General features: G+C 50.1%; 2 protein-coding genes and 1 pseudogene across 2 annotated transcripts in view; all 3 read left to right on the plus strand.

Annotated features, from left to right (window-relative positions):
• Positions 1 to 933: 933 nt before the first annotated feature.
• On the plus strand, positions 934 to 6,922 carry LOC119976171 (annotated as a pseudogene).
• Positions 6,923 to 9,943: 3,021 nt separating this feature from the next.
• On the plus strand, positions 9,944 to 28,666 carry LOC119976801 (zinc-binding protein A33-like). Its single transcript, XM_038817594.1, has 6 exons — positions 9,944 to 10,410; positions 16,961 to 17,056; positions 18,285 to 18,518; positions 23,737 to 23,759; positions 23,852 to 23,967; positions 27,909 to 28,666. The coding sequence occupies exons 1-6, from the start codon at positions 10,036 to 10,038 to the stop codon at positions 28,487 to 28,489; spliced, it is 1,425 nt and encodes a 474-aa protein (XP_038673522.1). The 5' UTR covers positions 9,944 to 10,035; the 3' UTR covers positions 28,490 to 28,666.
• A 26,958-nt stretch (positions 28,667 to 55,624) lies between these two features.
• Positions 55,625 to 71,573, plus strand: part of LOC119975833 (zinc-binding protein A33-like) — an 87,545-nt gene continuing 71,596 nt past the window's right edge. The window contains exons 1-5 of the mRNA XM_038815712.1: positions 55,625 to 56,351; positions 56,442 to 56,537; positions 56,631 to 56,864; positions 59,797 to 59,819; positions 59,917 to 60,032. Coding sequence (XP_038671640.1) covers positions 55,941 to 56,351; positions 56,442 to 56,537; positions 56,631 to 56,864; positions 59,797 to 59,819; positions 59,917 to 60,032 — 880 coding nt within the window. The 5' untranslated portion in view covers positions 55,625 to 55,940. The remainder of the gene's footprint in view (positions 56,352 to 56,441; positions 56,538 to 56,630; positions 56,865 to 59,796; positions 59,820 to 59,916; positions 60,033 to 71,573) is intronic.

Consider the following 71,573-nt stretch of genomic DNA (forward strand, 5'->3'; position numbering starts at 1 on the left):
TATTCAGTGCTGAGATTTTTAATCAGTGAAGGAATCGAGGGGGGGGGGGGATAAGTGGAGTTGAGGAATATCATTTCAGAGCAGTCATGGCCACATTGAGCAGCGGAGCAGACTTGATGGCGACTCCTGCTCCGATGTTTTGTCGTTTAAGCTGTGCTTCCTTCCCCAGAGAAGGCTGAAGGACACTCGCCAGAGTTACTTGTGACAGTCTAGGGGCGGGATTCTTCGACCCCACCCGCCGGGCTGGAGAATGGCCGGTCCCGCGTAAATCACACAAGGTCCTTACCAGTGTGGCCTGGCTCAGCGGGCGGCCAGCGGAGCCCTCGGGGGGGGGGGGGGAGGCGCATTGGGCTGGGATCACGCCAGCACACGCTGGCGCTCCTGCTCCAACTCGCGATCTGGCCGGCGGAGGCCCTTCGGCGCCGGCCGGCGCGGTGCTAACCCCGTCGCCGCCGGTCGAGCCCCTGAAGGTGCGGAGGATTCCGCCCGGCCCGACGCCGGAGTGGTTCACGCCATTCCTCGCCGCCAGTACGGACCGCCCGCCGGGTAGGAGAGAATCCGGGACTAGATGTAGAGAAGGTGTTTCTAATTTGAGATGGAATTCAAAACTTGGGTTAAGTAGACGATAATCATCAATACCTCCAATGGGAACTTCAGCAATTCGATCCCCAGTTAGAGCTTCCCCTTCTGAATAAATGATCACGTGGGAATCTATTACCTCTAATCTAATAACGAGAACAAACGGCGTTAGATAATTATTTTCTTTGTATAAAATAAGTTTTATGTTTAACTCATTTGTTCTGGATTAGGAACTAACCGGATTGGGAATGTTTTTTTCCGGAATATTCCGATCTGAACAGAACTGTTCAGGCTCAACAGCCTTTTACAAATCCTCATTTAATTTTCAATCTCACTGATATTCCCCAAAGGACCAAAGTGTAAAGACAGAGAAACAGATTAAAGCCCAATTTGAAAAACTTCCACCAGTTTCTCCGTCAGGAAGGGAGGATTGAGTTGGAAGATCTGAAACTGGAGAAAGAGAAAAAGAGTCAGGAGATGAAGGAGAGGATTGAGAAGATAACGGAGGAAATCTCATCGCTTTCAGTCACTGTTCAGGATATTGAACAAGAGCTGAGGGAACAGGATAACATCAAGTTTTTAATGGTGTGGTGATCTACCACTGTATATATATGTGTGTGCTTGCATTAGGGGATGTAAGACAGTACCTGTATTACAGGTTTTCCGGTAAGCCCCTGCCGGCTAGCTCCGCCCACAGGGAGCAGTATAAATATTCATAAGTTTCCCTGAGATGCCATTCTACAGCTGCAGCTGAAGGAATAGCATCTCACTGTAATAAAGCCTCTCTTGTACCGATTTGAGTCTTTGTGTGCAATTGTTAGAGCCACAATTTATTACAGTGAGATTTTCCAACACCATGGACATCAGAATTAAGCCCGATCGCCTGCAGCTGGATCCGCAGTCGCCGCTCGCCAGGAAAGACTTTAACCACTGGCTGGCTGTTTTTGAGGCCTACATCACCTCAGCGGACCCTACACCATTGGAGGCTCAGAAGGTACAACTCCTATACTCAAGGTTGAGCTCCAGCGTGTTCCCACTGATTCAGGATGTGCCTAACTACGCCCGGGACATGGAACTTCTCAAAGAGAATTACGCTCAGTCGACGAACACTCTGTTTGCGAGACATGTACTCGCCACTCGCGTTCAGCAACCGAGTGAGTCGATTGAGGACTTCTGGCGGGCCCTTATCCTTCTCGTACGGGACTGCGACTGCCAGGCCGTCTCGGCCACGGAACATTTGAATCTCCTTACGCGGGAAGCCTTTGTGACGGGTATTGCAACGGGCCCCATCCGGCAACGACTGCTGGAAAAGGCTGCTCTCGACATTGCGGCAACAAAGATTTAGCGCTCTCAATGACGGCCGCTTCCCGTAATGTGCAATCCTACCCCGCCCGCCGTGCGGCCCATCCATCCTACCCTCGTGGACCCCGCAACCGACCCCCCCGACTGGGGCCGCTCCCACGCAGTACGCCTGCGCTACTCTCTGCACCACCCACCCTGGGGGTCCCCGCTGCTACTTCTGCAGTCAGCAGAAGCACCCCCGCCAGCGCTGCCCGGCCCGCACCGCGACCTGCAAATCCTGTGGCAAGAAAGGCCACTTTGCAGCGGTGCCTCAGTCCCGCGCAGTTGCCGCTATCACGCCCCAACTCTCCCCCTCGCCTCAGCCGATCGCGCAATGGGCCCTGCCATCCGCTGCCCCCGAGGCCAAACTCACCGTACAGGGTGTTGCATTCAACCGTTTCCGCCTGTACGTTCTCCCCAACCTCTGTGCGACACCTTTACTGGGCCTGGACTTCCAATGTAACCTCCAGAGCCTCAACCTCAAATTCGGCGGACCCCTACCTCCCTCACTGTTTTGTGGCCTCACAACCCTCAAGTTTGACCCTCCCTCCCTCTTTGCCAATCTGGCTGCAGATTTCACCAGGAGCAGACGGTACAGCACCCAGGACGGGACCTTCATCAGGTCCGAAGTCCAGCGGCTGCTTCGGGAGGGTATTATCGAGGCCAGCAACAGTCCCTGGGGAGCCCAAGTGGTGGTGGTTTAAACTGGCGAGAAACACAGGATGGTCATGGACTACAGCCAGACCATCAACCGGTACACGCAGCTCGACGCGTACCCCTCCCCCGCATTTCTGATATGGTCAATCAGATTGCACAGTACCGGGTCTTCTCTACAATTGACCTGAAATCCGCCTACCACCAGCTCCCCATCCGCAAATCGGACCGTCCCTACACTGCCTTCGAGGCGGACGGTCGACTGTATCAATTTCTTAGGATTTCCTTCGGCGTCACTAACGGGGTCTCAGTATTTCAGCGAGTAATGGACCGAATGGTTGACTGGTGCGGACTGCGGGCCACGTTTCCGTACTTAGACAATGTCACCATCTGCGGCCACGACCAGCAGGACCATGACGCCAACCTTGCTAAATTTCTCCACACCGCATCTCTCCTCAACCTCACTTATAACAAGTAGAAGTGCGCGTTCAGCACAGACCGCTTAGCCATCCTCGGCTACGTAGTCCAAAACGGACTATTGGGGCCCGATCCCGACCCCATGCGCCCCCTCATGGAGCTCCCAATTCCCCACTGCCCCAAGGCCCTCAAACGCTGCCTGGGGTTCTTTTCTTACTACGCCCAGTAGGTCCCACAATACGCGGACAAGGCCCGCCCACTGATCCAGTCCACACAATTTCCCCTCACGGCCGAGGCACAACAGGCCTTCGCTCGTATTCGCTCAGACATAGCCAAGGCCGGGATGCACGCAGTGGACGAGACACTGCCCTTCCAAGTAAAGAGCGACGCTTCAGATGTCGCAGCAGGCCAAGGACAAGTGTGTGGGCAGAGGAGCAAGATGGTGGGTTGAAAATGCAACGCAACAGGATGGGGGCTATCTGTACCGACTCAACAAAGGAAGCAGTGATTATAGTCGATCAAATTGAAGGAGGTGCAAGTGAAATTGTGCTGGAGCTGGTGGAAAATAGTGGAGCTTGATCCTGTGAATGTAGAGGCTGATGTGGTGTAAGGGGAGGATAAAGACGGACCCTATCATGGTTCTGGGAGGTAGGGGAAGGGGCGAGGACATCGTTGTGGGAGATGAGTCGGACACGGTTAAATGCCCTGTCAACCACTGTGTGTGTGTGTGAGACGGGGCAAGATAAGGAAAAAGGTGGACAAATCAGAAGTGATTTGCGAAGGTGGGATTATCAGAACAAATGCGATTTGGCGGAGTAACCGGGAGAATGGGATGGCCTCCTTCCAGGAAATGGGGTGTGAGACGTTGTAGTCGAGGTAGCTTTGGGAGTCGGGGGGCTTGTAATGAATATTGTTGATCAGTCTAGCATCGGACATGGAGACGGAGAGGTCAAGGAAAGAAAGGGAAGTGTTGGAGATGGGCCAGGTCAATGTGAGAGCGGGGTCTCTGAATAAAATCAAGAGTTTATAAAAGTGTTACAGATGCAGCATTACCCAATGCAAGTTTAAACCTCCTGGATAATTGCTGCACAATCAGTAGGTGGGGAAATCCAAGGGGTCTCCCAGTATATATTCCAGGGTACCTCTGGGCTATGACTGTCCAGAGAATGAAGATCTGAGCCAATTAATTAATCCTTGTTGAAAAGGGAGACACGTCACTGAATCTTTACGAATTGTACATCGGTAACATAGCTCTCGTTACAATATTCATATTCTATTCCGCTAAGCGACTAGTTTCTCTGTGAGTTGTGTTGTGCAGTAAGATCGAGTCATTGGTAATATTGTGGAGTAACTCACAGTCCAGTGAGGACAGCAAGAAGCAGTCCAATAACTTTCTATATTTAAAATGTACTTTTCTGTGGAATCCAGTCTGTTACTTTACTTTTTGTGATCAAATGTTCTCCAAACACAAACAGTAATAATTGTTCTTGTTCCACAGAAATTTCCGGATTTACAGAAAAGGTCAAATTGACCCCCCCCCCTTGATTTGATTTTAATTTCTAACATATATCTCGGCCAGCCTGGAATGATCCAACACTGACCTTTACCTCCTGTTTCAGACTGAAGCGAACTCTCCCAGAGCCACAGAAGGTTTACCCTTTAATAAATGTGGGGAAGTACATTGGCTCACTGCAGTACAGAGTGTGGAAAAAGATGCTGACGGTGATTAATACAGGTGGGTGTGAGCTAAAATACAGAATTGTCAGATCAGACAGTGACCAGCTCCACCTGCTGGACACACATAGTATTGTGGATCATTCATCCAGAATCTCCTTTTCCACAATATTAGAGCCGTCAACATGAATATCTCACCCCTCAGGGTGGATTCGTGCCCTGAATCCTCCCCCAGTTTGCCAAACACCCTGTACGGTACAAGTATGGGGATTCTCCCGGGTAGTTGAGATGAGCTGTGAGTTTAGGGTCATCCATTCTGTTTAACTTTCTTACACTGGGCGATAAAGTCAATCTGGCTATTCTGGCACTAGATCCTGTTCCTTCTTGCACTCCCAGGCATGGGGAGGGATTTTTCACTGTAGAATGTGGGCTGAAAGTGGGAATCCCCCCGTGTTACAGAACTGTCAGCTCAGGGCGTAATGGTCCAATTGACTGCCATAATACAATGGGAGCACTCGATGTCTTTACAGTCAGATTCGCGCCATGTGTGTTTTTGCTTTTTAACAGGGTGGTTGTTAGGGTGGGTTTAAAAGCTACAGCTGAGTATCAGCACAGCCAGCCTGGACGCTGTGCTCATCCGCCATGTGCTGATCCTGATGATCAGCCACACTACATCTGGGCCAAAGCTCCGACATTGTCAGGTACGCTGTGTCCTTGCTGAATCATGCTGCCTTCGAGAATCAGCAAAGCTCACTTCCCTTCCGTATTTGTGAGTGGGCACAGCATTGTACACAGAGACCCTGCTCACTCTGGCCACACCATCACTGGGCCTATCCTGGTATTGGGGACTACTTCTTTCTGACTAGCCCGAGACTCCTCAGCCTCCTCCCGCCAGCCTCGGATTCCTCCGCTTACCAGGGGTAAGCATCGGTTGATCGGAGACCACATGTAGGAGGCCTCTGAGGGAACCCTTCTTGAATCCAGAGCCCTTCTGCCCCACCTATCCCCTAACTCTGGAGACAGCTCTGGGGGGGGGGACATTTAATAACCAGACAGCCCCTCCGTGCAAGTGGTTAACTTGTTCAGTTGAAAATAACGTCACCTCTGATCACGGCCAAGGTTTGGAGACAGCAGAATTCAAAACAAACTGCATTCACCTCAGAAGCCGGCAAACTGCTTGTGGTGAATGAGATTCACACGTTATTACACACATCACTCTGTTCCCATTGTATATACGTACCGATATTATAAGGGCAGTTGCACTACCTGACCACCAGGGAGAGTAGCTCTGGGAGTACTCGAGAGTTTGTACTGGGCTCCCCCCTTGGCTCCGCCCAGAACTCCTCCCCCTGGAGCTGCTGTATAAAGATCCGTGCCACAGAGCCAACCGACCAGTTCATCGAAAGTTCAACGGCGAACAGGCTGGCTCTGTTGTGAGTATATTAAAACCGCTATTCTAATCCTACAAGCACGTGCCCGTAGAATTGATGGTTAAACAACCGAAGACGATGAATGCCGCGAGGGGATCGACTGAACTACCCTGCAACATACAACACGTATGACTAACATTTTATCTGTGTCCGTCTGTTCACAGCTCCAGTGACCTTCGACCCTAATACAGCCCATCCTGAGCTTCTCCTGTCTGAGGAACTGAGCACTGTGCGACACACCAGGAAACGGGAGCCACTTCCCAACAATCCGGAGATATTTTATTCCTGTGTCAATGTCCTGGGATCAGAGGGATTCACATCAGGGAAACATTCCTGGGAGGTGGAGGTGGGAAACCAGACTGACTGGGATGTGGGCGTGGCCAAGGAGTCCGTCAACAGGAAAGGTGACATTGTCCTGATTCCCGCTGACGGACATTGGGCAGTGACACTGAAAGAGGGGAATGAATACTCGGCTGGTGAGAAACCAGCAAAACGCTTAAAACTGAGTGTGGAGCCGAGAAAGATTCGAGTCTGGATTATGAGGGAGGGATGGTTTCCTTTTATAACTCAGATAACAAGTCCCATATCTACACTTTCACTGGGACATTCACTGAGAAACTCTATCCTTATTTCTGTCCAGGTATCACTGATGGGGGTAAAAACCCAGAACCCCTGAAAATCTGTCCCCAGGACAGTAACAATCCAGGAGGATGAGGGTTTTATCCCTTCATCCCAATAAAGACTGTTTCTTAGAGGTGAGGGCAGGGGAGGGGTTGGGTTGCTGTCCTCCGCAGATCCTGCCCCCTCCCATTATCACGCACTGTCAGCGGTGGGTTGTCCATTCCTCGGGAGGTTGAGACGGATCTGTCTGGCCCGCCTGCACCTCCCAGGGATGTGTGAGGACCCCCTGCCCGAGGGTGATCAAGAGCCTCCACTCAGTATAATCCAGTCACTCGTCGCCAACTCGGACGCACTGGAGGCTGGGCCGCCTGGGTTCGGGCTGATCCCCCCTCCCCCCCCCCCCCCCCCCCCCTCCCTCCGCGGCCCTGCTCGAGGGTTCCATTAAAAAGACCCCACAAGGTTTCGGTCTTGGCCTCAGGGGTACTGGTACTGGGGAAGGAGATATTCCCCGCGTCGCCGTGTGACCCAGTTCCCAAAGCGGACCTATTGTCACCCTCTGATCCGGAATCGCCAAAGCAGCACAGAGCCATCGATCCTGGGGCTAGGACTGGCTGGTCCGGCTGGGTTGCCCGCTGCCCTCTGTGGGGTGAGGGGATGGACAGGATGGCGCTCAGCGCAGTGCCCCGGGGATGATTTCGAGGCCAGTGACGTGCTGGACGTCCCCGTGCGTCCCATCCAGTTTCCCCCTCAGCCCCCTTCGGGGGAGCCCAGGAATTCCTAGCCACAGGCTTGGCTCATTGTGCATCACCCACCCCGGGAAAGTCATTTTAATTTCACATCACTTTCCAGTAGAATTTTGGCTTGTTGTTGTTACAGTGGGTTAGTCCTGCCACTTTCAAATGACGCACTTCATTGTTTTCCGCTTCTTCAAATGAGATACAAAGAGGCACCAACAGGAACTGTGGTTTTGGGGTTTGGCATGTGTAATTCTGGGAATAAATTCCGACAAAAGTCTGTAAATATCGGCTCCAGTTATATCCTTTGCCAACTAGCTCACTGGAATATCAGACTTCGGAGGAGAGCTACAAAGAACAAAGCACAGGAACAGGCCCTTCAGCCCTCAAAGCCAGTGCTGACCAGGATGCCTGTCGAACCGAAAACCTTCCACACTTCCGGGGTCCGTATCCCTCTATTCCCATCCTATTCATGTATTTGTCAAGATGCCCCTTAAACGTCACTATCGTCCCTGCTTCCACCACCTCCTCCGGCAGCGAGTTCCAGGCACCCACTATATCCTCTGTGTAAAAAACCTCCCTCGCACATCTCCTCTAAACCTTGCCCCTCGCACCTTAAACCTATGGCCCCCCAGTAATCTCCGGTCCGTGGAGAATCGTGGGACGGTGTCGGACCTGATCGTGGGGCTGACGACCCATCCTCCGCCCCCGCATCGTGCACGATTTCGGCGCGGAGAATCCCGCCCCTCATCTGTAGCCAATGAGGATACAAAGATTTCGGTCTTGGCCCCAGCAATTTCCATGCTCAGTATTCTGGGGTAGACCCCATCAGGCCCTGGGGACTTATGTACCTCAATGTTTTTCAAGGCGCCCAACACCTCGTCTTTTTGGATCTCAATGTGACCCAGGCTATCTACACACCCTTCCCCAGACTCACCATCCACCAATTCCTTCTCCTTGGTGAATACTGATGCAAAGTACACATTTAGTACTTCGCCCATTTCCTCTGGCTCCACACATAGATTCCCTCCCTTGTCTACCACAGTGGATCCTCCCTCAGGAAACCTCGGTTTGTGTACTTCCCAGGGTGGAGACAGTCATTGTGTGATCACGGCGCCCTGTCATGGCAGGAATGTTGAGAATTTCCTTGCACTGCTGGGACTTGCTGCTGCTCTGTTGATATTCACACATAAAATTTCAGTTGATTTTCATCAAAATATGTGTCGTTGCGTCTGCTTCAAGGGGTCAAAACCAGAAGATTCCAGAAGGCCACAGGCAAACCTGGGTTTCCTGGGCGGCCTCCTCAAATGCCGAGTCCGTCGGCCCCGCCTGCCACTGCGTGAATACTGCCGGAGGTGGGATCAGGCCTTCAGGTAGCCAGGTAAGGGCTTCAATTGGCCTCCGAGTGGAAAGGTGGCCCCCCACCCCCAGATTTAAACAAAGAGGGGCTACCTTTGGGCCTGCTGAGATTGTTCAGAATTTTCCGTTCCTGTTCTGGAAGATGAGGCGTGGTTTCCTGTCGGCCTCCACAGCGCAAAGCACTTCCCGCCCCCGCCCCGCCACTTCGTGGCAGGTGGGACAATTCGGCCTCACGATTCAGGCCTGGGAGAAAAGAAGGGCCAGGTCGAGCTGGTGTAAAGGGGGTGATGGTACAGAATATTGCAACTTTGGTCAAGTATAAGAAACCCCCCCAAAAAATCGACACCGTGACACCAGCAGCCAGGAGAAATAATCCAGCAGCCAAACCTGTAAATGAGTTTCCTTGAAATGGAGCTGGTTAGAGGGGGATCTGGGGAGATCCTTCACTCCATTTAACACCGTGTTGAGCTGAGAGAGGTTCCGAAAGTGGCAGCAGTTGTTTCAGATCAGCGTCACACATCCTGTCACCATCTCACTGCTCCACACACTGCCAGAGATCGTTAGCCCTGTGGGTGTCACCGTAGAAACTGCGCACTCACATCTCAGGCCCCCGGGTTAGAGGTCAATGTGGCCTCAATGCTCCCCTGAGTGACCTCGGCCCAACTCAGCAGCCACTGCGCTGGATTCTCCCAAAATGGGACTATGTTCCCCACGCCAGCGTAAAACCGCTGAAGATTCCTAGGAAAAAGTGGAGCTAATTCACAGCCCTGCAAGGGGGGGGGGGGGGGGGGCTCCAGTGGCCGCGCCGAGTGCCGTGGTGGACTGCGATGAATCCTTTGTCTTTGTTCTGCATGTTTTTGCTCTATCTATAGTAAAAGGAATCTATTGTCTTATGGACACTGCGACAATTTACACTCACTCCTGCTATGATCAATACCCCGTGCCAACAGCGTGAATGAATTCTGTCCAGATTCGCTGTTCTGTTTTTGTTCTCTGTTGGAGACAGAGTCTGCACTGTCAGGATGGTAAATTCCCTGCACAGATTGAATGAAGAGATCTTTGTTTATTAACAATCTATTTGTATTACTCATTTGCCCTGCCCCTTAATGTCCTGAGCTGTGGTTATAATGTTGCTGCTGGAATCAGGAACAGATTCTGAAATTATTTCAATTTATACTCATCACCAATTTACCTGGCGCACACTATCAGGTGACCAGCCCTTCGAGATGGAAGGTGATCTTTCCTGTGCTATTTGCCATGACCTGTACGAAGATCCTACCTCAATCGAATGTGATCACAGCTTCTGTCGATCCTGTACAACCCAGTACTGGGAGAAAGCTGACACCACCTCCTGCCCTGTCTGCAGCCAGGAGCCCTCCTCCGGGGACCTGAGACCGATCCGCATTCTCTCCACCAACATGGCGACATTTGCAAAACGCGATAAAGGTGATACAATTCGGCAGGATTGCAGCCGTCACAAGGAGAAGCTGAAATTATTTTGCAAAACTGACAATCGGCCCGTTTGTGCCCTTTGTCAGACTTCAAGCAATCATCTGAACCACAAGGTGGTGCCACTTGAAGAAGCTGCTAAAGAATGTAAGGTGAGCCGATGCAGGTGTAAAGTGAAATACAGAAACAGGTAATGGAATACCGAACAGGCAACATTGATATACATGGATTGAGCACCTTCCAAATACTTGTAATTACTCAGGGCTGCATTCTATGTTGCCCAGCCGCGTGTTTGTAGGCCATTGGCAGGAATCTATCTTCCTGCCTCTTGTCAATGTGCTTTCCCTTTGTGTCCGGCCAAGGGAACCTGTGGGCGGGGGTACACTGCTGGCAGGGGTACACTGCTGGTGGGTGAATCCAAGAGCAGCGACCGGAAAATTCAAGCTTCATGGGTTGATTGTCTGTTTTACAAAAGGGCAGCACGGTCGCACTGTCATTAGCACTGTTGCTTCACAGCTCCGTGGTCCCAGGTTCGATTCGCGGCTTGGGTCACTGTCTGTGCGGAGTCTGCACATCCTCCCCGTGTCTGCGTGGGTTTCCTCCGGGTGCTCCGGTTTCCTCCCACAGTCCAAAGGTGTGCAGGTTAGGTGGATTGGCCATGATAAATTGCCCTTAGTGTCCAAAAAGGTTCGGTGGGGTTACTGGGTTGCGGGGAAGTGTGGGCTTAAATGGGGTGCTCTTTCCAAGGGCCGGTGCAGACTCGATGGGCCGAATGACCTCCTTCTATACTGTCAATACTATGATTCTTTAGATGAACTGCCATTTGTCTTGTGCTTAAGAAGCCAAGGACAGAAAGTGAACTTGGATTTTACAGAAGGCATTTGATAAGGTCCCACATCACAGGTATTGTGAAAATCAAAGCTTACGGCCAAGGGGGGAAGCTATTGGCATGGATGGAAGAGCGGCAACAGAAAGCTGCCATTAATGGGTCTGTGATTTGGACGAAAGTATCGAAGGTGTGGGTGTTGATTTTGCTGGTGGCACAGAGGTAGGAAAAGATGTGATAAAGTTTCAGTGAGTAGGCAATGGATCAATGTAGGAAATTGTGAAATTATCCTAGCAGGCAGAATAAAAAGAGAAGCCCATATTCTAAACGGGGAGAACAAAGTAATTGGCAAAACTAATAGAATGTTATTATTTTTAGTGAGGGGAATGGATTACAAAAGGCTATCTTTCAATGATACAGGGCATTGGTTGGAGTGGGCATTTCGTACAGTATTGGTTTCCTTATTTAAGGAAAGATGGAAATGAGTTAGAAGCAGAGAGAAGCTTTGTTAGACTCATTCCAGGAATTGGGGGGGTTGTCTTTTGAGGAAAGGGTTGGAGAGGTCAGGGGTGGGATTCTCCGACCCGCCGTGCCGAAATTGTGTTCGGCGCGTGGGAGGAGAATTACCCAAAATAGGTTCCCACGCCGGCACGCGATTCTCCGGCGACTGGCGCGAAGACGGAAGCCCACCCATGCGCGGGCGACCGCCGTGCCCATGCACGGACGACCGTCGTGTGCATGTGCGGCCACGCGGCCTGGCTAGCAGGGCCCCTCCGGCAGCCGGAGCTGCGGGTCGCATGCCGGGGCCCTGCTAGCCCCCTTGAAGACGGAGAATTCTAGGGAAAAGTCCGGAGTGATTCCCGCCCGTTTTGCGGCAGGCGTGGGGACTTAGTCCCCAGAAGGGAGAACCCCGCCCTAGCTTTGTATCTGCTGCAGTTCAGAAGAGTGAGAGGCAACTTGATTGAAGCCTTTAAGATCCTAATGGGTCCTCTTGTGGGAGAATCTAGAACAAGGAGCCATTGTTTAAAAATTAGGGGTCCGCCTAGTTAAGACAGAGATGAGGAAATGTATTTTCTCTCACAGTGTTGTGAGTCATTGGAATTCTTATCCACAAAAGACGGTGGAGGCAGAGTCTTTGAATATTTGGAAAGCAAGCAGAGAGTAGACAGATGATTGATAATCATGGGGTTGGGAAACGTATCGTGGGTAGACAGGAATGTGGAGCGGAGGTTAAGCTACGATCAGCCATGATCCTGTTGGATGGCAGAGCAGGCTCGAAGGGCCGAATGGCCTCTTTCTGCTCCTAATTCGTATGTTCATATCGAGGAGTTTCACTTTAGTCCAAATGGCATTTTATTAGACATTCATCAACAACTGATATTTATCCTCCCTCCTCTTGTCAATGGGATTTACCACTGTACCTGCCCCACGCTGGTGGGAACCACACGAGGGGGGGGGGAGGGGTGCGCTGTCAGCGGGAAAAGTGAATCGCAATTACCAGAGAATTCCAGTCACCAAATCAGGGCAGGAGATGTTAGGACAGCTGGCCGAAAGCTTGGTGAAAGAGGTATGTTTTAAGGAGTGACGCTTAAAGAGAAAGGCAGAGAGGATTTAGGGGCAAATTCTGGAGGTTGGGGGCCTGGACAACGAAAGGCGTGATTGCCAATATTAGAGTTATTAGATTCAGAGATACTCAAAAAGGCCAGAATTAAATTAAATCTCGGGAGGGGGGGGTGAAGAGGATTTAAGAGAGGGGAGAGGCTGTTGCAATCCGAGCTGATGTTACTTTTGGACAAGTCGGATCCCAGGATGGAACGTGGCTTGATGTCTCATTCCCTCCATGACCAGAGCAATGGCAGCTGCGTGTACCACCAACAAGATGCACCGCAGCAACTCATTCCTTCCAAACCTGTGCCATCTGCCATCTCGACAGAGAAGGGCGGAAGACTGTGGGAATACAACCACCTGGGTGTTACCCTCCAAGCCACACACCCTCCTGACTTGGAAATAGAGCGCTGAACCTTCACTTCACTGTCACTGGGTCAAATTCCTGGAACTCCCTCCCTAACAGCACAGGAGGTGTCCCTACACCACAGGACTGCTCAAGAAGGCAGCTCACGCCACCACATTCTCAAGGGCAATTAAAGATGTCTGGTTCCGTCCTGTAATTACAGCTGGAAGTCTCCAGAACTGCTGCCAACGTGGAAATCATGTGACCTGTAGCAGCCACGGTAAAGAGAGAGTGAGGTTTAATTTAAAGTTTATAATGCTTTTCATCTCTTATGGACACAACGCCAGTAACAGAGATGAAGGGTGATAGTTAGAGAACAGTTTGCAATTGGGACCGAAGACAGTGGGTGTCACCTTCCCAAAAGGGAACAAAGTCCCCGAGCGAGCGCATTTCGCCGCGTTTTTCCAGGCACTCGCAGTGCTGAGAACCCATGGCTATTCAACACGACTCGCTCGGGATAAGGGGCCCCGAGAGGGGAACGGGTGGCTGAGGCCACATGTGGCCCCGTTTTTCAGCAAGAGATCAAAGGCGACCCAATCTCCGAGACCCCCAAAAGAATCACTGACCCCCCCCCCCAGCCCCCACACAATATGGGAATGTCCTCAGGACCCCCAACCCCCGCACAGGGCGACCCATGTGCACACAAAAAATGGCAGCTTGGCACTGACAATCTGGCACCTTGGCAGTGCCACCTGGGAACCTTGGCTATGCAATGGCACCCACCCTGCCCAAAGGACGTGCAGCTGGGGCCTCCGATCCCCTTTTACACCCCCAGTGGTGCCATTCTGTCCAGTCCCTGTTTATGGGGACCAGTACCAAACGGCACTCGCCACAGGTCCCCAAGGCAAACGGATTGAATCCCAAAGCCTCAGGGAATCTACATATTAGGGTTAGGGTCAGCTGTCTCGCTCTAATATGCAGATGAGCCAAAAGCCGATCCCACCCATTGTGGGCGGAATTCACCATGCAACATCTCAAGAGATTGTGTTGAATCCCACGAGGCGTTCCGAGCGGGATAGATCCCGGGAACGGGGTCTCCTGGCTTGCAACGGCCATGATGCGCCACGAAAAAGGGGATGGTGCCTCGTGGCTTTATTCTTCCAAATATTTCTGCTCATCCAGTACTGGATATTGGATAATTTCGTAACAGCGGAAGAGTCACGATGGCGGGCGAGGTCACTTTGTTAAAACATTTGCTCAGCGAAGCAAATCCTCTTGTTATCGAATAATTAATTAATAATCAAGTTGGACAATGAATCCAAAAACATCAGAGAATTTGAGACAATCTTTAAATTTCTTTTTTAACCTCTTCTATGGTGGGGAATATGAGGAGATCATCCTCGGTGGGACGTGACGGTCTGCGAAATTTGTCCCCTATTTATGTTCCACAAGTGTTTAAGGCAGCCTGAGTTTTGTAACTTTCACCAAAGCCTCTTGAAAAGCACAAAGCAGTGTGGTGGTATGAATGGGAGCACTGCCATTGGTGCAGAGCATTGGTTTCCCATTGGGTCTGGCTGGTCATGTGCCTCTCGTCTGATTGGCTGGGATTAGTCATGTGACTGCTCGACCAATTGGTCGAGAGGCAAGTAGACCCCGCCTCCGAGGCGGGGTATAAGTACCCAGAGTTCCCGGTGGTCGGCCTTTCTCTGTAGTCGACCACCGGGCTACCAACTAGCTGATTAAAGCCACAGTTTGGATCTTCATCGTGCCTCGCGTCCAATTGATGGTACATCAAGCAGTCAGGTTAAATAACAAGGAGCAGGGAACTCCAGCAGACCAATTCCTCTGTGTAAAGACTGAGGCAAGCGACCATTCGGAAACGATGTCTGTCGCAGAATTTCGGTTTTATTCAGATTACTCCTCCTTTGTCCTGTTCGCTAAAGGCTGTTATCCAGCACCCTCCGCTCCGGACCTGGAGGGGTGTAACGGACCGGGAAGCGTCGCTTCCTGGTTGATTGGCAACTGTTCCGGAGGGAGAGACACCACCGGTCTTGGAATCCATGGTGGGCCCTCGGTTACCTGTTCCATCCGGCTTCGAAGACAGTTTACGTGCCGATTTGGGTCTTTCCCCTGCGTTTCACCGTACATGAGGCCGGCCCGGCGTGTTGCACGACTGTTCCCAGAATCCGTACACAATTCCCAGTCAGTAAAATTCCAGATGGAAACAGAGTCGGCAGCGGCGCATTCTCTCACACGCCCAGTTTGCGGCGCTGTGTTCCTGCTGGTCACGGACCTTACCTTATCCCCCCATCTCCGATGAAACGAGACTCAACCGCGTGTGCGTGCGATGGCCCATCATGAGCTCCGCTGGCATCACCCTGGTTAGTAGCATGCGGCGTGGTTCTATAGGGGAATAGAAAGCGGGCTCACCCACCTCACCCGCGTTCTGTTTCCTCATCTGAGTTTGAAAGTGCGGCACAGTCCGTCAACCCGTTCGAGGGCTGGTGATAGGGCGCGGTGCGAACATGTCGGTCTCCATTTTGCTTCATAAAATCCGCAAAGTCCAAACTACTAAACGAGGTGCCATTGTCCGACAGGCGGACTTCCGGGAGCCCGTCAACGCTACAGGTCTGGTGCTCCTGGCAACGGGTGCACTGTTTCGCCAAGTTCTCGATGCCGGGCAACCACACCCAGCTCCGGGCCAACACATTCATTTTGGAGTCACCTGGGAATCCACTATGAAGGTCCTGCAAAATGGGCCTCGTACAGTTTGATGTGGAGGACTGTCTGTGTGGAGTCTGCACATTCTCCCCGTATCTGCGTGGGTTTCCTCCGGGTGCTCCCGTTTCCACCCACAGTCCAACGATGTGCAGGTTAGGTGGATTGGCCATGCTAAATTGCCCTTGGTGTCCAAAGGGGTTGCTGGGCTACGGGTATCGGGGGGAGTTGTGGGCTTATGTGGGGTGCTCTTTCCAAGGGCTAGTGCAGGCTCGATGGGTCAAACGGCAGCCTGGTATATTCGTATGACCCACTTTGTGTGTTGATGGTGATGTACCTTCAGGAGGATGGATCCAAAGCTAACTGGGGTTAGGAACGGCTCATGTCGAGCTTGGTAAAAGTCTGGACGCCACTGAGTCTCGTTCTTCAGCACCAGGTATCGATCCAGTGGGATGCCCGGTTGATTGTCATTTTCTAATCCCCCCCAAGGCGGATGGACCCATGTGGGGCGGTCGTCGGTGTGACAGTGGTGGGTGGGTGAAGTTGGCGTCTGTCTCGCCGTCTCCCTCTGGCGCGACGCTCTCATTCTGCACATCAGGAAACGACGGTGTACATGGTGCACGGCGCCCATTGGCGGGATATGTGTGCCGTCGTTCCGGGTCTGTTTGTGTGCGCCCCAACCGTGGGAGTCTCAAATTGCCGCCCGGGGCGGGGGGGGGGGGCGGCACTCCACGCCTTTCGGGCATCTGAGGTTCAGAACGAGGTCCATCCCTCGGAGCTCCTGGAAAGCGGGATCTACGCCCTGCCGGGACAATGCAATCTCGGTTGCTTTTTCAGGTCCTTACTCAATCGACGTTCTTGGGTCGCCACCGTCTCTCGTTCCACAAACCAACCAGTCTTGCAGCGCCTCTGATAATGTCGGCTCGAACTCGCAAAACACTTGCCAGTTAGCGCAACCGGCCCAGAAATTCTGTTACAGGTTCACTCTGGCGTTGAGAAGCCGTGTGGAAATGAAAACCGAGAACGATAAGTGGTGGTTTTGGGTCGAAATGGTCGCCGACCAGCCTAACGGGCTCCACGAACTCGGCGGCTGTCAGGAAAGTTCAACTTTAGATAACGCTGCATGTCTCCACACTGCAAACCGCAACTCGAGTCACTGTCTGTTTACTCCTGAAAATTATATAAATTAATTGATGTTTTTGTTCAGGATGAACTGCGGACCTTCCTGAAACCAGTCCAGAAGGAGGAGGAGGAATGGAATGCGATGAAAAGTGATTATGAGAAAACATTAACCCACATTCAGGTACTCCTGGTGTTATTTTGTTCCTTATTCTGTGCACATTTGCAGAACTGTAGGTCTCTCTGATATCAATACAAAAAGGCAGTGGAGAAGGCGTCAAAGCGAATTACAAGGATAACACAGGCCTAAGAGCTTAAACCCATTTGGGAAGATTCAACAGGCTGTGGCTCTATCCCCTGGAAAACACAAAGCTGAAGGATGGCCGGGCACGGACCTTTAAAATTGAGGAAGAGCTTTAGGAAGGGTTTGGTTGCCTCGACATAGGGAAGATATTTCTGTTTGGCTTTAAATACGAGATAAAACAAATAGAGAAATCAGCTTCTTGGGCGGGATTCTCCGATCCTCCTCCGGGTCGGAGAATCCCCAGCGGGCGGCGCGAATCCCGACCCGCCGCTCCGACGCCGGCTGCCGTATTCTCCGGCGCCGGTTTTCGGACGGGGTTTACGCAGCGGCGGTCGGGGGCAGTTAGCAGTGGCACCCCCGGCAATTCTCCGGGCCCCGATGGGCCGAGCGGCCGTCGTTTCCTGGCCGGTCCCGCCAGCGTGAAATGGACATGGTCCATCATGGCGGGACCCGGCTTGTAGGCCGGCTAGGTGAATCCTCGGGGGGGGGGATCAGGATAGTGGCCTGGCCCGCGGTCGGGGCTGCGGGCGGGCCCATGCCGTGGGGGCACCCTTTCCTTCCGCGCCAGCCTCTGTAGGACACCACCATGGTCGGCACGGAGAAGAACCCCCCTGTGCATGCGCAGGAACACGCCGGCCGGTCTGCCGGTGGTTCTGCGCATGCGCCAACATGTGCCGGCCCTTCGGTGCCAGATGGACCGGCGCCAACCCCTCCACCGCCGGCCTAGCCCCCGGAAGTGCGGAGGATTCCGCACCTTCCAGTCGGCCCGATACCGGAGTGGTTCGCGTCGTTCTTGGCGTCGGCGTTGGGCCATCCAGCCAGTTGCGGGAAAATCCCGCCCTTTAATTCTCAGCGGGAGCTCTCTCTCCTGAATAAATTAACATATGGTAATCTATTATTCAATATATCAAATCTATTAACTCGATCTCACTTATGTGGATAACAACTTTCTCTGTATCAAATAAATCTTCTACACATCTCAAATTATCGGAATTGGGAACAAACTGGATTGGGAATGTTTTTCTCCGGAATATTCCGATCTGAACAGAACTGAACAACCTTTTAAAAATCCTCATTTAATTTTCAATCTCACTGATATTCCCCAAAGGACCAAAGTGTGAAGACAGAGAAACAGATTAAAGCCCAATTTGAAAAACTTCACCAGTTTCTCCGTGAGGAAGAGAGGATTGAGTTGGAAGATCTGAAACTGGAGAAAGAGAAAAAGAGTCGGGAGATGAAGGAGAGGATTGAGAAGATAACGGAGGAAATCTCATCGCTTTCAGTCACTGTTCAGGATATTGAACAAGAGCTGAGGGAACAGGACAACATCAAGTTTTTAACGGTAACTGTTTATTTATTTTTCTCTCCTTCACCGTCTTGAAGAATGAGCAGGTTGTGTCATCAAAATCTAGAATATAAAACTCACCGACCAAAACAACCCCAATTACCTGAGACATTTGGGTTTCCCTGTGTCACACCCAAGATCACTAACGGCTCTTTAACACGGAAATGACTAAATCTGGAGCTTGTTTACTGTAATATTCTAGAGGGATAGTTTCATCAAATTAGACCATGAAGAAAATCAGCTTCATTCAGAGTGAGGAACCCTCCGAATGGTCAGACCATTCTCCCCTGAGTGGACATTTCCAGGCGAGCTGTTGGTCTGAGACTGGGAACTACAGCCCAGGATCCAGCCAGGCAGGACCATGTTTCCAATGCTTGGCTGCTCCCCGGCTAAATTCTGAATCCAATAAAGGAGGACTAAAAAACTAACAGAGAGAAAATAAACCACGAGGGAAAACTAGCTAGGGATATAATATATGACAAGAGTTTCTTTAAATATATAAAAAGGAAGTGGGAAGTAAAAGTAATTATTTGTTCATGGGATGTCGGCGTCTCTGGCTGGGCCAGCATTTATTGCCCATCCCTGAAGGCATGTTGGAGTCAACCACATTGCTGTGGGTCTGGAGTCACGTGTAGGCCAGACCGGGTAAGGACGGCAGATTTCCTTCCCTGAAGGACATTAGTGAACCAGATAGTTTATTTTTTCTTCTTTTATATATAAATTTAGATAATCTTTTTCAATTAAGGGGAAGTTTAGCATGGCCAACCACCTAACCGTGGCGAGAATGTGCAAACTGCACACAGACAGTGACACGGGGTTGGGAATCCGGGTCCTCAGCGCCGTAGGCAGCAGTGCTAACCACTGCTCCACCATGCTGCCTTGAACCAGGTAGGTTTTTACGATAATCAACAATGGTTTCATAGTCATCATTAGACTTTTAATTCCAAATTCTTATTGAATTCAAATTTCACCATCCACCACGGTGGGATTCGAACCCAGGTTCCCAGAGCATGACTCTGGCTCTCTGGATTACTAGTCCAGCGGCGATGCCACAATACCACCGCCTCCCCTGCTGCATGTCGTATCTCTGTTTGTGCTGTAAATAAATAGTTGCGGTGTTTCACTTACAAATCTGGGGCGGGGTTCTCTGACTCCCCGCCGGGTCGGAGAATCGCCGGGGGGCGGCGTGAATCCCACCGGAGAATTCGGCAGCCGGCGGGAATCACGCCGTGCCGCTTGGCAGCCGCTGGCAGCGGCTCCCACCGGCCCGCGATGGGCCGAAGTCCCGCCCGTTCCATGCAGGTCCCTCCGGCGTAAATTGGAGTAAGTCCCTTACCGTTGGGACCTGGCGGCGCGGGCGGGCTCTGGGGTCCTCGGGGGGGGGGGCCGCGGGGCGATCTGGCCCAGGGGGGTGCCCCCACGGTGGCCTGGCCCGCGATCGGGGCCCACCGATCCGCGGGCGGGCCTGTGCCGTGGGGGCACTCTCCCTCCGCGCCGGCTGTGTCAGCCTCTGCGATGGCTGGCGCGAAGGTGAACCCCCCCATGCGCGGGGATGACGCCAGCAGCTACTGATGCTCCCGCGCATGAGCGGACCTGCGCCCGCTGGTGGAGTCCCTTCGGCCCTGGCTGGCATGGCCTTCCACGCCGCCCGACGTGGCGCAAACCACTCCGGCGCTGGCCTAGCCCCTGAATGTGCGGAGGATTTCGCACCTTTGGGGCGGCCCGACGCCGGAGTGGTCCACGCCACTCCGTCCCGCCGGGACTCCCTGCCCCGCCGGGTACGGAAGAATCCCGCCCCAGGTGTCTATAAGTCATTGGAGCAATCAAGTGTCAAAGATCTCAGAAACGTTGTACAAATTATTGGTTAATTCACTTGTGTTGGGACCCTGGGCCTGTGGTCGAGAATTGACCGAGCATTCGTCCAGGGTGTCGGAACACAAGGTACCTCACAAAAGGTTAAGTCATAAGTTAAGAGCACCTGGTGCTGGAGGGTAGATATTGGCATGGATCGAGAATTGGCTGGTGGGCAGGAAACAGCGAATGGGGATAAGGGGTTCTTTAGCAGGTTGTAACCAGTGGGTTTCCACAAGGATCAGTGCTGGCACCGCAACTGTTTACAAAATATATTAATGACACAGAGGAGGGACGTGAATGTACTGTAGCCAAATTTCAGACCAAACAAAAATAGGTGAAAAGGCAAGTGGTGAGAGGGACACAAACAGTTTGCAAAAAGGTGTCGATAGGTATGTGGGAAAATAGTTGGCACATGAAGTATAATGTGGGAAAATGTGAAGTGTTCATGTTGGAACAGGGTATTATTTAAATGGAGAAAAACTGCAGGAAACTGAAACACAGAGGGAATTGTGGGGACTTGTGCAGGAAACACAGGAAGCTAGCGCACAAGATGGAGCAGGGAATCAGGAAGGCTATTGGATAGTTGGCCATTATTTCAGGGGGGTTGGAGTATAAGAGTTGGGAAGTCTTGGTGCAACTGTATAAGGTACCGGTGAGACCTGGGGCGGGATTCTCCGACCCCCTGCCGGGTTGGAGAATCGCCAGGGGGGCGGCGTGAATCCCGCCCTCGCCAGCTGCCAAATTCTCCAGCGCTGGGAATTTGGCGGGGGCGGGAATCACGCCTCGCTGGTCGGGGGCCGTTGGTAGCGGCCCCCCCGGCGATTCTCCGGCCAGTGATGGGCCGAGTGGCCACCCGTTTACGGCCAGTCCCGCCGGCGTATGTTACACCAGGTATTTGCCAGCGGGTCCTGGTGCACGGGCAACCACTGGGGTCCTCGGGGGGGGGGGCGCGGGAGGAATCTGGCCCCGGCAGGTGCCCCCACGGTGGCCTGGCCCGCGATCGGGGCCCACCGATCCGCGGGAGGGCCTGTGCCAGGGGGGCGCTCTATTGTTCCGCTTTGGCCGCTGTGGACCTCCGAGATGGCCGATGCATAGATGATCCCCCCTCCCGCGCATGCACTGGGATGATGCCAGCACATGCTGGCGCTCCCGTGCATGCACCAACTCGCGCCGGCCGGCGGAGGTCCTTCGCCGCTGGTTGGATTCGGCGCCGGGGGATTCCGCACCTTGGGTACTTGACATGCATGCAAGCGTGAAGGGAAATTAAAATTAATAATCCTGACAGTCAGATTTTACAGGTGTCCAAGGCTTCATTGAAATCCAAACCAGGACAAAAGGCTTTAAACCCCCTCAGATAATTTGATTTGCAAGGTTTCTATTCAAAGAGAAATAGCTTTTAGTACCTTGTGATTGACAGGACAATTACTTCCAGACACCTGACTGTCAGGATTGTTCATTTTAATTTCCCTTCATGCTTGAATGCATCCGAAGTTCCCAGCTTTGAGGTTAACCTCAATTTTTATGAATATCTAGCTATGATTGACAGGCTCTGACCGCATCTACATAAGTTGTGCTTTCGACTGAGGAAAAGAAGTGACAGGGGATGTGGTCAGAGGCTGCCAATTATAGATTCACAAAAACATCCAGGACATAGCTGGAGATCGAACCTCCATCCCTCACTCAGGAGGAAGTCATGCCTCCTGGAGCTGATTGGCCGGTACCAGGGGCCCGTGTTTGATTCCAACCTTGGGTAGCTGTGTGGAATTTGTATGTTTTCCACGTGTGTGCGTGGGTTTTCTCCGGGTGCTCTGGTTTCCTCCCACAGTCCAAGGATGTGCAGGTTAGGTGAATTGGCTATGCTAAATTGCTCCTTAGTGTCCAATGATACGACGTTAGGTGGTGTTACAGGGAGCAGGTGAGGGAGTGGGCCTGGGTAGGGTGCTCTTTCAGAGCGCTGGTGCAGGCTTAATGAGCCAAATGGCCTCCTTCTACACCATAGGGATTCTATAGGTCGACAAGCAATCCCCAGAGTCTTAGTCCCTCAAGTCCAGCACCAGGTAGGTTTTGGATGTTGTCATGTGTGAATACCTTTAAGAAATGGATGTTTAAGCAATGTACCTTTAAGAAATGAGACACAGCTCATATTACTGAAGTGATGCAGGGTGTGGGTGGAGCTGGGTTTTTTGCCCAGCCATTTTGCAGTGTTCAGGTTTCAGTTTTGAGAGAGAGCAGCTGATAAGTGGCTGGCTGGTTTGCTGTGAGCTGTTTGAAAGGAGAAAGCCAGTTTGAGCAGTAAGCTGGATCTGCTGTGATGTCTGCCAGGAAAGACTATCTCTGAATCATTTGGGTGATTTAAACTCATAATAGTAATGCCTTTAACCTGATGTGTTTCTGTTTAAAGGTGTTAAGTCTTTTGGAGGTTTGAAGGAACATTTTGAGGGGTTATTTAGTGTTGTATTATTTTAGGGGTTATCTTTGAAGTAAGGGGTGTTAAGTGATCCAATGTTTATGTAAAAAGGTTAAGTTGAATTAATGGAATAAACATTATTTTGTGTTTAAAAACCCACGTGTCCATGATTGTAATACCACACCTGGAGACCAAGCCGTGTGCTTCAAGAGCAACAATACATTAAAGGAAGAGTTTGGTTGAACTCCATAATGTTTTGGGGTTCTGAAAACGCCGCTCCCATAACAATGTGTCAGGAGGGGATGGAAGATGAGGCCCTCAGAGGATGGGTAGACGGGGGCGAATGGATGCTGGTGGAAAGGGTGGGGACAGGGGATGGGAGAACCATTCACAGGTTAGGTGGATTGGCCGTGCTAAATTGCCCCTCAGTGTCCATAGTGTTAGGTAGGGTTACCAGGCTAGTGTTAGGGAGTGGGCCTAGGTAGGGTGCTCTTTTGGAGGGTGGGCGCAGACTTGATGGGCTGAATGGTCTCCTTCTGCACTGTAGGCATTCTACAGTGACCTGACGTTTGTTAGGGATGGCCCAACGTTAAGGAGGCTATTGATGTAGTTGACCTCCTCTTCTTCCCATTTGAGCCTTCAGCACGATCACCTTTCCGGCTTCCACTCTGAACTCTGACCTCCCTGTGCCAGCCTGAAAGTTGAGCAGGGAGAATAAAAATGGCGCTGCCTCACATACCCCAGAGAGGATGAGGGGAGCCCCATGGGAAGGTCATCTGAAGAATTCTACGGCCACTCCCCGCCCACTGTGAGGTAACTCACAGTCCAGTGAGGACAGCCCAATAACTTTCTATATTTAAAATGTACTTTTCTGTGGAATCCAGTCTGTTACTTTGCTTTTTGTGATCAAATGTTCTCCAAACACAAACAGTAATAATTGTTCTTGTTCCACAGAAATTTCCGGATTTACAGAGAAGGTAAAATCACCCCCTTGATTTGATTTTAATTTCTAACATATTTCTCGGCCAGCCTGGAATGATCCAACACTGACCTTTACCTCCTGTTTCAGACTGAAGCGAACTCTCCCAGAGCCACAGGAGGTTTACCCTTTAATAAATGTGGGGAAGTACATTGGCTCACTGCAGTACAGAGTGTGGAAAAAGATGCTGACGGTGATTAATACAGGTGGGTGTGAGCTTCCTGACCCCAGCTATTAAACAGCTCTCTCTATTATTAGTGGAAGGGATCGGTCTCTTTATATTAAATATAGAATTGTATTTGTAACAGATTAGATTTTACGTCAATCAGTTCACTGTTAAAGTACAGCACCGTCAGATCAGACAGTAAGAAGTCTTACAACACCAGGTTAAAGTCCAACAGGTTTGACCAGTCTCACCTGTTGGACTTTAACCTGGTGTCAGACTTCTTACTGTGCTCACCCCAGTCCAACGCCAGCATCTCCACATCAGATCAGACAGTGACCAGCTCCACCTGCTGGACACTCATAGTATTGGGAAGGGATATTCATTCAACCTCCATTTGTGGATCATTCATCCAGAATCCCTTTTTCTTTTTCCTGCTTCCACAATATTAGAGCCGTCAACATAAATATCTCACCTCTCAGGGTGGATTCCTGCCCTGAATCCTCCACCAGTTCCCAAACACCCTGTACGATACAAGTATGGGGTTCTCCCGGGTCGTTGAGATGAGCTGTGAGTTTAGGGTCATCATTCTGTTTAACTTAATGTTTTTTTCCACTTCGCAATAACGCCTATGTTATGATACAGGCAGGAGATAAGTACCAGGCTGCCCAAATCCCAAAGAGAAACTTGAACAAGCTATTGTTATGGGCCAGCGTTTAGAGAACCCCAAAGTGTATCATGGAGTTCACCTGAACCACAACTTTTACTAGATTGTGGTATGGGGAGCACACGGCCCGCTCTACAGGTGTGGGTACAGCAGAAATATAAAAGTATTTTTTTAAAGCAAAACAATGTTTATTCTATGAACTCAAGTCAACCTTTTTCAAACATAAAGTGAACATCTTAGCAACTATTAATTCAAATACAACCCCCAAAGACTACAACACTACGTAATCCTTAATAACTTCCCAAACAACATCCAGAAGACAGAAGAAACACCTTTGAACAGAAGCACATCAGGTTTACATTCACTGCTGAGAACATTTATAATTCTGATTTCACCAAATGATCAAGAGATAATCTTTGGATGGCAGAGAGAACAGCAGCACACCTGCTCTGTCTGGCTTCAGCTCCAACACCGAAAACGAAACTAAAACACACCCTGCAGCCTGCTCAAAAACGAAAGTAAAAAGCTGACAGACAGCCCAGCTCCACCCACTCTCTGACATCACTGCAGTAGTAAACAGCCATTTCGTAAAGGTACTCTCACTACAGATATTTATATACACACCCATTTATAAGCACCCATTTCTTAAAGATACTCTCACATGACACCATCACAATAACTTGCAATTTATATTTTATTTGAAGGTATGTGAAGTCAGGAGGAAGAATTTCTCAGCACTTGTGAAGATTTTAAAAACTAAATTTAAACATTTAGTTAAAAAAAGGGAAATAATAAACGTAAAGATGCAAGGTTATGTTGACACAGTTAACAGTTTGTTTGAAAACATTTCCCAGAAGATTTCTGCTTATTTAACTCAGTGCTTTTAGGCAATAGTCCTTATCGGACGGTAGAAAATCCAGTAATATTACCACAAATCCGTGCTATAGGGAAAACCTACGCAGGCTTTTGTTCTGAACCTGGTAGCCCATTGTCTTCTGTTTATTTAAATTATCCACACCAATGCTCACACACATCAACCTGTTTCACAGTATACCACAGTGATATCAGGAAAACATTTAAAAATAAAATATCATGTAGATCATTCCTAAAAAAATAACTACCATAAAGAACAAGACGTAAAAGCTCCAGGCTCAGATGGTAGCCCTGCTAAGAGATTCCCAAAATGTTTTTTAACATCCTTGGACTGGATTCTCCGCACCCCGACGCGAAACTATCCCGGAGCCGGAGCGGAGAATCCACTTTCCCGCATGGAATCGGGACCATCGCAGGTTCCCCGATTCTCCGGGCCCCCGAAAAGCCGCGTACCCGGGAAGTACCCGGCGCCATGTATCCCCTACCTGCAGCCATTTCTGGAGGCCCGCACCGCCATTCTCCGCCCCCGACCAGCCCGAAGTACTGACGGCGTGGATCTAATGTGGCCCTGCTGTTCGGGATACGCGTGTGGCCGTGGTCAGGGCGGGCCGATCGGAGGGCGAGGGGGGGGCGCATACGGGCAGGCGGTCCGGGTCGGGCACGCGGGCTGATCGGGGGCACTATTTAGGAGGTCCAGCTCCGCGGTCTGAGTCTGCCATGGAGCACGGCGCGGCCGCTGGAGGCCGCCGCCGTGCGCACGCGCGGCCTCAGACCCGGAAGTGAGGGGGCCCGTACCTGCAGCTAAAGTTGCGAGATTCAGAATTTTTCTGGCGTGAAAGGCCACCGTGTTTCCGACGGCGTGGGGACATAGTCCCTGAAACGGAGAATCCAGCCCCCTGTTAAGATTATAGATACTAAATACTTATGGCACTGAATGCTGACATGAGTACTCCTAGCTTAGGCATACCGCAGTCATTTACAGAGTCATCTCTGCTACTCAGCTAAATAACCTGTCTTCTCCCAATTCTCTCCTTCACCACTGAGAGTTCCCTTCCCTTCCTGAGGCAGCTGCTCTGAGTGGAATTGCCAATTCTATAAGAAATTGTGTAGAATTATTGCGCCCTTGCTCACCAGGAAGCAGGTTGAGACTGTCCAAATAAATTTTCAACAGCAAGAGAGCTGATGTAAACCGCAGGTCTTGAAGTTGAAAAGAATAAGGGCGGCACGGTAACACAGTGGTTGGCACAGTGGCTTCACAGCTCCAGGGCCCCAGGTTCGATTCCCGGCTTGGATCACTGTCTGTTGCGGAGTCTGCACGTTCTCCCCGTGTCTGCGTGGGTTTCCTCCGGGTGCTCCGGTTTCCTCCCACAGTCCAAAGAGGTGCAGGTTAGGTGGATTGGCCATGATCAATTGCCCTTAGTGACCAAAAAGATTGGGTCAGGTTGGGCTACTGGGATAGGGTGGAGGTGTGGGCTTGGGCAGGGTGCTCTTTCCAAGGGCTGGTGCAGACTCGATGGGCCAAATGGCCTCCTTCTGCACTGTAAATTCTATGATCCTATGAGAAAAAGTATTCTACCCTAATTCTAGGTCTTAAAATAAATGTCATTTACAGCGCAGGCAATTTTCTTCACCAAAATCTTTTGCAGTCTTGAAAAGATTTGCATGGAAGTTTTACTTTGTTACTTTGTTAGATTTGTAGATATTGCATTAAAAAATGAAGATCTTCTACACCTCTTGTTCTGAGTTTTGCATTTTTACTTGAGAGGACTTCCATGCCCAATGTATATGAGAACACGGTGTAATGTTCTGTAACTGTTTAAGGAAAACCGGCATGCAGCTCATTATAATTTGATCATAGTTGAGTTGACCCTTCTATTTAAGTAATCTATAGGTTAATTTGGACATTCTGAATTCTCCGTCTTTGTAGCCGAACAGGCGCCGGAATGTGGCGACGAGGGGATTTTCACAGTAACTTCATTGCAGGATTAATGTAAGCCTACTTGTGACAATAAAAAGATTATTATTATTATTTGTCACATCCATCTGTTTATTCTGGCACGCGATCCTATGTGACCTTGTTCCACGTCGTGTGCTCTCTCTTGTAATGCTGTTGCTTGTCAACCTCTTTTTGTCACGCCCCTCTCCTCTGTCGCTCTCTCTTTGTCGTGCCTCCACTTCCCCTTTGCCCGTCACGTTCTCTGCATGTCACGCTTTCTCCTTCATTCGGCTTGTTGCACTCATTCTCTCTCTGTTAGTCCTGCCTTCTCGTTCCGTCTCTCTCTTTGCCTACTCCTTCACTCCTTGGTGATGCTCCCTGTGCTCTGTTTAAACTCTTCCCCGGGGAATACATTTCTAATTCTGGTTCATTGTCGATTTTCTCAATCACGGCTGTGAAAGTTGCAGTGAGAGTGACTAACATTTTATCCGTGTCCATCTGTTCCCAGCTCCAGTGACCTTCGACCCCAATACAGCCCATCCGAAGCTTCTTGTGGCTGAGGATCTGAGCACCGTGAGATACACCAGGAAACGGCAGCAGGTCCCCGGCAATCCGGAGAGATTTGATCCCTGTGCCTGTGTCTTGGGATCGGAGGGATTCACATCAGGGAAGCATTCCTGGGAGGTGGAGGTGGGAAGCAAGACTGACTGGGATTTGGGCGTGGCCAAGGAATCCATCAACAGGAAGGGGGAGATCACTGCCCTGAATCCAGACAACGGATACTGGACAATGATCCTGAGAGAGGGGAATAAATGCTGGGCTTGTGAGAAGTCATTGAAACCCCGACAGCTGAGTGTGCAGCCGAGAAAGATTCGAGTCTGTCTGGATTATGAGGGAGGGAAGGTTTCCTTTTATAACTCAGATAACAAGTCCCATATCTACACTTTCACTGGGACATTCACTGAGAAACTCTATCCTTATTTCTGTCCATGTAACACTGATGGGGGTAAAAACACCGAATCCCTGAAGATCTGTCCCCAGATAGTGACAATCCAGGAGGATGGGGGTTTTATCCCGGCCTCCAAATGATTCTTGGTAGGTGGGAGTGGTGGAGGGGAGGGCTTTGTTCCTCTGTCGGAGAGGGATTGGTGTCCTTTGAGGATCCTGCTCCCTCCCACTATCACAGAGTGTCAGCGGGGTGTCATCATTCCTCTGGAGAGTGAGAGAGATCCCTCTGGTCCGGCTTGTACCTCTCGGGGATGTGTGAGGACCCCTGTCTGAGGGGGGGGGGGGGGGGGGGGGGGGGGGAGGGGGGGGGGGCGGAGGACACACTTGGCATTATCCAGTCACGTGTCACCAAGTCGGACTCACTGGAGGCTGGGGCAGGCGAGGTCGATGAGGCCCAACTGGCCATGGGTTAATATCCCTCAGGACCTTCGACCCCACGCACTGTCATTGGATGGTGGGGGAGGGGAAGGCCCCACCTAGCCGACAATTTAGCCTGCATGGCAACGCCCATCTGGCCCTCGATCGATGGTCGGAGGTGACATTTGCTCGTCAGGTCCATCCGTCCTGATCTGAAGACCATGAGGACATGAGCAAGGATGTGAGCCAAATCGAGCTCAACCAGCCCAAGGCATTCCTCACGAGGCTGTTGAGGGAGTGGAGGATCCCGAGTGACTCCACTCCCTCCCCACAGTCGGGTGTTGCTGGTGGTTGCACTAAGCTCTTGTCATGAAGACAGCCATAACCAGCCTCAATATTAACGTGAGCAGAGATCCTCAACTTCTCACTCCTTAAGTAGGAGGAGTATGAAGTGTGCTTGCTGCAGGAAACCCACATTGTTCCGGGAGACAAAGCTGTGTGACTCCTACAATAACAAGTAGTCTACAAGAGCCACATTGCCTCCAGATCCAGCGGGATGACCGTTTTGCTAGTCCCATATTTCCACTCAAGGATCATGAGGGTCAAGGAACCCCTGCTAGGCCGCTTGTTCCATCTCACTGACCGTTTGGGGAGGGACTGTTTCACCCAGTAAAGGTGTGTGCTCCCAAGGCCGCACGCAGCAAGCGTATTTCTTGAAGAAGTGTCCCCGAATCATGGCTCCATTAATGCTGGCGAGTGCACCATCATATTTGGGGGAGTTTCAACCGTACCCTCGAGGTGAGGGACCGCTCTGGACTGGCGAAGGAAGTAGGGAGGTTTTCCCTCTTTGAGGCTCTGGTGGTGGGTGGGCAAAGCTCACATCTTCTGTTTGGAATATGTAAGGGGAGTTGACAAAGAGGCAGAAGGACAGGGCTGAGGGGTTGGAGTAGCAGGCGCTCGCCCTGGACGCCCATCTCAGTCGGGCCCTGCAGAGTGGAAGATGTTCAGAGAGAAGAAGGGCGTGCTGAGGGTCCTGCAGTTTTTCGGGTCCTGAGTTTGTGAGGTCACAGATCCAGGCCGGGATTCTCCCCTACCCAGCGGGGCGGGGGGGTCCCAGTGGGACGGAGTGGCGTGAATCACTCCGGCTTCGGGCCTCCCCAAAGGTGCGGAATTCTCCGTACCTTTAGGGGCCAAACCCTCACATTGAGGGGCTAGGCCCGTGCCGGAGTGGCTCCCGCTCCGCCAGCCGGCGCGAACGGCCTTTGGCGCCCCGCCAGCCGGGGCCGAAAGGCCTTCGCCGGCCGGCGGAAGTCCGCGCATGTTCCGGTGCGTCAGCGGCTGCTGACGCCATACTGGTGCATGCGCAGGGGAGGGGGTCTCTTCCGCCCCCGCCATGGTGAAGACCATGGCGGGCGGATGAAAGAGAGTGTCCCCACGGCACAGGCCCGCCGCCGATCGGTGGGCCCCACTCGCGGGCCAGGCCACCGTGGGGGCACCCCCCGGGGTCAGATCGCCCCGCGCACGCCCCCCCCCCCCAGGACACGGAGCCTGCCAGCGCCGCCAATCCCGCCGGTACCAGAGGTGGTTTACACCACGCCGGCGGGAAAGGCCTGTCAGCGGCGGGACTTTGGCCCATCGCGGGCTGGAGAATCGCCGCGGGGGGCCCGCCAACCGGCGCGGCGCAATTCCCGCCCCCGCCGAATCTCTGGGGGCGGGGAATTCGGGACACGGTGCGGGTTGGATTGACGCCGGCCCCGGGCGATTCTCTAACCTCCCTGGGAGTCGGAGAGTTCCGCCCCCAGTTCTTTCCTGGACCTGGACCGTGATTCCTCCTTCTTCTATTCACTGGAAAAAAGGCAGGGGGTCCGTAAGCAGCCCCTGGAGCTGCGGATGATGACAGCCCAGGCCCGAGCCTATTACATGGCTCTGTTCGCTCGGGATCCATCCAAGAGGATGCACAGAGCTTTGTGGGAAGAACTGTTCAAGGTTGATCTGAAGATGTGTAGTGAATCAATGCACCCTTCGCCTGGCCTTGCTGACCATTAACACCACAGGCTCTCGAGAGGAAGATCCTGGGGCTGGACAAGCTGACAGCGAACGGTGGGATGACCGGTGGGGAAGCGATTACATGCGGGTCCTGAGGCCAGATACTCTTCCCCATCGTTGTGTTGCTGCCCAGAGAGGGGCGAATTCCCCCGCTCATAGGTGACGAAGATTCCGCCGAATCAGCTTTGGTAAATTCCTGCAGTGAACATAGAACATACAGTGCAGAAGGAGGCTATTCGGCCCATCGGGTCTGCACCAACCCACTTAAGCCCTCACTTCCACCCTAGCCCCATAACCCAATAGCCCCTCCTGACCTTTTTGGACACTAAAGGCAGTTTAGCGTGGCCAATCCACCTAACCTGCACGTCTTTGGACTGTGAGAGGAAACCGGAGCACCCGGAGGAAACCCACGCAGACACGGTGGAGAATGTGCAGACTCCGCACAGACAGTGACCCAGCGGGGAATCAAACCTGGGACCCTGGAGCAGTGAAGCCACAGTGCTATCCACTTGTGCTACTGTGCTTCCCAAATCTGCTGTGAATCTTGTAGATGGTACACACGGCAGACACTGTTCATCGGTGGTGAAGGGATTGAATTTTTGTGGAAGGGGTAGCAATCATGTGGGCTGCTTGTCGAGCTTCTTGCGTGTTGTTGGAGCTACACCCATCCACACAAGTGGAGAGTATTCCATCACCCTCTTGACTTGTGCCTTGTAGATGGTGGACAGGCTTTGGGGAGTCAGGTGAGTTCATCACCGCAGGGTTCCTAGCCTTTGATCTGCTCTGGTATCCACAGTCTTTATATGGCTAGTCCGGTTCAATGATAACTCCCAGGATGTTGATAGTGAGGGATTCTGCTATGGTAAAGCCATTGGATGTCAAGGGCGATGGTTAGATCCTCCCTTGTTGGAGATGGTCATTGCCTGGCACTCATGTGGCACAAAAGCTAGTTGTCACTTGTCAGCCCAAGCCTGGATATTCTCTCGGTCTTGTCACATTTGGACATATGACTGATTCAGGATCTGAGGAGCCATGAATGGTGCTGAACATTGTGCAATCAACAGCAAGCATCCCCATTTCTGATCTTATAATGGAAGGGAGGTCATTGATCAAGACGCTGAAGATGGTTGGGCCTAAGACATGACCCTGAGCACAGCTTGATAGCACTGTTGATGACCCCCTTCCAGTTTTCATAGAATCGTAGAATTCACAGTGCAGGAGGAGGCCATTCGGCCCATTGAGTCTGCACTGGCCCTCGGAAAGAGCACCCTACATAAGCCCCACGCCTCCAACCTATCCCCCTTATCCCCGAAACCCAGCAACCCCACATAACCTTTTTGGACACTAAGGGCAATTTAGCATGGCCAATCCACCTAACCTGCACATCTTTGGACTGTGGGAGGAAACCAGAGCACCCGGAGGAAACCCGCTCAGGCATGGAAGAACATGCAGACTCCGCACAGACAGTGATATTCTCAGGTCCCATAGCCTTTTCAGTATCCAGTTTCTTGATATCACGTGGGGTGAATCAAATTGGCTCTAGGATTGACATCTGTGATTCAGGGGAGCACCGGAGACCAAGATGGATCATCCACTTAACCCTTCTGGCTGAAGATTGGTGCAGATGCTTCAGCCTTATGTTGCCTACTGATGTTCTGGTCTTCTCCATCACTCAGGATGAGGATGTTTGTGAAGCCTCCTCCAGTAAGTTGTTTAATTGTCCACCACCATTCAGAGCTGGATGTGGCAGGACTGCAGAGCTTCGATCTGATCTGTTAGTTGTAGAATCGCTTAGCTCTGTCTATCGCTTGCTGCTTATGCTGTTTGGCACACAAGTAGTTCTGTGTTGTAGCTTCACCAGGTTGACATCTCATTTCTAGGTATGTCTGGTGTATGCCCTCCTGCACTCTTCATTGAACTAAGGTTTACCCCATGGCTTGATGGTCATGGTCAAGTGGGTGATATGTCAGAACTTGAGGTTACAGATTGTGGCTGAGTATAATTATGTTGCTGCTGATGGCCCACAGTGCCTCATGGATGCCCAGTCTTGGATTTCTGGGCAGCACAGTGGTTAGCACTGTTGCTTCACAGCACCAGGGTCCTAGATTCGATTCCCGGCTTGGGTCACTGTCTGCGCGGAGTCTGCACATTCTCCACCGTGTCTGCGTGGGTTTCCTCCGGGTGCTCCGGTTTCCTCCCACAGTCCAAAGACGTGCAGGTTAGGTGGATTGGCCACGCTAAACTGCCTTTAGTGTCACATTTGGACATATGACTGATTCAGCGGTGTGGGCTTGGGTAGGGTGCTCTTTCCAAGGGCCGGTGCAGACTCGATGGGCTGAATGGCCTCCTTGAGCACTGTAATTTCTATGATCTGTTTGAAATCTATCCCATTTAGCACACTGGTAATGCTACACAACACAATGTAAATGTTGGCTCCAGTTCTACCCTTCATCAACTGACTTTCTGGAATATAACACTTTGGAGGACGGTTACAGTGAATCGTCCACAGGAAAAGCATTGGCTGGAATAGTTGCAAGGACATCGATAATCATTATCATTGTGATCACTGTGTCCTGTTAGATTAGGCTGTCGTAGGGACAGAATGTTTCATGTTCTCTTACTGCTGTAACCTGCTTTGCTGGAATGGTTCAAGTCTGTCACAAATAAAGCTTGCAAAGTTTTAAATCTAAATGTGCGTGCAGAACTTAAACAAGGGAGTCACGGGGCAGAATTTTCACAAGAATGGATGTAGACAGATCCAGAAAGTACCTGTGCCAGCTGGTGTGTTCGTTTTGCTACATTATTCATTCCGCCAGTGTGGTAATACCATTGTATATATATGTGTGTGCCTCTATTAGGGGATGTAAACTAGTACCGGCTATTACTGGTTTGTCGGTAAGCCCCTGCCGGCTAGCTCCGCCCACAGGAGCAGTATAAATATCCATGAGGTCTCCTGAGCTGCCATTTTACAGCTCTGCTTGAGGTAATAACATCTCACGGTAATAAAGCCTCTTTTGTACCGTTTCGTGTTTCTGTGTGCAATTGTTAGCGCAACAGCCAGCAATGCTCATAAATTTGAAGGGGAGTTAAGCTGGGTTCACAATCCCAAATAGGACCAAAGTTATTCAGGAACTTGTTCAGAGTTTGTTCACAGGGGCACATGGACTGGGCACCCGACCTTGGACAGATCAACTGAATGGAGGTGGGTACACAGCGGGGAGCCAGTTATGGTCTCCCTACGAAATTACCTCTGTCACATCAAAGGGTGAATAGTGCAGAGGGAGATTTGGCCTTTGGGATCAGCTATCCATGGTGCAGGGAGAGTGGCACCAAGCGTCTTGCCATCGAGGGGCAGAACAGGGAGCAAGACAATAGGTTGGCCACTTTCCCAGAAGGAAGGCTTCAGCCGGCAATGGAGACCCAACTCTCAGAACGCCCCCCCCCCCCACCCTCACTTTACCGGTAGTTTACACAGTCCTTCAAGTGAATACTCAGTTCTCCGTGTCCTGTAGCTTTTCCACAGAACTGTCTCGTTGCAATGATGAGGTTTTCCTTCCAGCTGTAGTGATTCTTCCACTGGTCCAATCTCGACGTATATTCCAGCCTTGTTTAACTCCTCACAGATTCTGCCTTTTCTGTCTGAATATGAGCTCCTACCTGCATTCCTGGGTGGTGATCCACTGCAATTTGCTATGCTCGTACAAAAGGTCAGGAGGTCCGAGAAGGTAAATCCAAAAGAGGTTTAGTTCGGCCACAAAAGTAAAGGCGGCAGCGTGTCTGACAGCCCCGAGGCCTCAAACGGGACTATTAATCTCACTGGGTTCCTCCGGGTCGGCTTTTATGAGGCCCAACTGATGGACCTCTGCCCACTAGCGGAGGAGCTCGCCGACCATGAGTCCCACGGGGAGATCATGTCCCCTTTTGGGGTCTCGTGAGTATTATTACAGTTACTCCCAACCATGTTACATAGATACATAGAAGATAGGAGCAGGAGGAGGCCTTTTGGCCCTTCGAGCCTGCTCCGCCATTCATCACCATCATGGCTGATCATCCAACTCAATAGCCTAATCCTGCTTTCTCCCCATAGCCTTTAATCCCATTCTCCCCAAGTGCTATATCCAGCCGCCTCTTGAATATATTCAATGTTTTAGCATCAACTACGTCCTGTGGCAATGAATTCCACAGGCTCACCACTCTTTGGGTGAAGAAATGTCTCCTCACCTCTGTCCGAAATGGTTTACCCTGAATCCTCAGACTGTGACCCCTGGTTCTGGACACACCCGCCATCGGGAACATCTTTCCTGCATCTACCCTGTCTAGTCCTGTTAGAATTTTATAATAATAAATCTTTACTGTCACAATTAACGTTGCAATGAAGTTACCACATTCCGGTGCCTTTTTCCAATTAAGGGGCAATTTAGCGTGGTCAATCTACCGACCCTGCACATCGTTGGGGTGAAACCCACCACGCCACCCTTACCCTAAGACTTTTAATTCCAGATTTTTATTGAATTCAATTTTCACCATCTGTCGTGGTAGGATTTGAACCTGCGTCCTAGACCTTGCTCTGGGTCTCTGGATTACGAGTTCAATGACAATACCACTACGCCACTGCCTCCTCCGGAATCTGTCACAGACACTACTGTCCTGGATGACTAAAGGTATCGGAACACTATTGAGCAATCGAAGGTTCAAAGTTCACCTCGCACAGATACTGATAATAATCTTTATCTTTATAATAATCATTATTGTCACAAGCAGGCTTACATTACCACTGCAATGAAGTTACTGTGACAAGCCCCTAGTCGCCACATTCCGGCGCCTGTTCGGGTACACGGAGGGAGAATTCAGAATGTCCAATTCACCTAACAGCACGTCTTTCGGGACTTGTGGGAGGAAACCGGAGCACCCGGAGGAAACCTGAGCAGACACGGGGAGAACGTGCAGATTCCACACAGACAGTGACGCAAGCCGGGAATCGAACTTGGGACCCTGGCGCTGTGAAGCCATAGTGCTAACCAATATGCTACTGTGCTGCCAATGACGAACCGATGGACTCGCCCAAGGCTCAGAAACGGCTCCAATCCTGTTCAACCTGTACGCAAATGATCCTCCAAAGACCACCTTCCAAAAATTAATTTTTGCCGACGACATCTGCCTCGCAACTCAAACCCCTTCGAGACTTGGACCGGACCTTAAACGAGGTCTTGACCAAACTTGAACAGTGCTGCTCAACATGGCAACTCAAGTCAAGCCGTGCAAAAGCAGCATACATTTTATTCCATCTTCACAATGCAAAATCCAATAAAGAGCTTGACATGCGAATGAATGGCTACAAATTAAAGCAGCACCCAACTCCAACATACCTCGGAGTGACCTTAGATAGGACATTGACCTTCCGGGAACAATTGTAGCCAAGGTGAAGTCTATGGTACAGCAGGATTGCCAATCTAGCCGGCTGAACATGGGATGCTGCTACCAACACCCTCCAAACTGCAGCACTCGCATTCATACTGAGCAGCAGAATACTGCACCTCTGTTTGGTCAAGATCATCATCACGCACTCAGAGTTGACAGCCAGCTGAATGGCAGCATGTGTATCATTACTGGGACACTATGCTCAACACCAGTCCCTTGGATCCTTGTCCTGTCAAACCTCACTACTTTACATATCCGCCAACTTGCAGTAACGCACAAAATTATGGAAAAGTTCACAATGCCCCCCCCGCCCCCCCTCCATGCTATTCTATTCACCCCGCACAAGGTACGACTTCCATTGTAGCATCCTGCATGGGACCGACTGGGTGGGAATCCTGCAATTCAACGGCAAGTTGCCGTTTTCTTCTGGCCTCAGCTCGCCAGTGCAGGAAGGCCACTCGCAGATCGGGGCACCATTATTAAAGGCAGCCCCGATCTATCGACCGCCACCTCAGGGGCCCCTACCCTGGCTACCAGACACCCCCACCTCACCCCACCTATCTCTTCCAGGGTCCTGGAGCCATTCAGTACTGGTTGCTTCACACGGGGTCCAGATGGGACGGCACTCGTGGAGTATCGGAGGGACCCAGGTACATGCCCTTTGGGCCAGGTTGTACGCTGGCACTTCTGGTGCCACCTGGAGACTCCGGAGGCGCCAGTCTGTCACCTAAGATGCCCAGGTGGCACTGCCGATTTGAAGGGGCACTGGCAAACTGGCATTTTATGTGTGGTGGTGATATGAATGTGAGTTGTGGGACCCTCCCATGGTGCATTGGGGCTTAGTGGGGAGTTCAGAGGTCACTTCAGGGGCTCCACAGATCGGGTGCCATTTTAAAATGGCGTCCCAATCTCCCGCTGCACTGAGTTCCGGCGAGTGGAGCTCCTCACTGCACAAAACAGGGCTGTGTGCGGCCTCGGCCGCGTGTACCCCGCTGAGGCCCTCTATCTAACGTCAGTACTGTTTCATAGCATTGTGTTTCTCAGCACTGCGAGCACCAGGAAACATGTGGCTAAATGCGCTCGCTATGGGACTTTGCTCCCCATTTAGTTAATTCCTGCCCAACAATACTGTGGCTACAAGAGCAGGTCTGGGTCTCAATGAGTAACTCACCTGCTGACTCCCCAAAGCCTGTCCGCCATCCACAAGGCACAAGTCTAACGAAGTAAGTATGGATAACTAATAGATCAGTGTTTTTCAATCTTTTTTTCCAAGGACCCATTTTTACCAATCGGCCAACCTTCGCGACTCACGCCGGCCGACCTTCGTGACTCATGCCGGCCGACCATTGTGACTCACGCCGGCCGACCTTCGCGACCCACGCCGGCCGACCATTGTGACTCACGCCGGCCGACCTTCGCGACTCATGCCGGCCGACCTTCGCGACCCACGCCGGCCGACCATTGTGACTCACGCCGGCCGACCTTCGCGACTCATGCCGGCCGACCTTCGCGACCCACGCCGGCCAACCATTGTGACTCACGCCGGCCGACCTTCGCGACTCATGCCGGCCGACCTTCGCGACCCACGCCGGCCGACCATTGTGACTCATGCCGGCCGACCATTGTGACTCACGCCGGCCGACCTTCGCGACCCACGCCGACCGACCTTCGCGACCCACGCCGGCCGACCATTGTGACTCACGCCGGCCGACCTTCGCGACTCACACCGGCCGACCATTGTGACTCACGCCGGCCGACCTTCGCGACCCACGCCGGCCGACTTTCGCGACCCACGCCGGCCGACCATTGTGACTCACGCCGGCCGACCATTGTGACTCACGCCGGCCGACCTTCGCGACCCACGCCGGCCGACCTTCGCGACCCACGCCGGCCGACCATTGTGACTCACGCCGGCCGACCTTCGCGACCCACGCCGGCCGACCTTCGCGACCCACGCCAGCCGACCTGCGCAACCCACCATTTACTCTCACCTTGTTTGTTGCTGACAGAAATGGAGGAAATGGTTTTGGGTCCCTTTGACCCCCCGAACTTGAAAAAAAAGGCTATGAACATATTTTTAAAAATGCAGCCGCACTGCGCATGCATGCCCGATCATCGGTGCGCATGCGCATAGTTTCGCGCATGCACACTGATGACGGGGACGCATGTGCAGTGCCTCCGAATGTTTAAAAATCTGTTCCTGGCCATTTTGAAGGCCACTTGCAACCGGCATTATTAAAAGTCGGCTGCTGCGCGCGGAATTGGCGCCGCGGCGGACGGCTCCGCGAGCCTCCAGACACCCGTCCGCCACCCGCCCCTGAGTTTGACAATGCCTGTAACAGAAGACAGAGAATTGGGACAAGAGGCGCATTTTCAGAATGTCAACCTACTGGGATCAGTGCTGGGGGTCACAATTCATTGGACAATGGATGTGAATGTGCAATTGCCAAGTTTGTGGGTGACACAAAAATAGGTGGGAAGGTAAGCGGGGAGGAGGACACAAAGGGCTGGCTTTTTTGGGGAACACCCACCTGGAGCGAAGCAACATTACCTCAGGGTTTCACAAATTTTGAAAAAGTGTTTGGGATTCTTGACCAGGATCCGAACGGATGCTGGGGTCTGGAATGGGATCTTAATATAGTTCGGGGCTCTTCACCAGGATTAAAATGTATAATTCCTAATTTGGTTCGGGATTATGGAATTTACAGGCCGCACGTGTGTGAGGAACTGGTGTTTTCTTTCAGGTGCTGCAGTTTAAATAGGGAGTGACTGGGACAATGACTCTTTATGTGGTTATGAGTTTCAGAGAAGTGGAAGAGGTCATTCTAGTTGGGTTACAAGGAGTGGTTAAAGCAAAGCTTTTGGATTTTGGGAACAAGTTGCAGTTGACTTCACCTAAACAGGTGAGGAAGGTGGAGTTAAGGTGATAGCTTGCCATTTAAATTGGCAGAGACGCAGTCTGAATCATTAGAATGAACTAAAATTCAATTATGCTGGAAACAATTAGAACTGCAGGAACAAGATCAATTGAAATTCGAACTGAAGGAATTAGAAATACAGGAATAAGAAATAGAGGAAATGGCAAAGGAAAAGGAAGAAGAAGGTTTCTCAAAAGGCAATTGAAATGAGGAAATTTGAGGTGGAAATGTAAAGATTAACAAGTGAAGAAAGGGGTTAAGAAGGATGGAGAGAGTGACAATGGCAGAAGCAAAGGAAAAGGGAGAGAATTTGAACTTCATCAACTGGAGCGGAGGAGGATGAGAGGCAACTTAATAGAGGTTTATAAGATGATGAGGGGGATAGATAGAGTGGACATTCCCAGACTATTTCCTCGGGTGGATGTAGCTGTTACAAGGGGGCATAACTATAAGGTTCAGGGTGGGAGATATAGAAGCGATATCCGAGGTAGGTTCTTTACTCAGAGAGTGGTTAGGGTGTGGAATGGACTGCCTGCTGTGATAGCGGAGTCGGACACCTTGGAACTTTCAAGCGGTTATTGGATAGGCACATGGAGCACACCAGAATGACAGGGAGTGGGATAGCTTGATCTTGGTTTAGGACAATGCTCGGCACAATATCACGGGCCGAAGGGCCTGTTCTGTGCAGTACTGTTCTATGTTCTAACTGCAAAGAGAACATCAACTTAAAATGTTGGAGTTAAAAGCAGAAACTGAGGGAAGTCTAGAGGAAGGATTAATTCTTCCTGGTCAAATGCCCAGTGGGGATATGTTTTAAAAAATGACACACTACCAAGGTTTGATGAGGAAAATGTGGAATTCTATTTTTTAAAATCTTTTTTGAGAAAGAAACTAAACAATTGAAGTGGACAAAGACCATGTGGGCGTTGTTGGTTCAAACAAAGTTGGGAGGTAGAGTAAGTGAAGTATTTTCATCACTGTATTGGATTGGATTTGTTTATTGTCACGTGTACCGAGGTACAGTGAAAAGAACTTTTCTGCAAGCAGCTCAAACAGATCATTTAGTGCATGAAAGAAAAGAAAATACATAATAGGGCAAAGACCTTTCTTCAGGTTAACGTGCAGGTTCAGTCCGCAGTTAGGAAGGCAAATGCAATGTTAGCATTCACGTCGAGAGGGCTGGAATGCAGGACCAGGGATGTACTTCTGAGGCTGTATAAGGCTCTGGTCAGACCCCATCTGGAGTACTGTGGGCAGTTTTGGGCCCCGTATCTAAGGAAGGATGTGCTGGGGCCTTGGAAAGGGTCCAGAGGAGGTTCACAAGAAGGATCCCTGGAATGAAGAGCTTGTCTTAGGAGGAATGGTTGCAGGGTTGGTAGCTTAAGGAATGCACTGGGAAGACAGACACATTAAAACATGATAAGCCAGTGGGGTTTATTAAAGTGGGGGGAAAATTTCTCCAGCTGAAGAGGAGGCAAAGAATGTACAGCCTGTTCGAAGGCAAAAACCTTAATGGATATAGGAGCATGTCAATTGTTAATGATAAGAAGTAAAGAGATATGTGGCTGGATTTTCCGCAGCTCTGTGCCGAAATCGCGTTTGGCAGGGGGGCAGAGAATCAAAGTTCCCGACGGAATGGGGCCCGGCGCCACTCCGACGATTCTCTGGGCCCTGGGCCCTGAATAACCGCGTGGCTGGGTGGCCACTGCCAGAGGCCCGCCCAGCGATACTCCGCTCCCGACCGGCCCAGTTCCCGACGACATGGAACTAACGTGGTATCGCCGGTTGGGCTGCTCGCAAGGGGGCTATGGATTGAGTCCGTGGCCGCCCTGGTTGGGGGGGGGGGGGTTTGTAACGGGCGAGCGGTGATTCTCCGGCCCGGATGGGCCAAGCGGCCTGCCCAATACGACAGGTTCACGCCGGCGCCAACCATACCTGGTCGCTGCCGGCGTGAACAGCGCATGAACGCTGCGTGGGCAGCCTGTTGGGGGGTGGGAGGGAGGATCGAGCACCGGGGGGGGTGCTCAGAAGGGGTCTGGGCCGCGATCGGTGCCCACCGATCAGCAGCCCGGCGTCTCTGAAGGACGCACTCTTTTACTCCGCCGCCCCACAAGATCACTCCTCCATGTCTTGGGCGCCCATGGGGAGGACGGCAACCTGCGCATGCTCGGGTGACATCATTTACACGGCGCCGCTTTGACGCGGCACCAAGGCCCGCCGCACGTAAATGATGCGGCGCCGCACCTAACCCCCCCGGGGGGGAGAATAGGGGGCGAAAAGCAGCCTCCGACGCTGGAGTGAAACACTCCGGTTTTCACTCTGGCATCGGCACTTCGTCTCCCGTTGGGAGAATCCCGCCCCATATTGAGGGCCTATAGTCTGGATTATCCAGTAAATTGGGATAAAGATATTCCATTTGTACTATTTGCAATTAGGGATCCACCTAGTGAGCCAAATAAATTCAGCCCAATCAAATTGAGTTTTGGTCATGAAGTAAGAGGACCACTGAAATAGGCCAAAGAGAAATTGGTGAGCCAGTGTTTGGAGACTCTGGGCCCAGTTTTCCCACTGCATTGAGTTGGCATCAATCCCGTTATCCGGGTGAATGGTCAGAGAGGCCATGCCACAATTGGGAAAGGCGAATGGGTGGAGAATCGGTTATGAGGCAAAAAACATGGCCGCCGCCGGATGCCCACCAAAATACCAAGCTCCGGTGCCTCAACAGTGGTGTCAATGAATTCTACAGCAAACTCTGTTGGCATATGGGGCGGGATTCTCCCCTACCCGGCGGGACGGAGGGTCCCGGCGTAGGGGAGTGGCGCCAACCACTCCGGGGTTGGGCCTCCCCAAAGGTGGGGAATTTTCCGCACCTTTGGGGGCTAGCCCTGCGCCGGAGCGGTTGGCACCAGAAGACTGGCGCAAAAAACCGGCGCCCCTGGCAGCGGGGCTGGCCGAAAGGCTTTTGTCGGTCGCCACATGCACCGGTGGTGACGTCAGCGGCCAACTGCCACTGACGTCACCACCGGCGCATGCGCGATGTGGGTTTCTCTTCCGGCTCCGCCATGGCGGAGGCCGTGGCAGCCGCGGAGGAGAAAGAGTGCACCCAGGGCACTGGCCCGGAGTCTGAGCGGGGGGCCCCGATCGCGGGCCAGGCCACCGTGGGGGCACCCCCCCCCCCCCGGGGTCCGATCGCCCCCCCGCTCCCCCAGGACCCCGGGGTCCGCTCGCGCTGCCGATCCCGCCACCACCAGAGGTGGTTCAAACCTCGGCGGCGGGAGAGGCCTCCCAGCGGTGGGACTTCGGCCCATCCGGGCCAGAGAATCACCGCAGGGGTCTCGCCAATCGGAATGGCGAGATTCCCGCCCCCGCCACTTCCCTGGTGGCGGAGAATCTCTGCCACGGCGGGGGCGGGATTTTTGGCGGCCCCAGGCGATTCTCCGACCCTGCTGGGGGTGGAGAATTTCGCCCATGATTAGTGGGCCTGACCTGGTATTCTCCGGGGCCTCCATTGGGAGAAATTCCCGACGGCGTGTTTCACTTGTGGTTTCAAACATCGGGAAACAGGCGACCATGGGCTGCCGGTCCTGCCAGTGAGAGGGCTGGCTGGGGAGGGGGTGTCTGCCAGGCACAGGCGAGGTGCAGTTGGGGGCTGACCAGAGAATGGGCTGTGGTGTCAGGGTGCACCTCACAGGACCAGGATGTCCAGGCATGGACCATCATTGTCTGCCAGGCAGCCATTTTGCGATGCACTCCACTGGCCGCCGTCCGTGACACCAGCCGCATGGGTGCCCCTACCTCATCCCGCACCTCTTCCCTCATCCTCCATCGCACCAACCATGTACACCACCCTCACATTTCACCCCGCTTCAACTAGCCGTCCTCTGCCAGTGTGGTAGCACGCGGCCCAGCCAAGGGCAACGCCGACAGTAGCCCCTACAGGAGGCCACCAGAATGGGGCCGTGTGTCATGGATAGCGCCAGCCAAAGGTACCCCTGGCAGCAGGGATGGGCACCAGCAGCCCCGACGGTGCCAGGCACCGACAGGGTCAAGGGTGCGGAGGGCAGGGCGCCAGGGAGAAGAGCCGGGTGTGGGATTGGGAGGGAGGGGGACATGCAGGGGAGTGTCTGCAATGCAGTGTGGTATTGTGTGAAGCAAATAATGGCATGATGGGAAAACTAGTCAAGTCTTCTTGGTACAATTGAATTTAACCTAAGACACAGATTCAGAATACACATAGACAGCATGTCCTGAGAGTCTAGATAAGGCTTGAACTTAGAAGCAGTCTCAATAAATAACAAGCTGAACAACTGTCTCTTCCTGTATGTAAACAAGTTTGTCCAGTTCTTAAAACAAAGACAAGATAATGATATGAGACTCCAGTCCCCTAAAGGTCAGCAAGGTGACGCCATTGTAACGATTATTACTTATGTTTTACTTTCGATCAAATTCCTGACCAAGTTGTAATCATGTTATCTTGATCCTATAATGTATAAGAATCGCCTTCTTTTCTGTAATATCGCAGACTTCGGACGGACTCAGCAGTTTGTATTTGACTGCCTTCCGACTTCAAAAGTCTCAGCCATTTACTGCTAGCAGTCAGTTCTAAATTCGGAAATAAAGTTCAGTTTTGCTTACCTAATGAATCATGTTTGTATTTCGCTATCACAGTCAAGACGCGGGGAAAATATAAAATACAACATTTGGCGCTGCGAGAAAAAATCCAATATCCTGAAGTGAGCTTCCATGAGGGACTGAGAAAAAGTGATCAAGGCCATGACCGGAGTACAGAGACAGACACCGGCACAAGGTAAGATTGACCTTGGTCTCTCTCTCTCTCGGATCTGTGCTGCGACCCCTCATCCCTGACGGAAGTAACTAAACAGGTGACGGTTCTCGAATCTAAATTTGACTGTGAGTACATTTTTTTTGTGTAATTAGCCGCAGGTCAGGGACCTTGTTGATTTCGTTTTTCATCCACATCAGATTTATACAGGCTGTCAATAAATTTGGGTCAGGGACCCTTTGATTAAGTTTTGGGGTCAGGGACCCTCTCAGTAATTTTTTCGGGTCAGGGACCCTGTCAGTAATTTTTTGGGGTCAAGGACCCTCCAATTTGATTTGGTACCAGAAATTTTGTTTGAGCGTTTTTTTGCCTGGGGCACATTTTACTGACATTATGCGACAAACTTTAGACAAAACTAGCGGCAATTCCCCTCTATTTTTCATGTGTTTAGAAACCCCTTCCCAAGAACGTAATATTCGAAAATTGGCTGCAGCGCTGCTTTAAACAATAAATTAGGTAACAATATCTGGCCACTAGGTTACACAGCGATCTTGGAACTTTGACAATAGCATTGATGCAGAAAAAAAAGCAATCTGGAAAAAAAAAATGCCGGTTTCAAATTGTTTAATTTTACAGTGGAAAAAAAAAAGTCCACTTAACGCAATGAACAATCACTATTAATGAGTTTGAGAGATAACACCCGCAAAAGCGATTAATGATGTATGAACGGTAAGGTGAAAGATTGGAAAACTTTAAAATTGTAATGTGAGCTTTGGGATAGAAAACAGTCAAAAGCAATTCGGCAATAAGAAACCTCCTCTCACCAGACAAATAGGGCTAGCTCGTAAGATTATAGGAAAGGAGGATCCTCCCAGTTGCTCTGGCATGCCGATGTTCCCCTATTCAAGCGATACGGAAGACGAGGAGGATTTGAACCCTGGACCCCACCCTCATTTTGCGCTCCCCGATCTTACAATTCCACTTTCCCAAGTCCTGACTCCCACTTCTGATCCCATTACCAATGAAACTCCTGCTAACGTATCCCCCTTAGTGACACGCACTCGGTCACAGACGCAAGCCGTAAATATCGAACAACCCTTCTCTACGGAAAACATGATAATTGACTAAAAGATGTTGAATAAAAGATCCACAATAAGGGAATTATAGAAGTGAAGTTAATGAGTTTCCAATTTATAAACATGCTGGGAATAATGACTGGATTTTAACATTGTTTTTGAATGAAATTTAGTAGATCAGATGATGTTAACTAACTACTGCTTGGAATGTTGTACTGGCCTTATTATGATAACAAGTGGTTCTTCTAAAGGACAACAAAATGAGTACTCGAATTGTTTTAAACTAATGGCAAAACATTCATATTTCCTCTTGCAAATGTTCCCAAAGTTGTTCAGTTCACACTATATCAGTTTAAAAGAAAGTAACTTTACAAATAAGAGTAATTGAAATATGAATAAGTTTTTAGATTGCGTGAAAAGACGTAAATGATATCACGCCAAGTTCTCCGCCCCTTTGGGTTAAAAATCTCCTCGATGCTATTCAGCAACCCCGTCAATTGGCAGTTATTAAATGCGTTGCGCACACGAAGGGTGACACTCCTGTTGAATTAGGAAATGCCCGTGCTGATTCAGCTGCTAAAACTGCAGCTTCATCAACCTCTTTAATTGTTCCCAGTGGGGCTAATCAGGCTCTAAACCAGGTACCTGCATTACGGACGAAGGGCATGCCAGAGATAGCTGAAGTTCAAAATTTGCAGAGGGACGCCTCTGATTCTGAGCGAACAATATGGAAGTCAATGAGGTGTTCGCACTCCTTGACACGAGACCTCTGGCTGACTCCAGTTGGTCAAGTTTGTATTCCCAATTCTTTATTACCGTTATTTGTTGATTATTTGCATTCTTGTACCCATCTTGGCAAGGAGGGAGTGGTACAGCTACTCCTAAAAACTTGGTGGCACCCAGATTTGAATACAGCAGCGCAAACGCGGCTGGATCGATGCGTCATTTGCATGAAACATAATAAGAGTAAAGGTATTAAATGCCCTCCGGGAGCCACCCCCTTGCCAGATGATCCTTTTGCTTGTATACAGCTTGATTTTATTGAATTGCCAAAAGCACAGTGCTATAAATATTGCTTAGTAATAATCGATGTGTTTAGTAAATGGATTGAAGCCTTCCCCACCACTAATTGTACGGCACATACAGTAGTGAAGTTGTTGTTAACGGAAGTCATTCCTCGTTTTGGGGTACCCAAAATGGTGAGCTCAGACAATGGACCACATTTTGTAGCTCGGATCAATACTGAATTGTGCAAAGCCCTTGTAATTAAACAGCAACTGCACTGCGCGTATCACCCGCAGGCAGCAGGAATTCTGGAAAGAGCCAACGGGACTTTAAAAGAAAAATTATCTAAATTAACTGAAGAAACTGGGTAAAATTGGCTAAAAGTATAACCCTTGGCACTGTTTCACATGCGAGTGACTCCCCATTCGCGGACCGGACTGTCAGCTGCAGAGATAGTCTATGGTCGGCCAATGAGGACTCCCTGGGATGCCCATGAAAAACCCCTAGAGGGAGTAGACCTCCATGTGATGGGGGAACAAATGCAGAGCTATTTGATGCAATTAACACTTTCTTTGAAGTTTCTTCACTCACAGGTAAAACAGGCACATCTCCCAGTGACGATAGGGACAGCCGTCCCTCGATATCCAGTGGTCAAACCCGGAGACCTCGTGTTGGTAAAAAACTGGGACAGAAAGAAACTAGGACAACGCTGGAGTGAACCATTCCTCGTACTACTGACGACGCCAACTTCGGTCAAACTTGAAGGACGTTCAAGTTGGATACATCTATCCGATTGCAAGAAGATAGTCTCCAACCCAGACGAGAACACAGGATGAAGATCTTCAGTATAAATTTTGGACTTTCTGGACTACTTAGCCTTGATGGCCACTCGGTAGTAAAAAAACGAACTAAATGAGACCTGCCTTCCAATACCTATTCACATATGTCATATCTTTACGCCGAAAAATTGAATATTAGCAAGTGTTGGGTTTGTACCCACATTCCCGTCCATTCGAGGGAAGGAATACCTCTCCAATCCCTCCCCTTTCATACCGCAGAAACAGTTGAATGGATTTTACGACAAAATCAAACAGGCATCAGGAGAGATAGGGGGAATATGAAAATATGGAGATCTGCTGGCTATGACATGACTACATTTTCAGCTTCGTATCAACCTACCTATAATCATGCCCTAACTCCACCCTCCCTCACTGTCCACTAGTATAATGTTCAAGGTTCCATATGTTTTAATAAATCAGGGAAAGGAAAGTTAATGGGGCAAAGTAGGTGCAACCTACCAATACAATCCCCTGGATGACATCAGCTGATGATTTTACAGCCTACAATGGAACCTATTTCATATGCAGCACTAAAGCATATCCGTGGCTCCCCATTAATTGGACAGGATCCTGCTTTTTGGGATATGTCATACCCCAAATGCATCACCGACCCATCCTTAAGCACTCCCCCTCGCGAGCAAAAAGAACAATTTCTAAAACGGAACGGGCAAGGCATGAACGAACTGATCTACATGGCCTCAGCATTGGAATATCTGGCAAACGTAACGGCAACAGAAGCCAGGGACACTGGACAGGCACTGGCCGAGGTCTCAGCTGAGCTAGTGACTGTCCGGACCGTGCCTTTACAAAATCGACTGGCTTTGGATTATCTGTTAGCCTCGCAGGGAGGAACGTGCGCTATCATAGGCCAAGAGTGCTGTACTTACATTCCAGATGGCTCTGAAAATATCACTAACCTGGCCGACCATATTAAGAGACAGGCTGCTCAAATTCAAGAAATCGGCAGTGAATTTCACGACTATAACCCGCTGGGTTGGCTAGGGTGGTTGGGTCATGGATTATTTGACTGGATCTTTAAGGCCTTTATTCTACTACTACTAATGCTATTAGGGATAGGATTTCTTGCCTGCTTGTGTAAATGCATTTTCAAACGAATCATGGATATACCTATTTAGCTAGTTGTCATGATATGACAAAAGGGGGGAGTGTGGTATTGTGTGAAGCAAATAATGGCATGATGGGAAAACTAGTCAAGTCTTCTTGGTACAATTGAATTTAACCTAAGACACAGATTCAGAATACACATAGACAGCATGTCCTGAGAGTCTAGATAAGGCTTGAACTTAGAAGCAGTCTCAATAAATAACAAGCTGAACAACTGTCTCTTCCTGTATGTAAACAAGTTTGTCCAGTTCTTAAAACAAAGACAAGATAATGATATGAGACTCCAGTCCCCTAAAGGTCAGCAAGGTGACACCATTGTAACGATTATTACTTATGTTTTACTTTCGATCAAATTCCTGACCAAGTTGTATTCATGTTATCTTGATCCTATAATGTATAAGAATCGCCTTCTTTTCTGTAATATCGCAGACTTGGGACGGACTCAGCAGTTTGTATTTGACTGCCTTCTGACTTCAAAAGTCTCAGCCATTTACTGCTAGCAGTCAGTTCTAATTCGGAAATAAAGTTCAGTTTTGCTTACCTAATGAATCATGCTTGTATTTCTCTATCACAGTCAAGACGCGGGGAAAATATAAAATACAACAGCAGGCCAGGTCCATCATGTAGCCCGTTGGACCTGGTTTGGGCATGGTGCTGCACACCATGCTAACATGTCTGTCTTTCACCTCTGCAGACAATGATCATCGAAATCCAACCAGCAATGGTCGCCTTCATTCAGGCCTCCTCAGCTCTGGGGAATGGATTGAGACTGTACCAGCTGGAGCTGCTCGGGGAGGACCCTGCAACAGCAGAGCCTGCCCCAGACGTTTGTATCTCCTGCCCAATGGAAGAGGTTGAAAGGAGAATAACCCAAATGGCAGGGTGCCCACTTTCCTGAGGCAGCGAGAGGCATCAACAGAGTCAACGGATGGAAGGCAGGTGCACATGATGGATTGGGCTGTGTTCACGACTCTCTGTAGCTTCTTACTGTCTTGGGCCGAGCAGTTGCCATACCTGTGATGCAGCCCGATAGGATGCTTTCTATAGTACATCTGTAAAAGTTGGTAAGGGTTAATGTGGACATGCTGAATTTCCTTAGTTTCCTGAGGCAGTATAGGTGCTGTTGTGCTTTCTTGATGGTAGCGTCGACATGGGTGGGCCAGGACAGATTGTTGGTGATGTGCACACCTAGGAATTTGAAGCTGTCAACCATCTCCACCTCGGCCCCATTGATGCAGATCAGGGTGTGTACGATACTTCACTTCCTGAAGTCAATGATCCGCTCCTTACTTTTGCTGATGTTGAAGGAGAGATTGCTGTCGTTACACCATACCACTAGATTCTCTATCTCCCTCCTGTACTCTGACTCATTGTTGTTCGAGGTCCGACCCACTAGGGTCGTGTCAACAAACATGTAGATGTAGGTGGGGCAGCAGGGTAGCAAGGGGCAGCAGGGTAGCATGGTGGTTAGCATAAATGCTTCACAGCTCCAGGGTCCCAGGTTCGATTCCCGGCTGGGTCACTGTCTGTGTAGAGTCTGCACGTCCTCCCCCTGTGTGCGTGGGTTTCCTCCGGGCGCTCCGGTTTCCTCCCACAGTCCAAAGATGTGCGGGTTAGGTGGATTGGCCATGCTAAATTGCCCTAGTGTCCTAATAAAAGTAAGGTTAAGGGGGGGGGGGTTGTTGGGTTACGGGTATAGGGTGGATACGTGGGTTTGAGTAGGGTGATCATGGCTCGGCACAACATTGAGGGCCGAAGGGCCTGTTCTGTGCTGTACTGTTCTATGTTCTATGGAGTTGGAGCGAAATATTGCCAAGCAGTCGTGTGTGTACAGGGAGTATCGCAGGGGGCTAAGTCCGCAGCCTTGCGGGGCCCCGGTATTGAGGACTATCGTGGAGGAGATGTTGTTGTTTCCTTACTGATTGTCAGTAATGGGTCAGGAAGTCGAGGATCCAGTTCCAGAGAGAGGAGCCAAGTCCTAAGTTTTGATATGAGCTTGGCTGGGAGGACTGAAGCTGGATTCCACTGAATCATCAGCATGTGGAGTGAAGCTCCTGGTCGAGAAACACAAGAAAAACCCTGAAGTCATTGAAGAAACAATTTGCTGCAGCAATGGGGAGATATTAAGATTTCACTCGAAGGAAGGATAGACCACGGTGGGCAGAATCACCTTCCTCGTCTGTAATTACCTGGCAATTATTTTTGGTTCCTGTGTAAGTTTGCAAGATGTCAATTTTAAGGTTTGGGAATCGCAGATTACCTGAAATAGGCAGGCGAGAACTTACTCGTGATTTTGAGGTGGTTTATTATTTTATGAAGAAGCAAGTTTCGATATGATGTATCAGCTAAATAAATAGGAAAAACACACAACTGTGTGACAGGTGGGAGCTGTTTACTAATCCCCGATCCCAGAGGATGAGCAGACAGATGGTCATAGAGTGTGTTGTTCTTTGTAGCTTGTGGCAGGAATGGAGCGTTAGCTAACTCTTCCGCAGTTTCCTCCATCTCTCCTCGTCCATCTGGAGAAAGCTACAAGGACTGTCCCCTGCCTCCAAACAGCTGTTAATAGAGGAGCTGGTAGTTTAACCCTGTGTAAAGCACAATGTTTATAACTTCCTGACCAATGGAATACAGGGCAGCTACCCAAGATGTCAGGGTGGTCACCGCCCCTGCCCTCCCCCACCTGCCCATCACTTCTGCTTGAGGTTGTCATTTTGTTCACCTCATGCTGGGGGTCATTGGTTAGATATTTGTATAGATTAGCGGATACGACACACTGTTCTATCAAACCAGCTTTGCTGACATGGAAGCATGAACCAAGAGAGCACGACATGTCTCGCGACTGTTTCTGTATTTTGTCAGAGAGAGAAAGTAAACATTGGGCGAGATTCTCCGCTCTCCGAAGCAGAAATCGCGTTTGCCGTTCGGACGGAGAATCCCCGTTGGCGCCGATATCGGGGGGGGGACACTGCTTCTGCGATGCTCCGCCCCTTCCAAAATGGTGTACTCTCAGAGTAGGCCGCAAGCCTTCGGGGCGGCCTCAGGACGTTACCTGAGGCCCTCCCACCCCCCCCCCCCCACCCCAATGCTCCGTCCCCGATGGGCCGAGTTCCCGACGGCGTCGGTCGCGTGGTATTTTTTTATCGGGAACTCGGTGTGGCGGCTGCGAACTAAGCCGCCACACTCGGGGGAGGGGAGACGATCCGCGGGCAGCCAGGGCTTTGGCGGGGGGCACTGGTGGGGGGGTGGGTGGTCCGGGGGTGGCGAGCCTGGCTAAAGGGGGTCACTATTTGGCAGGCCGGCTTCGCACGTGGCCGGCGCCGTGCAACATGGCGCCGGGGGCTCTACCCGGCGTGCCTGCTAGCCCCCCCATCAGACGGAGGATCGGTGGCTGTGTTGCGTTGTTTATTCGGTCGTAAAAGGCCACCATTCCCACGCCGGCATCAGCGCTTCGTCTCAGGCTCGGAGAATCCAGCTGCTGAGGTGTCTTCCTGCTCTGCCGACTAATTCGATAAGAATTCTAGTCTTATCCTGAAAAGTACAATTTATTTAGGGTCCCGTTTCTTACAATGGGACTAACTTCGGGCAAATGTTCGTAAATACAGATATTGACTGTATTTCATTTCTGTCATTGTCTCAGTGAGAATATTGTGGAATTGATCTTTTTGATGATTGATCTGACAAACCTGGTACCCTTATCCAGCACAGAAGAGGCAGAGTGTGAACGAGTCTCTGTGATTAATACATTAGAAAGCATCTTATCAGCTACTCAATGACACTTAGGGCGGGAGTCCGCCCGGGGACTGAGTCACTGGATTTCTCCAATATCCGTAGCTCGCCCGGGCGGGGCGGACACCCCCCACACACATGGGCACTACCCCCCCCCCCCTCCAAGTGAGGATTCCTCGCTATGGGGTCCCTGTGGGTCCCCCCCCTTCAGGACCCCCCAAGCCCCATTGCAGCACCCCCTCCTTTCCAGGACCCCCACCCAACTTCCCAAAGGCCCCTTCTTACCTGCCCTGTACTCCCCCACCCTTCAAACCCCATCCACCCATATTTAATGGACATGACTCCCCCCCCCCCCCAGCCCTAGACCGTGCCACCCTGGCACTTGAGCACCCTTGCACTGACACCCAGGCAGTGCTCTTGCTGGCTTGGCAGTGCCACCCACGCACCTTGGCAGTGGCAGGGGTGGCTGTGCCAAGATGCCAGCTGGACAGTGCAAAGGTGCCCATATTCCCGGGGGAGGCGTGGGGGTAGGGAGAGGGGGGGGGGGTCTTGCACTTACCCTGACCACCCAGGGGTCTCCAATGGCCCAGGAGACCCCCCTGGGTTCCGTTCCGCCAGGTCCCCGTTTGTGTGGACCAGCACTGACCGGATCCCGGCTGCAGCTTCCCTGGGGAGGCCGGAGAATTAACGGAGGTCAGCGAATCCCGGGCAGGTAGGTGGGTTTCCGAACTACTTCATCATTTGGTCCCGCACATTTGGGGTGGAGTTCCGAATCCGACGATTGGCGGGACTTTGGTGAATCCCGCGATGTACAGGCTGTCGGGTGGCTTGCTGCAGCCCTGGGATTCTGCGGCCATGTTGTACTCTCGCTTGATCTGAGTCATCGCCGCACTACAAGTTACAGGAACGGCTCCAGCGACTGTCACACGGACACATCCAGCAGCTGCCGGGAAGAAGGTTAACAAAGCTCGGCCCAGAGAGCCAGTCACCCCACCACGGTCACTGGGCCACAGCTCAGCCCCCTGGTTGTTCAAGCTGCACCGTGAGGGGAAAGATCAGGGGAACATGTTCCTGAACCAACCCGTGTGGTTGTCTAAAGCCCTGGCCATGCTGAGCAAGCCTCCCCGTGGATAGTGGGACAGACAGTCCCGAGGGGCTGATCACTGAGGACTGGGCTTTGCTGCGGGTAACACTCCCCTCGTCTTCACTCAACATCTGCTGCAACATCTGGGGCTGGGAAATCTCATGTGTGACGAGACAAATGGGCGGTGGGAAGAAGGTTTCTGGGAGCAGGATGGGGCCCTGAGTAACTGGCAGGAGGGTCGGGAATGTCCTCGGGATGGAACATAGTAGAAATCTGTTTCTCTATTCCCCTCTCTGTCTCTATCTCAGAAAAAGCTGGTGTCCTGTCTGGACACTTTGCTTTACATGTTTCTGAAAGGATGCACAAGGTCAGTTGTTGTTATTCTGAAAAAATAATGTACAGATTACAAGAGTATTATTTTCAGGAGGGATTAGGTGGGATACGGAATCCTTGTGGTTATAAAGTTTCACATGGGTCTGTGGAGTAGGAGTATCATAGAATCAATAGAATTTAGAGTGCAGAAGGAGGCCATTCGGCCCATCGAGTCTGTACCGGCCCTTGGGAAAGAGCACCCTACACAAGCACACACCTCCACCCTATCGCCGTAACCCAGTAATCCTAATCAACCTTTTGGACACTAAGGGGCAATTTATCATGGCCAATCCACCTAACCTGCACATCTTTGGACTGTGGGAGGAAACCGGAGCACCCGGAGGAAACCCACGCACACACGGGAGAACATGCAGGCTCTGCACAGACAGTGACCCAAGCCGGGAATCGAACCTGGGACCCTGGAGCTGTGAAGCAACTGTGCTAACCACTGTGCTAACCCAGAGTAGAGCGATTGGGACCACAGCACTAACTTTCTGACAACTGAATCCATTGAAAAGCTGTGGTGTGGAGATGCCGGCGTTGGACTGGGGTGGGCTCAGTAAGAAGTCTGACACCAGGTGAGAGTCCAACAGCCCGATAGTGGCGGTCTTCGGGGTTTCAGAACAGCCAGATCTATTCCTGGGGAGGAGGGCGGACGCCCTTGCCTTTGCCTCCCTGATCGCCCGCCGTAGAATCCTGTTTGGCTGGCGGTCAGCAGCACCGCCCAGAGCTGCGGACTGGCTGTCCGACCTCTCGGAATCTCTCCAAATGGAGAAAATCAAATTTGCCATCCGAGGGTCGGACGACGGCTTCCACAGAACGTGGGAGCCATTCATGCAACTGTTCCGGGACCTATTTGTGGCCAATGTACAAGAGGAAGAATAGTCGGGGGAAGGTAGCGGGAGGGGGGGGGGGCTACAGGCTCGGTACGGGGGTTCGATGGCTAGCTAAGGCCCAAAACCAAACTAAATAAACATGTTGAGGGGGGGGGGGGGGGGGGGCGCGGGCGCAGTTACTACTACGAAGATGCTTACCTGTAAATATGTATGTTAATTTTTGCGTGTTTGTTTGTTTTTTTTTTTGTTCTTTTTCTCTCCTAACAATTTGTAATTTGTTCAATATAAAATATGAAAACTGAATAAAAACATTTATAAAAAAAAAAAAGTGAGAGTCCAACAGGTTTGTTTCCAATCACTAACTTTCGGAACGCAGCTCCTTCATCAGGTGAATGGGAAAAACTGGTGTGATGGACGGAGAAATTCCCACTGAGCAGTCGTGGTGTTGTCCTCTGATGCTGGGTCTGTGGTACATGTAGTGATCTTTACTTGGGTATGTACAGAAAGGCCTGATGGGTAATGGAATGACCACTAGGGGAAGCACTGGCGTGTATAAAAAGGGGAAGCAAGCAGCTGGGCAGATCGGACCGTGAGGAGAACAAGATGCAGAGATTTAGCCCAGGGCTGCTAGTCTTCTCAGGCCTAGTTGTAGTGTATAGAAAAGTTGTAACCTTTCTACTAGTACAGTTCTTAAAGTAAGAACTCACGCAGTTACTTAAGTTGTGTTGCTCAATAAACCTTCTGTAAAACTTCTGGATGATTTTGAGCCTTCTTCCAAAGCCTCCACTGTAACTGAGTTGTGTAGCACAGATTACCAGCCCGACAGGTAACAAAACAGTACATTGTGGAGATTCTGTCTGATCACTGATCTCGAATCCTTGATGCTGACTCTGGATCCTCTTTGTGAATTCAATTGAACGGTGAAGTGAAAATATGTTTCACATTATCGAAGGTCACTGGGTCTCATGGATAACTCATGTCAGCTTCCCCCCTATCCCAACCCCCTTTCCTGGCAAGGGAGATACAATCTGAGGGAGAATGACTGCAGTGTGTACAGTTTGATTAAAAACCTTGGGGTTGAATTTCCATGGGGAGATTCTCTGGACTGTCCACTGCATTTAGTGGGAACCTGCAGCGACCCCAGAGAAATGGTGTAAATGGCACCGACAGGATTTCCACTGCTCGTCCACCGCAGTTCCAGCCAATTCTGGACACCTCACTTTGGGAAGGATGTCAAGGCTGAAGGGATGGTGCAAGGGGAGATTTCCCAGAATGGAATCAGGGATGAGGGTCTTCAGTTATGCGGAATGGCTCCCAAAATGACGATTGAGAGGTTTATGGATTTAAAGGGACAGGTCAGGAGGAGCTGGACAATATGTTTCAGTTTGCGTTTCCCACAAAGTAAAACACAGTTTGACCATCCATGCCTGGGGCAGCTTTGAGACAGAAGTTAATGAAGGAGAGCAGCAGGCTGCCAGTCACTCACAGGGCAAAATCCCCACCTCGTCCCATCCTCTCTCCACCCACCCCCACCACCAACAGACCTTCACTCTCATCGCCTGGGTTCAATTATTCCCAGAGAATAATCAGCTCTGAAAAAGAGTCATATAGAATTGTAACATTAACTCTCTTTCTCTCCCCACAGATGCTGCCAGATCGGATTCGTTTTCCCAGCATTTTCTGTTTCTATTTCGGATTTCCAGCGCCTGCATTATTTTCCCTCAATTATTCCCTGTTGGTCCCTCTCACCATGTTTATTCTTAATTCTGCTTTGGCTTTGTCTCCAGGTCTCAAAGTGGGTGGTAACTAGAGCAGTAAATAACATTAATTCCTTCAGGATTGCAGTGAACGTCATGAGGGAGTTACTGAACTGAATGTGTTCAGCAGCAGAGCAGGAACATTGTAACGAAAAGTGGTTTGAATCAGGAAGTGCTGAGTGTGAACATGGCTTCCAGACAACAAGAGGAAAGTTGGACCGAGGATGCAATTTGTCCCATTTGTCTTGATTTCTTCACTGATCCGGTTTCACTGGAGTGTGGACACAACTTCTGCCGCTCCTGTATCACCCAGTGTTGGGAAAAGAAGGAGAGAATCTCCTGCCCGGAATGTCGACAGGTGTTTCTCGATAGAAACCTCAGAGTTAATCGGGTCTTAGCGAATCTGGCTGAGAAAGCTCGAAAATTAAAGCTGAATGGGAAAGAGAAGGAAAGTAAACTTCACTGTGAGGAACATCAGGAAGAACTGAAGATGTTTTGTGAAAATGACAAGAAATTGATCTGTGTGATTTGTAGAGATTCACGGGAACATAGAGAACACCGCTTCATCCCGATTAAAGAAGCTGTTGAAATCTACAAGGTAAAAGGGAACAGATTTGATCCCCTGATTATCTGATCACATTTTCAGAATCTAACACTTTTATTTTCTGATTTTCTCTCCCAATCCCAGGATGGGGTGAAATCTTCCTTAGATTCTCTCACACAGAAGAAATTGACGGTTCTAGAAATGGAGCAGCAGCAGAAACAGAAGATTTCCCAAATTAGGGTAAAGTCTCCCTGTGCTGAGCTTCCAAATTTAATTCATTATTTTGTTGTTTTTATGACAGGAACATATTATTTTTAATGTTTCTTCTTATAGATACAGTCGATTAGCCTACAGATCCACATCACATCCGAGTTCACTAAAATGCACCAGATTCTCACTGAGAAAGAGCAGCGTTTCATCCGAGATCTCAGGGAAGAAGAGGAAAGAATTCTGAAAACAATGGAGGAAAATCTTTGTGAAATTCAGGAGAATTTAAACTCTATTCAGGAGAAACTCTCAAAGTTGGAAAAACAGTTGGAACAAAAAGACGGAGTGAGATTTCTGAAGGTGAGGGATTATATTTCAGTTTAGTTCAGTGAAAGTTCACAGTCACAACATGATCCACACGAGCCTCCTCCCATCCTACTTCATTTCCCTGTCAATATATCCTTCTGTTCCTTTCTCCCTCATGTGTTTATCCAGATTCTCCTCAACCGTATCTGTGTCTCTCACTCAATGGGAGGAATTTAATGTCCATTTACTTTAATGCTGTAAGGTGGCGTTTAATCAGTGGAGATGGGGTGGGAGGGGGACCAGGTGGATGGGGGCCCTGCCTCCTTCCCACTTCTGTCCTGATTGAGACTGTGGAGATTGTGGGAATACTTGTCAATAATTTCCCTGATACCACACAATCTGTTCCTTTAAGGGGGTAATCAATTCAACTTGTGTGCCTCATTCGCACTCTCAATGGTATTCACCCAACAGTGGGCAGGGCACTCTCGATGCTGGAAGCCCAAAGTTTTGTTGGTGCTGCAGTTCGCCGTTCAGGGAATCCCTTCTTCAATAGTGCTCAGTGCTTGATTGAGAGTCCTGACCTCACAAGGCCAGGGAGTGGGACACAGAGGGCCAGCAACCATCTGCTGGCCTCCAGCTCCTGTGACCCCATCCCCCCAGCCTGTGATCTCCTCCCTTCATCACTTACCTGTGACCTGGGCCCCTCTCCCGAACCCGGGCCTCTGGTAGTTGCCGTACCAACAACAGCCACTGCCTCCCAGGTGAGGCTGTTTCGGAATAAAGAGCTACTAGCCTGTGATTGGCCAGCAGCTCTCAAGGATGGGGCTTGTGCCCTCGTGTTCCCTGATCCAGAGGTGGCAGTGGTCTGGTGGTAATGTCACTGGGCTGGTAATTCAGTGTCCCAGGCTAACGCCATGGTTTATAAGTTCAAATCGCACCATTGCTGGTGGGGGTCTGGGGGGTGGAAGACGTGGCCGGTGTTCGGGGGCTGATGTCAACCCACTCGTGCGGCCCACTGGAGGTCGTTGGAACGTCTTACGGCATTGGAATGTGGTCCTCCTGGTAACGGTGCCTGAACTGACGGCCTCTGCCATTGCCTCCCAGGCAGCGCTGGCTGACCTGTGGCCGACCCTCGGACCCTCTTGGGGCAACAGGGTGTCCCATCTCGACTCCACTGCGTCCAGTAATCTGGCCAAATCGGCATCTCCGAAGTGTGGAGCAGGTCTACGCGGTGGCATAGCTGCAAGATGCCTGGAGTGTGTTCGGAGGGAGGGGTTTATGTGCTGCTCCCCCTTGTTAGCAGGAAGCTGGCTGGACAGCCATTTCTGCCACAAAGCCGGCGGTGGGTCATTTCCAGCCTTAATTGAAGTTCAATACCAGTCTTGCTGGGTCAGTCGTTGCGAAGCACTCGGCAAGTCGCACTCATTACCGCACTTAGTGCTTCTCCCGTTCGATCTCGCCCCCAAATTGTGCACAATACTCCAGGTGTGGTCTCACACAGGCCCTGTCCGGCTGCAGTAACGCATCCTTGCTCCTGTACTGGATCTGCGTGTTTGCTTTTCATGACCGATGTACAAAGACCCACTTTGAACTTCAACATTTCCCAATGAATCATAATTTAAGTAATACTCTGTTATTCTGTTTTTCCTTTCAAAGTGGATAACTTCCTATTTATCAACGTTATACTGCATCTGCCATGTATTTGTCCAACTTGTCTAAATCACCTCGAAGCCTCTTAACATCCTCCTCGCCACTCACATTCCCACCAAGCTTTATGTCGTCAACAAACTGGGGGGCAACACGGTAGCATAGTGGTTAGCACTACGGCTTCACAGCTCCAGGGTCCCAGGTTCGATTCCCAGCTTGGCTCACTGTCTGTGCGGAGTCTGCACGTTCTCCCCGTGTGTGCGTGGGTTTCCTCCGGGTGCTCCGGTTTCCTCCCACAAGTCCAAAGATGTGCGGGTTAGGTGGATTGACCACGCTAAATTGCCCTTAGTGTCCAAAAAGGTTAGGTGGGGTTACTGGGTATAGGGTAGAGGTGTGGGCTTAAGTAGGGTGCTCTTTCCAAGGGCCAGTGGAGACTCGATGGGCCAAATGGCCTCCTTCTGCACTGTAAATTCTATGATTCTTTGCTACTAATAGAAACATAGGAAGTAGGTGTAGGGGTAGGCCATTCAGCCCTTCTAGCCTGCCCCTCCATTCAATATTATCATTGCTGATCATGCAAATTCAGTATCCCACTCCGGCTTTCTCTCCAGACCCCTTGATTCCCTTCAGCCGCAATGGCCACGTCCAGCTCCATCTTGAATATATCCAATGAACTGTCCCCAACAGCTTTCTGTGGGAGAGAATTCCACAAGTTCACAACTCTCTGAGGGAAGTTGCACATGTGGTTCAGGTGAAAATGAAAATGAAAATTCCCTGACTTGTTTTCACTTTTCAATTGCATAGTGCAAAGGTCCGTCGTTCCCGTCGCTAGTTTGTTACATTTTTGGTCCTCCTACGTTTCAAGATCAATCAGTATGGCAGTCACCATTGTTTGGATAATACTTGTATTTGAGGTAATATGGTACGGCTCCTGTACGACAGGTACGGGGGTAGATCCCTGCCTGCTGGCTCCGCCCAGTAGGCGGAGTATAAATGTGAGTGCACACCGAGCTGCTGCCATTTCTGGTAGCAGCTGCAGGAGGCAACACATCTCTGCTTAATAAAGCCTCGATTACTCTCTACCCTCGTCTCGTCGTAATTGATAGTGCATTAATCAGTACACAGGTAGACACAAGGGGAGATTGACAGCGTAACTTACCTTTATTGGCTTGGGTTGTCAAACCAAAAGAAAACATCAACCCTGCAATCCCATGGTGCACCGGCTTGCAAATTACGGCAAGCCAAGCAAGACATGCAACACATCAGAAATGTCATTTCTGCTTTCTGGATATAGACAGTCCGTCTCTGTCAACTCAGATTTGTGTTTTGTTTATTTCAGGAGGAAGCATCTGGGAAGAGGAGGTAGGACATGAACTTTACTGAAACTCAGGGCAAGTTGGTAAAATTACTCAGCAAAGTGTTTGTGGTCAATTTATAATCAACTCTTTAATATTTACAGGATTAGCGATGAGGGTAAAAAGCTGTCACTAGCAGATGGTGTCCTGTCCATCGGAAAATTCAACAGCCCTTTCCCATTACCAGTGTGGAGAGAAATGCTGGATGTCATTAACCCTGGTAAAACTCAGATAAGTTCCTCTGTCCTGATTTATATCTGAGAGCTTGAATCATTGCACACATACATATCAAAGCCAGTCGGTATTATTTCATGGAATTGCTAGGATTTAGCTCGCTGGGTGGCGAGCTGGTGAAATCCCATGCTGCCACTTTTTAGGAAGGACCACCACATCAAGTTGCCACTCCACGACTAGAAAGTCACAGCCCACTTTCTATGGCAGCAGTGGGTCTTTACTGGGATCAAGGATCTTGGGAGCGAACTTCCCAACACAAAGAGCTGCTGGCCAGTCAGAGGCTAGTATCTCAATTGAACGGCAGCATCATCAGGGAGGTGGTGGCTGCTGCTACCACACCCGCCCAAGGTTGAAGAGTCACAGGTGGACCCAGGGCACAAGTGAGGGATGGCAGAATGGCGTTTGTGAGATTGAAATCGCAGGTTTCAATCTCGGTAACAAGGGAAGAAGGGGTTAGTACTAAGCAGGCCCCTTCCTCCCAATGGAAATAGGGTGAGCTTTGACAAAGAGTCATCAGACTCGAAACGTTAGCTCATTTCTCTCCCTACAGATGCTGCCAGACGCTGAGATTTTCCAGCATTGTCCCTTTCCTTTCAGATTCCAGCATCCGCAGTCATTTGCTTTTATAGGGTGATTATTGGTTTCTCGTCACGCGACGGCGAGATCCCGATTTGCTGACTGAACGGGCTGGTTGCATTGCAAACTGGAGCAGTTCTCGTTTTCCAGCTGGCCCGGAGTCCTGAGCTGCCTCCCCCAGCCCAATACTGGACGGCCCCCAGAAACCACCCCCCCCCCCCCCACAACACCCACATCCGGCAACCCCAACCCAATCGCACGCACGCAAAAAATGCCAACTTGCATTTCTTGGCAGTGCCAACCTGGCAGTACCCTGGCACCACCCTGCCAAAAGGGCATGCAGCTGGGGGTCCTCCGATCCCCTGGGAGACCCCCACGAGTGCTGTTCCGTCATGTCCCCGGAGTGTGCAGATTCCCGAGTTACCTGAGGCTTTGGGATTCAACCCCTTCACCCCAGAGACCTGGGGCAAGCTGGACGTTTTCATCGTTCTCTGTTCTTCACATTCGGACCAATCATCTGACCTGTCACCCATCTTCGTGCAGTCATGGGGCAGCTCGGTGGCTCAGTGGGTTAGCCCTGCTGCCTCACGGAGCCGAGGTCCCAGGTTTGATCCCGGCTCTGGGTCACTGTCCGTGTGGAGTTTGCACATTCTCCCCGTGTCTGCGTGGGTTTCGCTCCCACAACCCTAAGATGTGCAGGCTGGGTGGATTGGCCACGCTAAATTGCCCCTTAATTGGGAAAAATGAATTGGGTATTCTAAATTTTTTTTTTTAAATCTTTGTGCAGTAATATTCTTTTCCCTTAAATTTAGTCATGTTTGTTAGGTGAATTGGACATTCTGAATTCTCCCTCTGTGTACCTGAACAGGTGCCGGAATGTGGTGACTAGGGGATATTGACAGTAACTTCATTGCAGTGTTAATGTAAGCCTACTTGTGACACTAATAAAGATTATTATTATTACTGGTGCTTATTTTGTTAACCATGAATGGTGAGGTCCTACCGTTTGAATTTTTCTTTATAGTCGGAACTCTGAAATATCCCTTTAAAGTTGTGTCATTTACTTTCTATTGACCTACCCCGTAGCCTAGTAGCCCAATTCACTTCAGCTGGTTTAGCTTTCATGCCCACATAGTTGCCATTGTTTAAGTTTAAACCGACATTAGAGTGAGGCGAGCTGTCTCGCTCCAACATACAAATTTGGGAAATGGTGGATCCGCCCATTGTGGGCGGGATTCACATCACAACATGTTGCGCGATTGCGTTGAATCCCGCGAGGCCTTGCGAGCCAGGTAGATCCCGGAGCGGGGCCTTCCGGCTTTCAACTGCCACGCTACGCCAAGCTGCTTTTCCGGCCCAGCGTGGCCATTTGATTGCCACCATCCTTTCCACGCCCACCTTGTCAATGCCATTCAGGATCTTACATACTTTAATCAAGTCTCTCCTCACTCCTCTAAACCCCAGCGTAAACACGCCCCCGTCTGTCCAACCTTTCCTCATCATACAACATGCTGATTCTAGATATCAATTTAATAATCCTCAACTGAACCATCTCCAATGCATTAAATAAGGAGACCAAAACTGCACACAGTATTCCAGATGTTTTCTTACCAACGTCTTGTATAACTGAAGCATCAAATACTTGCTTAATTGCTCTCTTAATGCCGGGAGGTGATGGCATCCTGGCATTGTCACTGGACGAGTAATCCATGGAGCCAGGGCAAGAACTGCGGATCTTGGTTCGAATCCCACCACGGCAGATGGTGACATTGGAAGTCAATAAAAATCTGCAATTAAAAGTCTAAAGATGACCATGAAACCGTTGTTGTAAAAACTCACCTGGTTCACTAATGTTCTTTCGGGAAGGAAATCTGACACCCTGACCTGGTCTGACCCACATGTGACTCCAGACCCACAGCAATGTGGCTGACTCTCAAATGTTAGGGATGGTTAATAAATCTCGGCCCACCCACCGTCCTCCCTTTAGAGTTTTTCTTTATAGTCGGAATTCTGAAATATCCCTTTAAAGTTCTATCATTTACTCGACTGATCCACCCCGCAGCCTGGTATCCCAATTCACTTCAGCTACCTTAGCTTTCATGCCCACATAGTTGCCATTATTTCAGTTTAAAATACTAGTCTTAGACCCACTCTTCTCCCTTTCCAGCTGGATGTAAAATCCAATCATATTGTGGTCACTGCTTGCGAGGTGTGCCTTTACTCTGAGGTCAGTAATTAATCCTGTCCATTCCACAATACTAAGTCTAATATAACCTACTGTCAGGTTACTCTAAAAAACTATCTCAAAAGCATTCTATGAACCCCTCGTCCAGGCTACTACTGCAAGTTCTATATACCCACTTTCTATGTAGATTAAAGTCACCCATGTTTATTGCTTCTTTATCTCAAGCACCCAATGTTGCTTCTTATGTAATTTGTACCACCTTGCCCCTGGCATGGACCTGACAGCCTGCCAGCCCCCTTGCCCTGAGAGCGGATCCAAATCCATCCCCATCGAGCACAGCTGAAGCCCTACCCCCTGCCCCGCCAAGCAGATATGACACCATTCCCCACCCCACAACCAGCGAGGACCCAACACCCTCCCCTCCCCCACCACCACCGCACGACACCCACATCCCCCCCCCTCCGTGGACCCAACACCCTCTCCCTCCTCCAACGCCCCCCCCCCGTTCCCCAGTGAGTCACTCCCCCAAATTCCCAGAAATTCTTTCCCCCTCGAACTTCATTGAGTCTCTTACCTGATTCCTAGCCTGTTGCCCCTCCTCGATCCCCCTGCTATACTCCCTGCTGATGTTACGACTGGACAGTCGGGTCCCAGAATGGAACCTTGCCTCGATAGGCCGCATCTTCTATGTTTTATTTTGAGATGTGAATGAACAGAGTCACAGGATGACTCATTAACTTTTAACAAAAGAATCAAACATTTATTAAACATGAAAAGATTGACGATAAAACAATCCTCCTTCACCCACCTATATCTTCACAGATTTTAAGGATAACACAAATGACAAAATATACCGTGAACTATAATGTTCTCAGAAAGTACACAGTCCATGTAAACCAACAGGCCAACTGTGATCAGACACACCACACTCTGAAATCAAGAGACAGATGCTACCCCATCCAACCAGTCACAGTGGAACATTTGAGTTCTACACGAGTGTTTCCAAACACTCAAAAATACGCCTCAGAACCTTGTCCCAAACAATGGGCTGGATTCTCTGCTGTCCGGATGCTCCGTTTTGCCGGCAGCCTGGGGGGTTTTCCCCGAAGGCGTGGGGCTGCCCCACAATGGGGGAACCACATTGACCGGCCGACGAAGCGGAGCATCCCGCCGGCGTGCCGAACCATAAATCTGGCGGGAGGGAGAATCCAGCCCATGGCAGTCCCTCAGATGTATTCACCAGGCATCCACTTCCAAGATTTAAATCTCTCCTTTCAATGTTCTTCTGCTCTGGATTGCCATGTACTTCACCACAATCTCTCAGTTACCCAGCCATACCAACAGAACAATACCGATTCACAGGCTGCATTAAGATGTCCACAAACTTTTGATTTACCCCTGAAGTCTGGTTTCCCACTTTAAATCTGGATCTGCAGCTATGTTTTAACTCCGAGCATTTCCTTTGCCTTTTAGTTGAATTGGCCTGAGCAAGGCCTGGTTCAACCTCTGTCCTGTAACTTCAATCTTCATTGGACTTCTCTTTCACTCGCTGGTTTCTAGAACGATCTGTTATTTAGCTTCAGGGATTTGTTCTCTGCCCTTTACTCCATTGTCCTGTCTCCTTGCCGGCAGTTTCTATGGGAGCTACTTTCTTATCAGTTCCAACTGAAGTGCACCGACTTATGCATTTCAATGTGGGCCCTTGGTTGCTAAGCAACAGCCTGGTGTTTCTTTGAACTCTTCGTTTTCACATTGTAAACCCTTTAATTGTAATGCAGACACAGTTTTAAACAAAATTATAACCCAGAGACATTGCAGGCACCTTTGTTTAACATGAAGCTAACTGAAGTTTTAACTCTTTCTTACACAGAAAAACATAATTAAAATTGCTCAAAACAATACCCTGGGCAGGGCTCCCCGTTTCAGAGGCTAAGTGACAGTTCAAACGGAGAAGTTGTGGGTGTTTTACACCGGCAAGATCAGCGCCGAACCCTCACTGATTGTGGGACCGGTGAGGGGCTAGCAGCCGCTCCATGTAACCTGCCGATACAGATGCAGAATGGTCCCGGGTCCGTGGTGCACATGTGCACGGCAGCGGCTGCGCCGTACAACAAGGCGCCGGCCGTGCGCCGGACCCAGCCTGGCAAAAACTGCCCCCCCTGTAAAGCCCCCCACCTCCACCGCTCTCCGAAGACCCCCTTGCCAGCAGAACTACTCCCCCCCCCCAACTGGTCACAGTCCTCAGCTCCCACGCCAGGTTTACGAAAAGTAAGAGGACACGTGTCCCACGCCGTCGGTAAGTGGGCCCATCAGGGGAGGGTCTCATGTGACAACCTGAGGCCGTTCCGACGGCGTGCGGTATACTCAGTGAGTGCTCCGTTTCTGAGTGGACGGATCATCGGAAAAAAGCGTCGCACCCGATTTCGCTGTAAAAATGGATTCTCCGGCCAATCGCTGAACGCGATTTCAGCGTCGGCGATCAGAGAATCCTGCCCCTTGTTTTTACTACTCACAAATACAAATTTCGATGACTTGAAACTATCTTTGCTTCATGACACTCTAGTGAATCTCTCCCCGATCCCTATTCTCTCTCCCGATGCCCAGTGAGTCTTTCTCCCATCCCCAGCAGGTCTGTATGTCGATCCCCCCAGTGATCTGTCCCATGAACCCCAACGAGTCTCTTCCCCAATTCCCAGTAAGTCTTGCCCCCAATCTCCGGTGAGGCTTTCTAATTCTTTGTTTTTTCTTCCAGTCTCTGTGACCCTTGATATAGATACAGCGAACCCCTTACTTGAAGTATCTGAGGATCTGAAGAGTTTGAGATGGACCCGGACCCAAAGGAACCTCCCTGACACCGGGAAGAGGTTTAAAGACTGTCCCTGTGCGCTGGGATCAGAGGGATTCACATCGGGGAGATATTACTGGGAGGTGGAGGTGACGGGGAATCGGGGCTGGAGACTGGGAGTAGCTGCAGAGTCTGTGGAGAGGGAGGGGTGGATCAGTCTGAGTCCAGCGACTGGATTCTGGACTGAGAGGAGTGGGGATCAGTTTTATATCATCTCCTCTTCTCGATCCTCTCTCCCTGTCGGTCAGATCCCCGGGAAGGTGGGAGTTTATCTCAGTTATGAGTCTGGGACAGTTTCATTTTACAACGTGGACACCAAGTCCCATCTCCACACCTTCACTGGGAATAAATTCACTGAGAAACTTTATCCTTTCTTCTGGACTTGGAATGAAAACCAGTTTCTGAGAATCTGCTCCGGTTCTGATCCGGATCGGGAAAAGCAGCAGGACCTCGGGGTGGTCACATCTCCCTGACATCACAATGACTTGACCTGGTGATTAGGATCCAGGACAGAGGTCAAGGGTCAGAAACCGCCATTGACAAAAGGTTGTCACGAATTGTGTCATTTAATTTCCAAATTGTAAAATCCCAATCAGACTGTAAATAAAAACAAGTCAAATAGAAATGTCAGAGGATTAAAATAAAAAGTCAATTAAATATCTTGTCTCTCCTTCCTTCATTTATTCCCTGCTTCAGTCAGTCAAACCATCCAGTCTTATCCTACATCGCTTCCCCTGTTCCCCAGTTTGTAGCTGGGATTTCTTCTGCATTTCCGCTTCTCACTCGACATCCAGAACGTGAAAGCCTGAGAGGGAAATATTGAAGAGTGACTGTGATGTTTTCAAGCAATACTGCCTGCCGGTGAAATGTCACATGATCTGTGGCGACACGAGCAGAGCTTTTGCGCGGGTTTTGGGGAGCTGACCATCTTGCCATGTGGAACAACACCTCAGAATAAGTCCTGCACGAGGTTTTCATGAATTGAGATGTGGCACCTCTACTTCTTTTTCTTTGCGGCAAACAACAAAAATATCAAAGAGAAAATGGCGACGAGAATTTTGGGCCATGAACAACCGATCCACAAGGATTTGGGGCCATAATCAATCACAGATAAAGCTTTGCAATAAAGAAAACCTTTGATGAGAACTCGGGCCGGAAACAATCATCTAAAACTGCTCAGACTTTGGGAGTAAACCGATTGATCGCGACCACGGTGAGTGCAAAAAGGATAAAACAAAAAGGGGGGCGGGACGCAGCTGTGAGTAACTGCCGCACATCTCTGGGCACGAAAACTAAGTTTCAGGCGTACTCACTATTTGTAGTGGGTAGAAGCCGAGGAGAGTGCGCACATGGCACTGTAAGCAGGCTGTGGGAACGGGAACCTGAAAGGCTGCTGACTCTGCAATCTACTGCTCGTGGAAGCCGATAATCTAGGCAAGGGAAGAATTAGTTTGCTTGCAGGCTGGATTCCCGGCTTTGGGTAACAAAATGAAATGCAGAAAGCTGAAGGAGTGCAGACCAGGGAACTGGGATCCGAATGACGGTGGGACAAAAATGGACGCATTTGATGAGAATTATGAGACATGGAATTCTTATGAAGAAAGGTTCCAGTTGTACCTTGTGGAAAAATCAGACACCGGAAAGCCTGCGGGTTGTGACTTTCCACAGCTCGGTTGGGCGAGAATCATTCATGTTGTTGCAAAATCCAATCCACCCAGCGAAACCTAAAAAGACCGACAAAGAGTTAATGACTTGGAAGGACATTACTCTTCCCGTCTGCTGTTGAAAGCTTCTACTTCCATCGTCTGGCTCAAGAGGAAGGGAAAGGCATTTTGGAATTCATCGCAACACCGGGTCAATTGGCAAAGTGCTCTGAATTTGGTCAAACATTTGGTGACACACTTCGAGACAGATTGGTCTTGGAATCAGAAATGAAGCCATCCAAAGGAAGCTGTTGACTGAAGGTGCGTTAACCCCAAATCTGCTGTGAAACTGCTACTTCCATGAAATGTGCTGCGAAAGAAGCTTTGCTGATTGGCGTCTGAGCAAACATTCACAAGATGGAGGCTGCCGACAGCAAGAATGTGGGAAATCTACCTCGTCGTCGCTGCACTCAAGTGGGACATTTAGGGAGAGAATGTTGGAATAAGGAGAATAAACGCAAAAGCTGCAGTAAAGTAGGGCACGCCGCCAAGGCAAGTTGCTCACACTAACCTTCATCAGCACAAAGGAACTACAGCAAGAAAAATACAGCCAAGTTTGTTAGTCGAGTTTCCCAATTCAGTGACGGAACTAAAGACTCACTGAGAGACAATGGCCGTGTTTCTCCATTCACAGCAGGCCCCACCACTGCTGCCAGTGAGAACAGAGAATTTGGCCATCAGCCAAAACTCCGTTCACTGCATCAGGACTGGAGAATCCTGTCAGGGTGAACAAAGGGAGAGTCGCGGCCTTTGCGTCAAGTCAGCTTCAAGATATCAAGCTTGGTGTCTTGCCAGTACAAGATGATCAGGAACACTTTTGGGTTGACCCAAAGCTTGATGGAAGTACATCAAGATGGAAGTGGGCACAGGTGTTGCAGTATCACTAATACTTGAGACAATATGCAGTCAGAAGCTAAAACATCTCCCTTTCCAACCATCAGATGTTGTCTGAAGGATTTACACAGAAGAGGTTGTACTACTAAAGGGATGCATTATGGTGAACGTGGAAGTTAACGGTCAAAAAGCAGAGTCGCCTCTCCACGTTGTCCAAGGGAACCTTCCAGACTTGTTCAGTAGATCATGGCTGACGAAGATAAAACTCAACTGGGCCGTCGTGAACCGACCAGTTGATTCAAAGAATGACCTGCAGCATGTTCCGAGTGATGGTCGACGCACACTCAAAATGGCCAGCAGTCGCAATCACGAAATCCGCGACGGCCGAACAAACCATAGAGGGACGAGATGAGGTCTTCACAAGGTTTGGTAGACCGGAGCAGGTTGTAAGTGATTAGGGAATTCAACTTTTGTCAAAAGAGTTTGAAGATTACTTAAAGGGGATTGATATTCAATGTTTCAAATCTGCTCCATCGCACCCTGCTACAAACAGGTTGGCCAAATGATTTGTGCAATCGTTCAAACACACAGTAAAGGCATTAAGAGATCAAGGCCCGTTACCAAGACGTGTCAACAACTTTCTAATGTGTGATGAATGTAGGAAATTGTATTATGTGTCTCTTGCAGTAATGCTATTGAAATAACTGAGGTCAAGGTATCCAGATTATATGTCTGCTGAAGCTGTGATTAAGGGGTTAACAGCAAGGCAGGCTGTGATTTCGCTCATGGGAGGGGCTGGTCTGTGTTTATTTTAGTTTTGTTTTCAGCCCTGCCCTGTTTCTGTTTTCAGTTTCGTTTTCGAGTTCTGCTCTGGGTTCTGAGCAAATGAGTTGTTTCTCAGACTGACTTCTGAAAGCTTCTCTCCAAGGACTGTATGAATAAATCTGTAAGCCACAAAGTATTAACTTTGTCAATAAGTGGCATTTGACCTAGATGTGGATTTTGCTTAATTGAAAGTAGATGGGAACGTAAGCTCAAAGACCTTTATTTTTTTCAAAGAACTGTTTAACTGAAAAGCTGTTGGTGTTTCTCGCTCGTTTTCCGAATATAAATTGGGGATCTGGTCCAGTAACGTAACAAATGACGTCTAGAAATTCCGCACATGCAACACGCCAAGTTCACCGGCGATGCTACACTTCCAGATGGAATTGTGAATGCAATTCAACATCGGGACACTATCTGATACTTTGAAATTTGTCAGATGTCTACAACAAGCATTAATTACTGGGAGAGAGCAAAAGTTAAAGAGTAGAGTCGTCAACCGTGAAGAGTGAATATTATCTCGGAGCTGTACAACGAGTGAAAAATGGACACCAGCTCTCATCCAGGCAGGTCCGATATCTTACACGGTCCAGACGGATGATGAAAAAGTTTGGCAACGTCGTGCTTATTAGCTTCCCGAAGTGAATGTACTGAGTCTTCACCACAGATATTCACGTCGGATTGTATGGACAATGATACGTCAGATCCGAGATCTAGGACAGTGGAAATTCCTGAATCCGTCACTGCAGAATCTTCAGTACCAACAGAGACGGACAGAGTTAGTTTCTCAAGAAGTAGCAACAAGTGAGCAGGAAAACACTTCTGTGATCCCAAAGAGCCAAATTCATAAATATTGAATACTACTTAAAAGAGACAGACATTCCCCAAAGAGACCGTCTTACTCATAAGTATGAATAACATAAGGGTGCAAGGAATATTTCCTTGGGTCTGTTGTGAAAGTGTTGAAAAGAAAAAGTCATTTGCACTAAAGGAGTAAAGGGGAGGGGTATTATGTATTCAAGTAACACAACCTGCTGATGGAACATTACGTGATACGCAGCGACGTCAATGTGGCGCTCGTGTGGGTTCTGGGTCGTTCACCAGCTTACCATGTAGAAACAACATCTCTTAATGAACCCTGCACTTAGATTTTACCAATTTAGAGCATGGCACCTCGACATTCTTTCTCTTTGCAGCAAACAACAAATATATAACAGAGACAATGCTGCATTTCCATGGTGTTTGGGAATTTGCATGTTTCCCTCTTTAACTCCCTCACTTTGAGCTGACCCCTCCCCCAGAATTCATGCTGAGAGTCTCTCTCTCCACACTCCCTCTCAGTTTAATACTGACACATTCCTTCCTCACTCCCTAAAGGACCAATCCCAGGATCTGGCCCTTTCCCTCTCTGCTCCTCTCACACCCATTTCCCACTATCCTTGGAAGCAAGTGGTCATATTAGCGAGAGGCAGCATGGTTCGTGAAGGGGAGGTCGTGTCTCACTAACTTGATAGGAGTTTTTCGAGGGGGTCACAAAGATGACCTTCATTAAATGTTTTTAAGGTAAAGATAGATAGTTTTTTGTAGAATAAAGGGATTAAGGGTTATGGTGTTCGGGCCGGAAAGTGGAGCTGAGTCCACAAAAGATCAGCCATGATCTCATTGAATGGTGGAGCAGGCTCGAGGGGCCAGATGGCCTACTCCTGATCCTAGTTTTTATGATTGATGCACGTACGTAAGTGGATGTTGTCTACATGGACTTCAATAAGGCCTTTGACAAGGTCCCTCATGGTAGACTGGTACAAAAGATGAAGTCACACAGGATCAGGGGTGAGCTGGCAAGATGGATACAGAACTGGCTTGGTCAAAGAAGGCAGAGTAGCAATAGAAGGGTGCTTTTCTGAATGGAGGGCTGTGACTAGTGGTGTTCCGCAGGGATCAGTGCTGGGACCTTTGCCGTTCGTAGTATATATAAATGATTTGGAGGAAAATGTAACTGGTCTGATTAGTAAGTTTGCGGACGACACAAAGGTTGGTGGAATTGCGGATAGCGATGAGGACTATCAGAGGATACAGCAGGATTTAGATCGTTTGGAGACTTGGGCGGCAAGATGGTAGATGGAGTTTAATCCGGACAAATGTGAGCTAATGCATTTTGGAAGGTCTAATACAGGTAGGAAATATACAGTGAATGGTAGAACCCTCAAGAGTATTGACAGTCAGAGAGATCTTGGTGTACAGATCTACAGGTCACTGAAAGGGGCAACACAGGTGGAGAAGGTAGTCAAGGCATACGGCATGCTTGCCTTCATTGGCCGGGGCATTGAGTATAAGAATTGGCAAGTCATGTTGCAGCTGGATAGAACCTTAGTTCGGCCACACTTGGAGTATAGTTTTCAATTCTGGTCGCCACACTGCCGGAAGGATGTGGAAGCTTTAGAGAGGCTGCAGAACAGATTTACCAAGATGTTGCCTGGTATGGAGGGCATTAGTTATGAGGAGAGGTTGAATAAACTCGGTTTGTTCTCATTGGAACGAAGGAGGTTGAGGGGCGACCTGATA

Source organism: Scyliorhinus canicula, chromosome 13 (assembly GCF_902713615.1).
Source record: "Scyliorhinus canicula chromosome 13, sScyCan1.1, whole genome shotgun sequence".
Classification (NCBI taxonomy): Eukaryota; Metazoa; Chordata; class Chondrichthyes; order Carcharhiniformes; family Scyliorhinidae; genus Scyliorhinus; species Scyliorhinus canicula.

Excerpts from the sequence above, each read along its gene's own strand:
- LOC119976801 (XM_038817594.1), top strand. The coding sequence starts at position 10,036 with ATGGAAGGTGATCTTTCCTGTGCTATTTGCCATGACCTGTACGAAGAT. Across the intron at positions 18,519-23,736 it reads ACAACATCAAGTTTTTAACG|AAATTTCCGGATTTACAGAG; the intron begins GTAACTGTTTAT and ends CTTGTTCCACAG. Across the intron at positions 23,968-27,908 it reads GCTGACGGTGATTAATACAG|CTCCAGTGACCTTCGACCCC; the intron begins GTGGGTGTGAGC and ends ATCTGTTCCCAG.